The 72089-nt window shown below is 32.6% G+C and overlaps 2 protein-coding genes and 4 long non-coding RNA genes across 7 annotated transcripts; 2 read left to right on the top strand and 4 right to left on the bottom strand.

The window, feature by feature from the left end:
- Window positions 1-34642: 34642 nt before the first annotated feature.
- Window positions 34643-42646, bottom strand: LOC125059239 (lipopolysaccharide-induced tumor necrosis factor-alpha factor homolog). Its single transcript, XM_047663566.1, has 3 exons — window positions 42521-42646; window positions 37938-38079; window positions 34643-36199 (listed from the first exon to the last, which is right to left on the bottom strand). Exons 2-3 carry the CDS (start codon window positions 38072-38074, stop codon window positions 36097-36099), a joined length of 240 nt encoding a protein of 79 aa, XP_047519522.1. The 5' UTR covers window positions 38075-38079; window positions 42521-42646; the 3' UTR covers window positions 34643-36096.
- A 3097-nt stretch (window positions 42647-45743) lies between these two features.
- On the bottom strand, window positions 45744-47826 carry LOC125059238 (lipopolysaccharide-induced tumor necrosis factor-alpha factor homolog). The gene is made up of 3 exons (XM_047663564.1): window positions 47745-47826; window positions 46730-47025; window positions 45744-46115 (listed from the first exon to the last, which is right to left on the bottom strand). The coding sequence occupies exons 1-3, from the start codon at window positions 47760-47762 to the stop codon at window positions 46016-46018; spliced, it is 414 nt and encodes a 137-aa protein (XP_047519520.1). The 5' UTR covers window positions 47763-47826; the 3' UTR covers window positions 45744-46015.
- A 6854-nt stretch (window positions 47827-54680) lies between these two features.
- LOC125059335 lies at window positions 54681-55821 on the bottom strand. The gene is made up of 2 exons (XR_007118643.1): window positions 55676-55821; window positions 54681-55493 (listed from the first exon to the last, which is right to left on the bottom strand). It is a non-coding gene; the product is annotated as an uncharacterized LOC125059335 (long non-coding RNA).
- Window positions 55822-63543: 7722 nt separating this feature from the next.
- LOC125059228 lies at window positions 63544-64175 on the top strand. Its single transcript, XR_007118619.1, has 3 exons — window positions 63544-63584; window positions 63688-63940; window positions 64131-64175. It is a non-coding gene; the product is annotated as an uncharacterized LOC125059228 (long non-coding RNA).
- A 791-nt stretch (window positions 64176-64966) lies between these two features.
- On the bottom strand, window positions 64967-66327 carry LOC125059235. Its single transcript, XR_007118624.1, has 2 exons — window positions 66107-66327; window positions 64967-64996 (listed from the first exon to the last, which is right to left on the bottom strand). It is a non-coding gene; the product is annotated as an uncharacterized LOC125059235 (long non-coding RNA).
- Window positions 66328-66789: 462 nt separating this feature from the next.
- On the top strand, window positions 66790-68248 carry LOC125059394. Of its 2 annotated transcripts, none has more exons than XR_007118655.1 (2): window positions 66790-67108; window positions 68219-68248. It is a non-coding gene; the product is annotated as an uncharacterized LOC125059394 (long non-coding RNA). The 2 variants fall into 2 exon arrangements; XR_007118654.1 differs by having other exon boundaries at window positions 66790-67117.
- Window positions 68249-72089: the final 3841 nt, after the last annotated feature.

Below are 72089 nucleotides of genomic sequence, written 5' to 3'. Positions count from 1 at the left end.
AGAAATTGAAGCTAAATTTGAACTTGACAATAATATCATATAATAATTGCACTTCTTGCCTACCTAATCTAATTTAATACATTTTTTTCTCTCACCGTGGTTGCCTGGAAGAGATCGCTCAATAGTGATAGCCGCCAGTTGCCCTCCTTTTCATTTAATTATGTTCAATTTTTATATTGTAATGCATCGAAGTGTTAATAAATAAAATAAATATTATTTGCAGACATAAATACAAATAGCAAATCAGCAACAGGCGTGTCTCCGTATCATATGAAAAAGTATAAATTGGAAAACCTGCGCTACTAAAACGCTACATTACGTGTACATTTAAAGGCTGGCAACGCACTCGCGAGCTGTCTGGCGTTGACAGTTACTTCACTTAGCACCAGAAGAGCCTTCTGTCCGCTTGCCCCCTGAAAAATTATAATGGAAAATGTTTTTTTTTAAAGTATTTTCTATAAATTAAAGCTAAACTCGGACATCCATGTTAAAACAACACTGTCATTTTAATCGTATACCCTAAACGAAAACCAACCTCATATTCAATTCTTTTTAAAAACATCCTATAAAAACAAATGATTATTTATATTATTACAGCCCAAAGTATCAGTTTAATTAATTTTTCAATCAATTTATGCTCTGTGAAAATACGAGCGTGTTTTCAAACTCGCTGTTTGGCCAGCTAACAATAATATTTGCTATGGTTTCGGGAGTTATTCTAACGTACACACGATGTGGAGATGGAAGTTTATTCTTGGTTCTATATTGCACGACTATATTGTATGTAGTAGTTTTACGATTCTATTTTGTTAGGCATTAAGTAGCCGTTTTGGTATGGTTAACAAAACGGCTGGTTAGAAAAAGCTACGCCGTAGCCCCATCATTGTAGCCTCTACGTGAGTATGAAAATAATCAAGATCATTTCAAACGGAATTTTCATTGTAATTATCCATACCTATTTTTGGTATAAAACACTTTGAAAATGAATTTTGTTATTTCACTTGTCACTTTGTTAGGCAAAAGTAGTTGTGAAAATGTTATTTAATTTATGTAAACAGTGTCCCTAAACATTGTACATAATTATTGAGAAATATTACAATAAGCACAGATGTAAAGCTGAACATAAATAACCATTACTTGGAAACTAATCGTTTTATAGATTTCATTCATCATTAAAAGTTGCACATAGAAACAATACAATAAATAATACATCACTTACAAATGATGATAGAGATAACACAATGCCAGCATTTTATTAAGTGTATATTGTATATTTCTTTCTTTCCTATGTCTTCTGTCTTCTTCCTTCTTCCTTCTTCCTTCTTCCTTCTTCCTTCTTTCTTCTTTCTTCTTCCTTCTTTCTTCTTATTCTTTCTTATGTCTTATTTCTTATTTCATTCCTCTATTTGTTAGGCAAAAGAAGTTGTGAAAATGTTATTTAATTTATGTAAACAGTGTCCCTAAACATTGTACATAATTATTGAGAAATATTACAATAAGCACAGACGTAAAGCTGAACATAAATAACCATTACTTGGAAACTAATCGTTTTATAGATTTCATTCATCATTAAAAGTTGCACATAGAAACAATACAATAAATAATACATCACTTACAAATGATGATAGAGATAACACAATGCCAGCATTTTATTAAGTGTATATTGTATATTTCTTTCTTTCCTATGTCTTCTGTCTTCTTCCTTCTTCCTTCTTCCTTCTTCCTTCTTCCTTCTTTCTTCTTTCTTCTTCCTTCTTTCTTCTTGTTCTTTCTTATGTCTTATTTCTTATTTCATTCCTCTATTTGTTAGGCAAAAGAAGTTGTGAAAATATTATTTAATTTATGTAAACAGTGTCCCTAAACAGTGTACATAATTATTGAGAAATATTACAATAAGCACAGACGTAAACCATTACTTGGAAACTTATCGTTTTATAGATTTCATTCATCATTAAAAGTTGCACATAGAAACAATACAATAAATAATACATCACTTACAAATGATGATAGAGATAACACAATGCTAGCATTTTATTTAGTGTATATTGTATATTTCTTTCTTCTTTCTTCTTTCTTATTTTTTCTTTTGTCTTATTTCTTATTTCATTCCTCTATTTGTTAGGCAAAGTAGCTGTTGTGAAAATGTTATTTAATTTATGTAAACAGTGTCCCTAAACAGTGTACATAATTATTGAGAAATATTACAATAAGCACAGACGTAAACCATTACTTGGAAACTTATCGTTTTATAGATTTCATTCATCATTAAAAGTTGCACATAGAAACAATACAATAAATAATACATCACTTACAAATGATGATAGAGATAACACAATGCTAGCATTTTATTTAGTGTATATTGTATATTTCTTTCTTTCTTCTTTTTTCTTTTCTTCTTTCTTCTTTCTTCTGCCTTCTTTCTTCTTCCTTATTTCTTCTTATTCTTTCTTCTTATTCTTTAAACATAAATAACCATTACTTGGAAACTAATCGTTTTATAGATTTCATTCATCATTAAAAGTTGCACATAGAAACAATACAATAAATAATACATCACTTACAAATGATTATAGAGATAACACAATGCTAGCATTTTATTAAGTGTATATTGTATATTTCTTTCTATCTTCTGTCTTCTTTCTTCTTCCTTCTTCCTTCTTTCTTCTTCCTTCTTCCTTCTTCCTTCTTTCTCCGTTCTTCTTTCTTCTGCCTTCTTTCTTCTTTCTTCTTCCTTCTTATTCTTTCTTATGTCTTATTTCTTATTTCATTCCTCTATTTGTTAGGCAAAAGTAGTTGTGAAAATGTTATTTAATTTATGTAAACAGTGTCCCTAAGCAGTGTACATAATTATTGAGAAATATTACAATAAGCACAGACGTAAACTATTACTTGGAAACTTATCGTTTTATAGATTTCATTCATCATTAAAAGTTGCACATAGAAACAATACAATAAATAATACATCACTTACAAATGATGATAGAGATAACATAATGCTAGCATTTTATTAAGCGTATATTGTATATTTCTTTCTTTATTTCTTCTTTCTCCATTCTTCTTTCTTCGTTCTTCTTTCTTCTTTCTTCTTTCTTCTTTCGTATTTCTTATGTCTTCTTTCTTCTGCCTATTTTTTATTTCATTCCTCTATTTGTTAGGCAAAGTAGTTGTGAAGATGTTGTGAAGAGACTAATCGTTTTATAGATTTCATTCATCATTAAAAGTTGCACATAGTTAGTGTATATTGTATATTTCTTTCTTTCTTTCTTCTTTCTTTCTTTCTTCTTTCTTATTTCTTCATTCTTATTTCTTCTTTCTTCTTTCTTCTTTCTTCTTTCTTCTTTCTTCTTTCTTCTTTCGTATTTCTTATGTCTTCTTTCTACTGCCTATTTTTTATTTCATTATAGGCAAAAGTAGTTGTGAAAATGTTATTTAATTTATGTAAACAGTGTCCCTAAACAGTGTGCATAATTATTGAAGTGAAACTTCTTTATCGGGGTTGGAAATAAATTTAGTGTAACATTTTTTCGTTACGCGTCACATTTTTCCTTTACGCGCCATCTTTTGAAGTGAAACTTCTTTATCGGCGTTGGAAAAAAATTTACACACATTTGTCACATTTTTCGGTTACGCGCCATGTTTTTTTGTCCCTACCACGGTTGATCCGAAGAGATTCGAAGGCATTAGTAACAAAAATATACACTTCTGGACACATCTATTGGCCCACCTTGCATTTTCAGTTTCTTTTGGTCCTACCTAAAAATTTATATTAGGTCGAGTAAAAAGTTTTTATGCAGTTTTGAACCTGATACATTTTACCATCTTTTTCGATCGTATTATTTTAAATTTGAATTAAGAATACCACACCACATGGAGATACGCCTGACAAGTCGGGTATGCGCCTTGATGAAGTTAGTTGATTTTTGAATAAAAAACGTGTTTTATGAAATAAAGGTTTAATTTTATAACGCGTGTTTCCTCCATGGGCATCTACGACAGCTCTCATACGATTAGGCATAGAGTTTATCAACCCCTCTATGAAATTTTGAGGGATCATCTCCCATTCCTCTTCTATGACAGTTTTCAATTCCTGCATCGTCTGGGCAACTGGCTGACGAGCCCTAACACGTCTTTTTAGCTCGTCCCACATGTGCTCAATGGGGTTCATATCTGGGCTTCTGGCTGGTCAGTCCATAACTGCGATGTTCACATCCCGAAGATATTCTCTGACGATGCCGGCCGTATGGGCTCGTGCATTATCATGCATAAAAAGGAAATTTTGGCCCACATAGTCCGCGTATGGCATCACGTGAGGTTCTAAGCACTCAAGAATGTACCTTTCAGCATTTAATGTTGGCAGCCGTGGTTCCGTAACAACCTCAAGTTGAGTTTTGCCGCTCGCGGATATACCGCCCCAGACAGTCCATGAGCCACCGCCATAAGCAACCCTCTCTTCAGAGCAGCATCGTGCAAAACGCTCTCCCTTACGTCGGTAGACCTTCTTCCTTCCATCATTGCCATGTAACGCAATTTTAGACTCATCAGAAAAGAGTACACCGTTCCAATGCTGCTGAGTCCAATTTAAGTGTGAGCGCGCGAAATGGAGGCGCGCTATTCGGTGGGCTCGCGTTAGCTTTGGGCCATTAGCTGGCTTGTGTGGTACCATATCGCGTTCTTTTAATCTTCTCCAAACAGTTCGAGCGCTCACATTTACTCCATGGAAGTCGCGAAGTTGGTTTTGTATCTCAATGGAGGTAAGGTGACAATTTCTCAAGCTGGTCATCACGATGAATCGATCCTGCCTTTCAGTTGTCGACCCGAAATCGTGGCCTTCCTTGGCGACGAACAAAGCCGCCAGTCTCTAGGTATCTCCGATAAACGTTTCGGACCGCAGATCGACCTTAATTAAGTTGATCACTCACATTTCTTTGGCTGTGTCCGGCCCGGATAAGTGCCACAGCTTGGGCGGCGACTTCAGGCGAAGTATCCATAGATTATTGATAGAACCTCATCTTAATGTTAAGAATAAGTAATGTTTGTTGCAAAACCAAAGAGAAAAATCACAGTTTCAAGAATTAAATCCAACTAAACCAATAAAATTAAGTTTTCTTAGTCCCTATTCGATTATTTCATATCAATGAGCAGGCTCCAAATTGTCTTCAAGTTTCTTTAAATTCTGTGTTCGAAATTGAAAAAAAAATTATTGAGTGCAATCATGAATGTGCCAGGTTCAATACTGCATAAAAACTTTTTACTCGACCTAATATAAATTTTTAGGTAGGACCAAAAGAAACTGAAAATGCAAGGTGGGCCAATAGATGTGTCCAGAAGTGTATAATAACGATAACCACGATAGTAATACTAATAATTCTATTACAATTAATGAAATTCTGTAATAATCTTAATACTACATAGTAGGTAGTACAGTAATAAGTTAAAATGAAATTTTATAGATTTCATTCATCATTAAAAGTTGCACATAGAAACAATACAATAAATAATACATCACTTACAAATGATAGAGATAACACAATGCTAGCATTTTATTTAGTGTTTAATATTGTATATTTCTTTCTTCTTCCTTCTTCCTTCTTTCTTCTTTTCTTCTTTCTTCATTCTTCTTCCTTATTCCTTCTTTCTTCTTTCTTATTTCTTCTTTCTTCTTCCTTCTTATTCTTTCTTCTTATTCTTTCTTATGTCTTATTTCTTATTTCATTCCTCTATTCGTTAGGCAAAAGTAGTTGTGAAAATGTTTCGTTTTATAGATTTCATTCATCATTAAATGTTGCACATAGAAACAATACAATAAATAATACATCACTTACAAATGATGATAGAGATAACACAATGCTAGCATTTTATTTAGTGTATATTGTATATTTCTTTCTTCTTTCTTCTTTCTTCTTTCTTCTTTCTTCTTTCCTCTGCCTTCTTTCTTATGCCTATTTTTTATTTCATTCCTCTATTTGTTAGGCAAAGTAGTTGTGAAGATGTCGTTGTGAGAAACTAATCGTTTTATAGATTTCAATCATCATTAAAAGTTGCACAAAGTTAGTGTATATTGTATATTTCTTTCTTTCTTCTTTTTTCTTTTCTTCTTTCTTCTTTCTTCTGCCTTCTTTCTTCTTCCTTATTTCTTCTTATTCTTTCTTCTTATTCTTTAAACATATATAACCATTACTTGGAAACTAATCGTTTTATAGATTTCATTCATCATTAAAAGTTGCACATAGAAACAATACAATAAATAATACATCACTTACAAATGATGATAGAGATAACATAATGCTAGCATTTTATTAAGTGTATATTGTATATTTCTTTCTTTCTTCTGTCTTCTTTCTTCTTCCTTCTTTCTTCTTCCTTCTTCCTTCTTTCTCCGTTCTTATTTCTTCTGTCTTATTTCTTATTTCATTCCTCTATTTGTTAGGCAAAGTAGCTGTTGTGAAAATGTTATTTAATTTATGTAAACAGTGTCCCTAAACAGTGTACATAATTATTGAGAAATATTACAATAAGCACAGACGTAAACCATTACTTGGAAACTTATCGTTTTATAGATTTCATTCATCATTAAAAGTTGCACATAGAAACAATACAATAAATAATACATCACTTACAAATGATGATAGAGATAACGCAATGCTAGCATTTTATTAAGTGTATATTGTATATTTCTTTCTTTTTTCTGTCTTCTTTCTTCTTCCTTCTTCCTTCTTCCTTCTTTCTTATTCCTTCTTCCTTCTTTCTTCTTTCTCTGTTCTTCTTTCTTCTGCCTTCTTTCTTCTTTCTTCTTCCTTCTTTCTTCTTATTCTTTCTTATGTCTTATTTCTTATTTTATTCCTCTATTTGTTAGGCAAAAGTAGTTGTGAAAATGTTATTTAATTTATGTAAACAGTGTCCCTAAGCAGTGTACATAATTATTGATAAATATTACAATAAGCACAGACGTAAACTATTACTTGGAAACTTATCGTTTTATAGATTTCATTCATCATTAAAAGTTGCACATACAAACAATACAATAAATAATACATTACTTACAAATGATGATAGAGATAACACAATGCTAGCATTTTATTTAGTGTATATTGTATATTTCTTTCTTTCTTCTTTTTTCTTTTCTTCTTTCTTCTTTCTTCTGCCTTCTTTCTTCTTCCTTATTTCTTCTTATTCTTTCTTCTTATTCTTTAAACATAAATAACCATTACTTGGAAACTAATCGTTTTATAGATTTCATTCATCATTAAAAGTTGCACATAGAAACAATACAATAAATAATACATCACTTACAAATGATGATAGAGATAACATAATGCTAGCATTTTATTTAGTGTATATTGTATATTTCTTTCTTTATTTCTTCTTTCTTCTTTCTTCTTTCTTCTTCCTTCTTCCTTCTTTCTTATTCCTTCTTCCTTCTTTCTTCTTTCTCCGTTCTTCTTTCTTCTGCCTTCTTTCTTCTTTCTTCTTCCTTCTTTCTTCTTATTCTTTCTTATGTCTTATTTCTTATTTTATTCCTCTATTTGTTAGGCAAAAGTAGTTGTGAAAATGTTATTTAATTTATGTAAACAGTGTCCCTAAGCAGTGTACATAATTATTGATAAATATTACAATAAGCACAGACGTAAACTATTACTTGGAAACTTATCGTTTTATAGATTTCATTCATCATTAAAAGTTGCACATACAAACAATACAATAAATAATACATTACTTACAAATGATGATAGAGATAACACAATGCTAGCATTTTATTTAGTGTATATTGAATATTTCTTTCTTTCTTCTTTTTTCTTTTCTTCTTTCTTCTTTCTTCTGCCTTCTTTCTTCTTCCTTATTTCTTCTTATTCTTTCTTCTTATTCTTTAAACATAAATAACCATTACTTGGAAACTAATCGTTTTATAGATTTCATTCATCATTAAAAGTTGCACATAGAAACAATACAATAAATAATACATCACTTACAAATGATAGAGATAACACAATGCTAGCATTTTATTTAGTGTATAATATTGTATATTTCTTTCTTCTTTCTTCTTTCTTCTTTCTTCTTTCTTCTTTCTTCTTTCTTCTGTCTTATTTTTCTTTTTCTTTTTCTTTTTCTTTTTCTTTTTCTTTTTCTTTTTCTTTTTCTTTTTCTTTTTCTTTTTCTTTTTCTTTTTCTTTTTCTTTTTCTTTTTCTTTTTCTTTTTCTTTCATCTTTCTTCTTTCTTCTTTTCTTCTTTCTTATTTCCTCTGCCTTCTTTCTTCTGCCTATTTTTTATTTCATTCCTATATTTGTTAGGCAAAGTAGTTGTGAAGATGTCGTTGTGAAGAAACTAATCGTTTTATAGATTTCATTCATCATTAAAAGTTGCACATAGTGTATATTGTATATTTCTTTCTTCTTCCTTCTTTCTTCTTTCTTCTTTCTTCTTTCTTCTTTTCTTCTTTCTTCTGCCTATTTTTTATTTCATTCCTCTATTTGTTAGGCAAAGTAGTTGTGAAGATGTCGTTGTGAAGAAACTAATCGTTTTATAGATTTCATTCATCATTAAAAGTTGCACATAGTGTATATTGTATATTTCTTTCTTTCTTCTTTCTTCTTTCTTCTTTCTTCTTTCTTCTTTCTTCTTTCGTATTTCTTATGTCTTCTTTCTACTGCCTATTTTTTATTTCATTCCTCTATTTGTTAGGCAAAGTAGTTGTGAAGATGTCGTTGTGAAGAGACTAATCGTTTTATAGATTTCATTATAGGCAAAAGTAGTTGTGAAAATGTTATTTAATTTATGTAAACAGTGTTGTACGCGTCACATTTTTCCGTTACGCGCCATCTTTTGAAGTGAAACTTCTTTATCGGCGTTGGAAAAAAATTTACACACATTTGTCACATTTTTCGGTTACGCGCCATCTTTTTTTGTCCCTACCACGGTTGATCCGAAGAGATTCGAAGGCATTAGTTACAAAAATATACACTTCTGGACACATCTATTGGCCCACCTTGCATTTTCAGTTTCTTTTACCTAAAAATTTATATTAGGTCGAGTAAAAAGTTTTTATGCAGTTTTGAACCTGATACATTTTACCATCTTTTTCGATCGTATTATTTTAAATTTGAATTAAGAATACCACACCACATGGAGATACGCCTGACAAGTCGGGTATGCGCCTTGATGAAGTCAGTTGATTTTTGAATAAAAAACGTGTTTTATGAAATAAAGGTTTAATTTTATAACGCGTGTTTCCTCCATGGGCATCTACGACAGCTCTCATACGATTAGGCATAGAGTTTATCAACCCCTCTATGAAATTTTGAGGGATCATCTCCCATTCCTCTTCTATGACAGTTTTCAATTCCTGCATCGTCTGGGCAACTGGCTGACGAGCCCTAACACGTCTTTTTAGCTCGTCCCACATGTGCTCAATGGGGTTCATATCTGGGCTTCTGGCTGGTCAGTCCATATCTGCGATGTTCACATCCCGAAGATATTCTCTGACGATGCCGGCCGTATGGGCTCGTGCATTATCATGCATAAAAAGGAAATTTTGGCCCACATAGTCCGCGTATGGCATCACGTGAGGTTCTAAGTACTCAAGAATGTACCTTTCAGCATTTAATGTTGGCAGCCGTGGTCCCGTAACAACCTCAAGTTGAGTTTTGCCGCTCGCGGATATACCGCCCCAGACAGTCCATGAGCCACCGCCATAAGCAACCCTCTCTTCAGAGCAGCATCGTGCAAAACGCTCTCCCTTACGTCGGTAGACCTTCTTCCTTCCATCATTGCCATGTAACGCAATTTTAGACTCATCAAAATAAGTACACCGTTCCAATGCTGCTGAGTCCAATTTAAGTGTGAGCGCGCGAAATGGAGGCGCGCTATTCGGTGGGCTCGCGTTAGCTTTGGGCCATTAGCTGGCTTGTGTGGTACCATATCGCGTTCTTTTAATCTTCTCCAAACAGTTCGAGCGCTCACATTTACTCCATGGAAGTCGCGAAGTTGGTTTTGTATCTCAATGGAGGTAAGGTGACGATTTCTCAAGCTGGTCATCACGATGAATCGATCCTGCCTTTCAGTTGTCGACCCGAAATCGTGGCCTTCCTTGGCGACGAACAAAGCCGCCAGTCTCTAGGTATCTCCGATAAACGTTTCGGACCGCAGATCGACTTAAATTAAGTTGATCACTCACATTTCTTTGGCTGTGTCCGGCCCGGATAAGTGCCACAGCTTGGGCGGCGACTTCAGGCGAAGTATCCATAGATTATTGATAGAACCTCATCTTAATGTTAAGAATAAGTAATGTTTGTTGCAAAACCAAAGAGAAAAATCACAGTTTCAAGAATTAAATCCAACTAAACCAATAAAATTAAGTTTTCTTAGTCCCTATTCGATTATTTCATATCAATGAGCAGGCTCCAAATTGTCTTCAAGTTTCTTTAAATTCTGTGTTCGAAATTGAAAAAAATTTTATTGAGTGCAATCATGAATGTGCCAGGTTCAATACTGCATAAAAACTTTTTACTCGACCTAATATAAATTTTTAGGTAGGACCAAAAGAAACTGAAAATGCAAGGTGGGCCAATAGATGTGTCCAGAAGTGTATAATAACGATAACAATGATAGTAATACTAATAATTCTATTACAATTAATGAAATTCTGTAATAATCTTAATACTACATAGTAGGTAGTACAGTAATAAGTTAAAATGAAATTTTATAGATTTCATTCATCATTAAAAGTTGCACATAGAAACAATACAATAAATAATACATCACTTACAAATGATAGAGATAACACAATGCTAGCATTTTATTTAGTGTTTAATATTGTATATTTCTTTCTTCTTCCTTCTTTCTTCTTTTCTTCTTTCTTCTTTCTTCTTTCATCTTTCTTCTTTCCTCTGCCTTCTTTCTTCTGCCTATTTTTTATTTCATTTCTCTATTTTTTAGGTAGGACCAAAAGAAACTGAAAATGCAAGGTGGGCCAATAGATGTGTCCAGAAGTGTATAATAACGATAACAATGATAGTAATACTAATAATTCTATTACAATTAATGAAATTCTGTAATAATCTTAATACTACATAGTAGGTAGTACAGTAATAAGTTAAAATGAAATATTATAGATTTCATTCATCATTAAAAGTTGCACATAGAAACAATACAATAAATAATACATCACTTACAAATGATAGAGATAACACAATGCTAGCATTTTATTTAGTGTATATTGTATATTTCTTTCTTCTTTCTTCTTTCTCCTTTCTTCTTTCTTCTTTCTTCTTTCTTCTTTCTTCTTTCTTCTTTCTTCTTTCTTCTTTCTTCTTTCTTCTTTCTTCTTTCTTCTTTCTTCTTTCTTCTTTCCTCTGCCTTCTTTCTTCTGCCTATTTTTTATTTCATTCCTCTATTTTTTAGGCAAAGTAGTTGTGAAGATGTCGTTGTGAAGAAACTAATCGTTTTATAGATTTCATTCATCATTAAAAATTGCACATAGAAACAATACAATAAATAATACATGACTTACAAATGATGATAGAGATAACACAATGCTAGCATTTTATTAAGTGTATATTGTATATTTCTTTCTTCTTTCTTCTTTCTTCTTTCCTCTGCCTTCTTTCTTCTGCCTATTTTTTATTTCATTCCTCTATTTGTTAGGCAAAGTAGTTGTGAAGATGTCGTTGTGAAGAAACTAATCGTTTTATAGATTTCATTCATCATTAAAAGTTGCACATAGTTAGTGTATATTGTATATTTCTTTCTTCTTTCTTCTTTTTTCTTTCTTCTTTCTTCTTTCTTATTTCTTCTTTCTTATTTCTTCTTTCGTATTTCTTATGTCTTCTTTCTACTGCCTATTTTTTATTTCATTCCTCTGTTAGGCAAAGTAGTTGTGAAGATGTCGTTGTGAAGAGACTAATCGTTTTATAGATTTCATTATAGGCAAAAGTAGTTGTGAAAATGTTATTTAATTTATGTAAACAGTGTCCCTAAACAGTGTGCATAATTATTGAAGTGAAACTTCTTTATCGGGGTTGGAAATAAATTTAGTGTAACATTTTTTCGTTACGCGTCACATTTTTCCGTTACGCGCCATCTTTTGAAGTGAAACTTCTTTATCGGCGTTGGAAACAAATTTACACACATTTGTCACATTTTTCGGTTACGCGCCATCTTTTTCTAGTCCCTACCACGGTTGATCCGAAGAGATTCGAAGCCATTAGTAACAAAAATATATAATAACGATAACAATGATAGTAATACTAATAATTTTATTACAATTAATGAACTTCTGTAATAATCTTAATACTACATAGTAGGTAGTACAGTAATAAGTTAAAATGAAATATTATAGATTTCATTCATCATTAAAAGTTGCACATAGAAACAATACAATAAATAATACATCACTTACAAATGATAGAGATAACACAATGCTAGCATTTTATTTAGTGTATATTGTATATTTCTTTCTTTCTTTTTCTTTCTTCTTTCTTCTTTCTTCTTTCTTCTTTCTTCTTTCTTCTTTCTTCTTTCTTCTTTCTTCTTTATTATTTCTTCTTTATTATTTCTTCTTTCTTATTTGTTCTTTCGTATTTCTTATGTCTTCTTTCTTTTCTTTCTTTCTTTTCTTTCTTTCTTCTTTTTTGTTTTACACTTAAAATATTTGGCATGTTTGGGGCCCCGCGCCCCGCGTACACAAATGCATAGGCATATACATTGGTGTAATCCGTTCGCGTTTGAAAATTACAACATTATGCGTCTGACAGATCCTTTAAACGTGTTTTTGTTGTTTTTTTACTTTCAATGGATATAATGATCCCTATTAGGATATTTTTCAGCAAAAAAGCAAAATAGCATTTTTGTGGCATACAACAACTTACGTGGGAGGTATCGATATATAGATCTATTTCTGTATTGTGTTGTGAATCTTCTGAATAAATAAATATAAAATGTAAATTAATTAGACTTCAAATACTGAACTTCAGACGATAGGTCATTAGTAATCAATAATGATTCGTACGTGCTTAATGCGCACCGGGGCTAACCTAATTGGATTTGCGAACCAATTAATACCCGACATACGAATCATTATATGACACAATATATTGTAAAGTCAATACGTCCTGATGTGGTCATTGTTAATTGATTAGTCCACAGATTGAATGCATCTTAGATGACCACGATAGATGCAGATTATTCGATATTGTGATCTGTTTGAATCGCAGCATATTGTCTAGCGTTGATATTTCATCCCATTTAACAATTGGATTGAAGCTGACCAAATAAATGTTTCAGTAAATTTGCTTTGTGGGTTTCTTGTATTTACGCTAAACATAAATGATGCGTCTTGTTCTTAACCACCTGGGATTTTATATTTGATATAAAACTTCTTGAAAACTCTATTTAATTGTAATGTGTAATACTTATGGTGTTACGTAGTGTAAAAAAAACATGGTGATTAAAAAGAGTGGCGGAGAGTTTATTGTTTCTTTCGCCTTATTCTACGTTTGTAGTTTCCCTAACGCGCCAAAAGAAGTATGTCTTCAAAAAAAACGTTGACTATAACTAGCTTCAGGGTGTCGGTTTTAAGTGACGGTATGCGTGCGCATCGAAAAAAATTACTCTCATCAGGTTTCCCTAACGCGCCAAAAGAAGTATAACTAAGTTTAATAAGCTAAGTATAGAAATTACACGTTAACTCATAATCAAAATTGATTTATTCATATTAGCATCTCTAATAACAAGTCGATTTTTAAGAGCAGCTCTAAATTTAAGAGCGTGAGAGAAAAACTAGCATAAAACTCTGCCACTCTTTTCAATTGCTATAGCCCTGTTGAAATCGTCGATCGTTAAACAATAGGTAAAATACAGATAAAATATTAAAAAGGCCAATGAAAAAATTCGCATGTTCGCAATAATGTTTGTTTACCTCACTACGATCGAACATCCAAACTATTCAAACATTGTCGTCAAGCTGATTGTAGTGGCGTCGAACAAGTTTCGATTCGCAGGGAAAATAGAGATGTTTACACGAAATGGTTGCTAAGAATTAATTGTACCGTAACGTTGGCAAAGCGAATACGAAATTTTATAAACTTTGCATTGCATCAACATTATTGTTCATACAATTATACAAATAAACTCCTAAGTATTTATGAATAAGAGCAGTGTTAGCCAAGTATCTTGACCGTGCACCTCTCACCCACCGTGCACGGCTGTGCAGCGATGATTTTCACATTTTCAGGAAAACATCGTGAGCCCTAGACCTAAAAATCAAAAACTACTACTACTTGTCTATTAAGAAAATAAATGATACACATAAATTGGAGAATGTATTAATATACATATTTTCTTAATAAATCACATTCAGATATATATTTAAACAAAGCATACGAAAGTATAATATGGTTCAATATAAAAATTAATCTTTTTGAAATGTAATCCCAAAATAGTAAATTCTCTTTTAACATACTGTGTAGACGTTAAGTTGAGTATTATAGGTCCTTACCATGGTCATGTATGAACGCATTAAACATTCTTAATTCAATTTACACTATCAACTCATTATTTAAACATGAAAATACATATAGTAGGTATTGACCCTTCAATCTCAGTATTTGCCGAGTCAGCTACGTGACCAGCAAATCGGCTTACACTTAAAAGCCTCCACTATCCATACAATATGCAATTACTGGATATTGATGCAATAATATGGTTGCTTTGTTCTCTCTGACACAGCGTCAAATGCCATGCGATTAACGGGGCACTGCCGGTAATCTCTCGTCGGACGACTATAACGTATTTCACGAAATTTTCGTATGTAATTTTATTGAGTACTAACATTATTTTTTTGTTTTGTTTTGAGTGTGAACAAATTATAAAATTGCATTAATATATTTCAGCTTATGTAATACTAGCTACGACCTTCGGTATCCGCATTTCATTTGTGTGAATAAATGGAGAATTATTAAATCTAGGAAATAATATTTCATCACAAAACCCGTAGTTTTTAAATCCCTAAGCGCGCTAACCATACATACAATATCATTAAAACTCTAACTTTGCAATATTAGTTTAAATACTATTTTAAAGACACATTAATAACTCATAAAATCATTGCTGAATATCGCTTTGTTAGGTAAGTTATTTGATATAAACAGTGGAAGGATTTTTCGAGAGTTCGTTAAGTGGTCGTTAATTACGATAAAATATGATGTACGTTATTTTAATCGATTAGAAATACAAATAATGTTGTCTTTTATTGACATAACTTTTACACATTTAGAAAACACTTTTTTACCGGATTGAAGTTATGTATTATATATAAATTTAGAATTATTTTACATAATTTTTAATTTTTCCGACGTTTCGTGTGCTTTACAGCGTGCGTGGTCACGGTGACTGAAGAGAAAAGGTGTTGAATGTCAAAAAGTATCACAGTTTATAATAATATATAACTTCAATTCGGTAAAAAAAGTGTTTCCTTTAAACGTGTAAAAGTTATGTCAATAAAAGACAACCTTATTTGTATTTCTAATCGATTAAAATAACGTACATCATACTTTATCGTAATTAACGACCACTTCTCTTCAACTCTCGAAAAATCCATCCACTGTTTATATCAAACAACTTACCTAACAAAGCGATATTCAGCAATGATTTTATGAGTGGGATTCTTTAAAATAGTATTTAAACTAATATTGCAAAGTTTGAATTTTTATGATATTGTATGTATGGTTAGCGCGCTTAGTGTTTTCTACAAATAAGGTTCTTAATAAATCTGCTTCTAAGGCGAAGGTTTATGGTTTTAAATAGCAACATTATTATGTAAATGTAACTTGAACTGATATATGAATCAGTGCACAGTATTTGCAATAACATACTCGCAAACTATTGATTGCATTGGCTTAATAATCTCGGACGCAAGTTCGCCGACCAGCGCTGTGCATTCAATTTACTGAATAGTTTCAAAAATACCGCTCTCCCGACTTTATAGCCAATATATACGAGAATGTTATCATTAATTACGTGCAATGTTGAAATTTTTAAAAGCTTTAGATACTGGGTTTTACATCGCAATCATTCGATTAATATGCCTTGTAAGGCTAGTTGAAAATTTCTCGATGTTTAAATATTGATTCAACGTCGTATTGTATTTATATATATAATGCATGTATTTTAAAAGAGTACCGAGAGTTTTTTACCCCGGCTTTTTCTCTCGGCCTATACCCTCTGTCTTCTTTGCCGATGAGTAGGGATGCCTACAAATTCAAATTTAATGACGTGGAATAAGTGATACATGTATCTTATGTTCCATAATAAACATATTTTATTTTCTTATTTTTATTAGTAATGAAACTACTACTATAAGTTTACGATGAGATAATTTTTATACCACCTCCTATCTAATCTAGTATGCAACATTTAATCTATAATCGCTTGAAGACAATTTCGCTTTAAATATGAAATTGAACTACTCTAATAAGTTTTTGAAGAATTATTTTATCCAGTAAAAATAAATAAGTATGGATCTATAAAAATATTCTGCTTGCCCCTATTACACGCTTATACCTAACGGGTTGTACTGCGATACGTAATGACTATTAGGATCTGCTACGTTTGATGAATCTGATGTTATCGGTGTATGAGTAAACAATAAACATATCTATGAATACATAGGAAAACACAAATTAATATTTCGAGGCTTTCAAATAAATATTTATTTCTATGATTACCACTGGAAGCTCATAATGATATACCTGATACCGGCAAGATACGGCAACCAACCACGGAGTTATTTATCAATTTTTAAAGTTATTAACTTGTTACTATTCGTAGTGTAAAGTCGTACCTACGAGTATAATATTTAAATCAGGTATGTTATAAATGGCGTATATTAAATTTGTTTTAATGTGTTGTTAGAATAAGTAATAGTAAACAGCATTTGAATAATATAAATTGTAGGATTGTGTCACGAATAGAAACGGCCACATTGCAAACGAAGGTTTTGGTGTGAGGTGTGTACTTTATATTTTATTTACTACTAGCAGACTCGGCCAAGCGTTGCTGTGGCTAAGGTTTTTGTTATATTACATAGTAGTAAACTATTTTAAGGAAACGGCAGGAAAACAACAGTCATGGGGATCACCATGTTTTTTTGGTGGCTATGCCATTAAATTGTAGCTTATGTGAAACGTTGGTACTTTCAACACAGCGCCTGTTAGAATTGTGTCAAATAATAAACAAATAAATTGCAATAAAATTACATTGCGGGTATAAATTGAGATGTAAGCTAGTTAGCTAAGTTCGGTAGTTTAGGAGTCCATAACGGACAAACAACGTGAGACGTAATTTATATATATTAAGATGAAGGTAGATTAAAAAAAGAGGAATCTAATGCGATGAAATTGAATTGTTTGTATTCGTTTTATAATTAACGTCTACTTGCATCGAGTAAACTTAAACAAGTTTACATTTACATTATGAAGTATTATTTCTTTTAATAATCACTTTTTATAATGAAGTTATTTTTTTTGGGCATGTCATTAATTTAATTATTTTTATTGTAGTTCTAACAGTACTAAAAATAATAACCTGGAATCTTTTTATCATGATTTAATGGTGAATTTCAAGGACATGACATTTAATATGGATGGATGACCTTACTCACAAAATAATAATAATTTTCCTACTCTTGCCGGTATAATATATTATCAACCACTGGTGAAATAACCTGTGACAGAGTTTATTTCACCAGTGCAATCAGCCAACCCACTTCCTAGTAGGTGCCATGACGTGTTGGGCACCCATCCCATCAGGGTATGAGAGTTAAGGGATAGATGCGCCTGTATCAGTCTAATAGCACTTTTTTACCTAACTCTTTTTTCTTTTTCTTTCAAATCGTGTTTACGCTATGATGGAAAAAGACAAGTGAGTACTATATTTAAAACGGTGCAATTAGACAAAAAAAATTGTCATAAGGGCAATTCATTTGTTTTGTAAATTAACAACAAAAATATTTTTGCCCCTTAGGGGAAAAATATAATTCCCCTTATTGTAAGTTAATAATATGACCTAAAATCTTAATTGACCAGAACATTTTCATAGATTTAATATATGACATAATATGTAAATTTGATAATTTACCATACAATTCAGTAAAACTTTTAAGTTAACACAAACAACAATTTAATAAGTATCAATCCCATATTTCATGTTATAAAAATTGTACCAAGAAGTTTGTAGACGGAAAAGTATTTATGCCAAATAGTTAATAATAATTTTGTTATTACGCAAAGTGAAGGCCAGCGGTGAATCCCAAAATTTATTTCAATGAAACTATTGTCCGATATGAGGTGCACGATAAATTATTATCTATATTATAGACTTATTACTAAGTGCGGACCGGCCCGATATGAGGTATCCGATCAAAAAGCTATCAATGTCTGTTTCCTTTTATAATAATGTTGCGTCGCTAGGTATTGCTTATGGCAAAGGGAGTGCAATGGATATGTGACACGCATAAAAATATTGTAAACAACGTTTGTTCCGGTTCCATCGAACAAACCATGATTTTAATTGAAAATTAGGCCTCTGTAGATCAGTTTGGCCATGCATGGGCTGTTAATAAATAAATAAATAGAATCAGGCCCATCAACAGAATAACACAATAATAAAAAATACATAAGTACACGCACCCTTTTACTTACAAGAAGTTATACTTCTTTGGCTTTCTTTTTTTTTTAATTTTAAATATATAATAATAAATATTTAACGTTAATAATTTAATAATATTTAATATTTAGTATATTATTAAATGATTAATTAATATTAATAATAATAATTATTATTATTTATTATTTTATTATATTATTCATTCAATTTAATAACTAGGTATGTTTCATAACCTTTTAACTAAGTAACAATAGGTCGTTGTGAAAAAGCATTGCTAAATTTCTTTGAAAAAATAATTAAAACTCCTTTATTTACTACAAAGGTCATTATGGTCATTCAAAATTCTTGGCATAGCTGCTAACTTCACGCATATTCTATTTCTTTTTACTTGTAGATTGTCTTATTCCCATTTCGCTCGCGCACGCTCGACGCCCGGCTGGTTTAAAAATTTCATACTGATAATTTTGTATCACGGTGCGCGCGCATCGTAAAATTTCACTCTCACCAATTTTTCATAACGCGCCTAAAGAAGTATAACTTCAAAAATACTACTTTTTTCTTAATATACATCGACAAACAGCCTACATACACTAATATCTAGCATAAACAAAAGTTATAAGCTAACGTAAGGATGTTAACAAAAATATTAGGTATGTACCTATGAAATTGGATATGACGGTATTTTTTTTTATTTCAGCTAATAAAATAATAATAAATTACCTAGAGGCCCAAACTCTCTATACAATTTTGTCATTTTGACGGCGATTGTAAGAGTAAGAGGCGATGAAGTCAGCAAAAGCGTTTCGTATTGCTTCTCGGGTGTTAAATATCATGTTTAAAGAACAGTACTCTATTAGTAGAATGCAAATTTCTGTTTTTGAAGTTATACTTCTTTAGGCGCGTTATGAAAAATTGATGAGAGTGAAATTTTACGATGCGCACGCACCGTGACACAAAATTAACAGAATGAAGTTGCCCACGGAAGATGCTACGGCATTGGACATAATTTAAAAACAACATTTAATTTTTTTAATGTAAACTGAACTTTATTGACTATAATGATTCCTTTTCCAGTCTTTGATTATTTAATTGTAATTAATTATTTGCATGCAATCAAAAACACTTATTAATAATGCCAAAGAAGTATAACTTCTTACGCACGTACATAAGTACACGCACCCTTTTTTTTATAAGTCAAGACCGTAATCAGTCTTCAGGTCTACCAATCTGAAACAGTTATTGTGTCGCTGAGAATCGGCCCGATAACCGAGTAACGTATCAACACGTATGCATTTTTAAATAGGAATTAAAAGTTTTATAGCGTATTATCTGCGGCAACAATCAGTTTGATAACATACCCTAAATCGCGTTATTAAAGTGTTTTCGATAATTGCATATTACAGCATATCGACGTCAATCACTGGAACCTTCGGGCCGCCCATTTTGACTGGTCGATCTTCTACAGTGTACATTTTATGCCCCGTGTAAAGTAATTTTGAATTTCATATAACTTTTGTTTTCAGATACAATGAGCGGAATTGTAGCCGTTGGACCTGAGCCTAGCAGAATAGAATGCCCTTCATGTCGGGCCACAATCGTCACTAAAATAGACCGGAAGGCTACTACCAAGACACATCTTATGGCGTGCTTACTCTGTCTATGCTTGTAAGTGATTTATGTTCAATGTGATTTGACGAAAGTCACAACCGACAAACGAAGGCAGCACCTAAATAATGGTGCAGGAAGATATGCGTACGCGTGGAGAAGGGATGGTATAAAGTCAGAGGTAGGATCTGACTATGAACGATAGGAATATTATCATTTAGCGACAGAAAGGATGGAGGAAGCAAAGACAGGGACCGATTGTTGAAAATGCAACAAACGATAACCTAACAATATAGATGATTATTAGGTATAGGTTTTTATATGTTAAAAATTAATTTGGACTTTTTTCCTATTTAATGGATTTGATTTTCATACAAAAATAGTTCGTTTTCAGCTTTATATCTCACATCATAGATCTGTAATAAAATCATATGCATATTTATGTTTTTCTTTCGTAACTTTGAATACGCGTAGTACCGCATATCGCGGGGGTTATGTGATGTTCCATGTGATTTGTATTTTAATCATATTATATAGAAATGATTTACGAAACAAACTCTGAAATATGTCTGGTTCATTAATAAGTCTGATAGGAGGTCACGTTCACTTTACGTATATAAACAATTAAAATAAAAGTTCTTGTTAATAATAGACATTTACGATCGAATATTCACATGTTTTGGTTACGGATAAATAGATAATAATATCACTCATAATTCCATGTATTCGATAAATAGATAATAATGCCACTTAAAATATCCATTTAATATTGTATCTTATCAAGCCATAAAATATTTCAAGAAGTATGATAGCTATTATACAGTCTGTTTCTCAGGACAATAAATGGTTATATCAGATAATAATGTCGGGAAATAAATAAATATGGTTGTCTGTCTTTCCATAGAAGCAATATCCATGCATTTTTTCATTGAATTAATATATGTCTTTTTCTAGATTCCATTATACCTTACGAACACTTAAAGGTCCGATAACAGGTACTGCAAATCTTGATTATCAAACGAGTTAAAAAAATTTGCTAATGTGGTTATTGACTCAGTCATGTAACTTGAATAGCGATCGCAAACCCGAAATATTTGTACGTAACTTTGAAATCGCACTGTACCAAAATTCAATATTAAAGTCTTGATTAAATAATGATCCTATATATTTAATAACACATAAAATATGACTTTATAGTCGTGATAAGTGTATTTAATTGCATTATTATTACCCTATCTCTCCAAAAATACTACGTAATATATACTTGCATAATAAAACCTCTTGATTTTCTTCGAATCTAAGCCAATCTATCTATCTGAACAATTCTATTATTCTGATTGATGCATCAAGCTCGCACATTTCGCTTGACATTTGAAAACATGTTATCAGGTAACTTAAACTAACGTAGTTAACGTATTATCTTGGAAAGACTATTTTTTCTTTTTTCTTCTGTTCACTGGAAGCGGATTCCACAACTCCCTAGTTTTTACAGAATCAGGGTCTCTGTTAATGATTCATCATTTTAGGTTAAGATAAGATAAAAAAGTTGCCTTCGTCCTTGTAAATATTCTTTATGTACTAGTATTTTAAAAAGGGCATACTCATCAAAGGTTGGCAACACATCTTTGAATAAAATGGGTGTCCATGAGCTGCGGTAGCTGCCTTTACGTCTGTCCAGTAGGCTCATTTACCTATATCTTATAAAAATAATAACTTATTTCTGTATGTTCCAGATGCTTGCCCTGTATTTGCATTCCATACTGTATGGATTCTTGTCAAAACGCCGATCACTATTGCCCGAATTGCAACGCTTACCTCGGAACATATAGTCGTTGATCCTGTACATAGATCTTACAAATTCTAATAATTTTAAGTGGTATCGCATATATATAAACTAAAATTGTTATAAATAAAACGTTTTAAAAACTATGATCGTTTATAATATTTATATTATAAGGCACTTAACAATTACATTGTTTGTACTAAGTACATCATGCTTTAAAAAGTATTTGATAGTAATTTTAACATTATCCGATATTCACGACCCGGTGCTCGCTCAAATGATAAATGAAAGAAAAATCTAAACGTACCAAAATTCAGTACAGTTTCACGTATTTCTCTTTGTGTGGCTTTAAATTTACCAGCTACAATAAAATATAAGTCCAGAGTGAAGGAATAGAGGAAATGAAGCGGTTATTTAAAACGCAGTGCCGGCCACCCACTGTTAGTGTTGCTATGAAAATTTGACATTATTTGTGGTCTAATGTTAAAAACGGGGTAAAACATAAGGAACGCCACCTTGAGGCCAAGTAAGATAGCTAAATTTTAATCAAACCTTCTGTTTATAATATTTAGGAACTTATTAAAAAACAACATTAAGCTATTAATAAGGTAGTTCACCTGGGAATCGGCATCGAACTATGAATGAAAATTAGAATCTTATTTTATATATATATTAAGTTTTTAAAATTACTCCTTTGATCTTTGTACTTTCCCTCCAAAAATACCGTACTATTGCTTAATTTTTATAGTTATACATCCTTTGTACGAGAAAAAAACATTAGAAGACTATTTTGTTTCTTGTAGTAAAACTATTTTGATTTTTTTTTAACATCAGATAAAATATATTAATCTTTGGACATTGTTTTATAAATGGAATGAATAATTTTAGAAACGTTTTAACTGTCGATGATTAACTTAATCAGATTAAGTGCCGTCAATCTATCCAAAATTTTTGAGACGTATCATAAAATAAAACACTTGTTATTATTATTTTTCTAATAAAACATATTAATACATGAGTCTGCTTATGCCTGTTAAGAATAAAAGCACAGACAACATTCCTCCTTTCAATTAACTGAAATTAACGTTCACTCGGGATAGTGGATATTATTATTATTAAACTATAATATTTTATGTTTCAAATTATAATATAGAAATACAACATCTATGGATTAATAATAAACGGCGTAAGACGGAGAAAACCTTTTTGTGAATTGTAGACGTATTGGTTTTATTAGCCACACAATGAATTGGAGAGAACTCACCATTTGTCAGTGAAAGCACAGAAAACTAATTAATAGCCAACTAAATAAAGGAAACGATAATAGTATCCTAGTTGTTTCCTACCTTAGTGTATCAATAGCCGATGCAACAATTAAATAAATACCGCCTGATTAAGGCCTAACCTTAGTTTCGTAGCCACACGAAGCAAAAAACAGCCGAGCATTGTAGAGCGGTGTTCCGCATATAAAAACACCAGTCACGCGGGCTCGACGATGTCTCTCTCGCCGGAAAACTGTGGTTTATGTAAAAGGGACGATAATAGTCACATTTTCCACACTCGGTATAAAAATCAACATACTCAAAGAGTGTAGCTTATTGAAAAATACAGAGTTCTATATAAAAGGTGATTATCCACAAAATGTACTTGAAAGAAGAAAAGAGTTACAAGAGCAGGCACGAATTCTATACACAATACAATTTGAATTCCTCCATAAAAAAAACACAGTCACTTCCAACTTTTGTCTAATTTAGATTTTCTTCAATAATGGTGAGTACTGTTAGCCAAAAATTTAAAAAATTACAGCACATTAGTTAGGCGATTTTATTGATTATTTTTCCGACCCAAATATCGGCCAATAGAATTGCACCATTCGACGTCACGTGGTACAACCTACATGGTATTATACTGATAATTTTTTGTGAAAATTTTCTCTGGTCGTTGCTTCAAGTAAAGTATTAAGTAGTTGTTTTATTCATTATGAAATTCTTATTTGTTAACTGTACATTTCGTCTCAAGGTGCAATTCTATTGGCCGACATTTAGGTCGGAAAAATAATCCCCCGAATACCACACGAGCTTCAAAATTATCGGGCATTTCCCTCAAGGTTCCCTGCAAACAAATATAGTCGTATTATAAGTGAATATTGTGTATTTTGAGACTTATTTAAATTAAAAACCTTTGGCGTTTACTTAATTTATCTTCCACGAAACACTGTATTATCCGTCTCATCTCACGCGAACTCCGAGCATACGTTTGTTTCACTAGTCAGCCCTGCGATTCTGTAACTCACTTTTCGAACTCACACAGCATTCTGAAAAGGTGGGTGCTTGTAGTTTATTGTTTATTAGAATGCCAAATCATAAAATGACTGCTTCACGACTGATTTGAGAGCGACCGCCGATGCGAAAACCGCTGTGTGAGTTCGAAAAGTAAGTTACAGAATCGCAGGGCTGTAGTCGGTTGCCCTCGCTCTATCGAGACGATAACACTGCGCTTCCTTGCGCATGCGCTCGATATAATATTATAGTTACTTAGGTGTTAAAGAAAAGATAAACCTAATACTCCCAATAGTTGAAATAATAGACGAAAAAAACTCGTGACTTGTAATTTTTTCCTAACTTAAAATATAACATAATACACAGACAATGTTTCATTATCGTAATACTTTTTAGAATTTGTTTAGTTGTAGAGATTACTCTTAAAAACTAAAAAAAAATTAGTTTCAAGTTTTTATAATATTTATTAGTATAGATAATATTCAGCTGTGACAGATATATACACTTAAGTAGTTTTAAGCAGGTAAGCAGATTCTGTTTAAATTTCTGTAAATGGTTAAACAATAAAAATACAATTTTACACACATAGTGCATTATTGATTGGTATTTATCGTGTACGTGTTACGTTTGTACAATTCTGTGAATCGTTGTTTATCTATATATCTATCTTTAGATAGCAAGTCCTCAGTTCTTTTATCCTCAGAATATATTAAAACCAGAAATAAAAATAGTCCCATAGAGCTTCTCGGAGAGAATAAGACGTATTTTTTATTATATTTCGTTATCTCTGTTAAAACTGAAGGTGAGTTTTTTTTGTTTTGTTTCCAATGAACCATTTAATCTAATATATAAAATTCTCGTGTCGCGGTGTTTGTGGTTAAACTCCTCCGAAACAGCTTGACCGATTCCCATGAAATTTTGTATGCATATTGGGTATGTCTGAGAATCGGACAACATCTATTTTTCATCCTCCTAAATGTTAAGGGTAGTCCACCCCTAAATATTTGTAGATATTTTTTTCTGTTTTTATTTATTTATGATACAACAAAAAATACATACAACCCCTAACTTTCACCCCTCTACGATGAACCCCTAGTTTTTTATTATAAATGACAAACATGGCAAAACGTTTGCCCGGTCAGCTAGTTTACTCATAAAATTGCAATAATAGCGATGCGTAGAATTTTTTAACCACCTTCTATAGATTCAATCCTGCATACTATATTTAGTATGTGTGAAAGTGAAAAGGCCCACCGGGGGAAAGGGAGAAAGGTTGTCGTCTTGCCTTGTGGATGAGCGTTCGGGCCGGCCTGTTCGACTAGTCGAGGATCTTCTACACTCTACGGTGTTAAATATATGCTGCACAATCAATTTTGTATCCCCATGAAAAATGAATTCATATAGACTTATGTTTTCAGATACAATGAGCGGAATTGTACCCGTTGGACCTGAGCCTAGCAGAATAGTTTGCCCGTCATGTCAGGCAACAATCGTCACTAAAATAGACCGGAAGGCTACTACTAAAACACATCTTATTGCATGCTGTCTCTTTCTATTCTTGTGAGTGATTTGTGTTCAATGTGATTTGACGAAATTGACAACCCATGTCGCAAATGTGTATGTATGTGATTGTTATATGTTATAATTTAATTTAAAAAAGAGTTTTATATTTTAACAATTAATATGTTCCTATTTAATGGTTTTGATTTTCATACAAAAATAGTTATGCAAATTTATGTTTTTCTTTTGTAACTTTGTTGACAACGCGTAGTACCACATATCGCGGAGGTTATGTATTTTATCCAAGTGACATTTGATTCCTGACGTTGAGGCCTAATCATATATGTATATAGATAATTGAATGATTTATAAATCAATTTCTGCAATATGTATGGTTCATTAATTAGTCTGACAGGGGTAACGTTCACTTCAATATATACAAACAATTAAAATAAAAGTTAGTATTGTCTTTGATTTACATAACTTTTACACATTTAAAGAAAAACGCTTTTTACCGGATTAAAGTTATGTATTATTATTATAAATTTACAACTATTTGACATAATTTTAAATTTATCCGACGTTTCGCGTGCTTTACAGCGTGCGTGGTCACGGTGACTGAAGACAAAAGATGTTGAATGTCAAAAGGTATCACAGCTGCAGAGAAAGTTGCCTTATCTGTATTTGTTTCCCCGGAGTTGGTATCGATGCCAAAACCCTCCATCTTTTAGTCGATACCAACTCCGGGGAAACAAATACAGATAAGGCAACTTTCTCTGCAGCTGTGATACCTTTTGACATTCAACATCTTTTGTCTTCAGTCACCGTGACCACGCACGCTGTAAAGCACGCGAAACGTCGGATAAATTTAAAATTATGTCAAATAGTTGTAAATTTATAATAATAATACATAACTTTAATCCGGTAAAAAGCGTTTTTCTTTAAAAAATAAAAGTTGTTATTGACACACATGTACGGTCGAATTGTCACAATATGTTTTGGTTACAGATACTATTTCCACGTATTCTATAAATACATAATAATATCCAATTATATGATATGTATCTTATCAAGACATAAAATATTTCAAGAAGTATGATAGCTACATTATACTCAGAACAATAAAAGATTATCTCAGATAATTAAGTGGGGATAAAATAAATATGTTTGTCTTCCAATAGAAGCTATATCCATACATTTTTAATCAAATTGACCGTCAAAGGGGGTATAATATGAATTTGATTCCATAATACACCAACACATAAAGGTCTACAAATCTTGATTATCAAGCAATTAAAACAATATTGCTAATTGTTGTTATTGATTCAGCACTGGTGTTACTTGAAAGAAATTTTTGCACATAACTTTGAAATCGCACGGTACAAACTTCATTATTGTAGTCAAATTGCATTCGTTATTGTTATTAAGAGTGTACCGTACCTGAACCGTTTTCAACTTTAGACCATGAAAAATCTTGATTAATTAAAGATCCTACATATTTATTAACATACTAGCTGGCCTGGCGAACATCGTACCGTCTGACAGTCGATTCCTTTTTTTTTAAAATACTTATTCTGCTATTCGGGACACCGGTGTAGCTAAGATAAAAAAAAAAGTTGATAAGACAACAAAAACATTATGTCAAAAAATAAAAATTTACCTTCCCGGAACCCCTCCACTAACACTTGAACTTTATGATATGGTATTAAAGCCCAAATGACTTTTAAGTATTATTACGAATATTATGTATGGGAATATAGAAAAGTGTTGTTTTTAGACTTTTTCACTCCGTAAGAACCATCCTCGTACTTCAAAGAATATTATAAAAAAAGAATTGGCCAAATCGGTCAAGCCGTTTTCATGTTATGTCGTGACAACGGAAAACGGGTTTCATTTTTATATTTATAGATAGATTTAAAATGACTTTACATTCGTAATAATCGAATTGATTTGCATTATTATAACGCTATCTCTATAAATATACTACATATGTAACCTTACGTAATAAAACCTGTTGATTTCCTTCGAATCTTGGTTAATGAATTCGTATTTGAGCAATTCTATTATTTTGCAGCAAGCTTTTTCGCTTGACACTTGAAATTATGACATCAAGTAATACATAAAGAACATTTTCAAGGATGAAGGCAACGTTTCAAGCTCAATATCTATTATAAGAAAATGACTAGAGAGGAGTGGAATCCACTTCCAGTGAACTTAAAAAAATTGTCTTTCCAACGAGTTACGATCTACTAGTATTTAAAAAAGAGCATACTGATAAAAGATTGGCACCGCATTTCTAAACAAAATGTGTGTCCATGAGCTATGATAGCTGCCTTTTCGTCCGTCCCGTAGGCTCATTTGCCTATATCTTATAAAAATAATAACATTTTTCTATATATTCCAGATGCTGGCCCTGTATTTGCGTTCCTTACTGTATGGATTCTTGTCAAAACGCCGATCACTACTGCCCGAATTGTAACGCTTACCTCGGAACATATAGTAATTGATCCTGTACAAAGATCTTACAAATTCTAAAATTTTAAGGTGTATCGTATATATATAAACTACTATTAATATAAATAAAACGTATTGAAAACTATGATTATTTTTATAATATTTATAATATAAGGCACTTAACAATTCCATTGTTTGTACTAAGTACATAAAAGTATTTGATATCAATTTTAACATTATCCGATAATCACGACCCAGTGCTCGCTCAAATGATTTAAACTATTCTAATGTAATGGTGGCTGTACACACTCGTCGAGACACCCCGAGACAGGCCGAGTGCGAGAGTGTACAGTAGAGCTCTCGTCTCGCCTCGCTTCCTCGCAGTTGGTCTCGCCTCTCTCGGTCGCCTGTCGGTTTTTTGCGCATGAGTCAAAGGGTCTCGCGAGTAAAACGAGAGGGACCTGTACACACTCGTTCAATCATTAAATTTTGGATAATATTAAAACTTTATGATCCTAATTACCAATTTCTGTTGCGGTGTATAGTGATCATCTTCTTCTTCACCATGGCTTCGTATTTTTTTTAATGGTTAACGTGAAGAAAATTATAATAACTCATTGCACAAAGACAAACAGCAGCAGCGGTTGCCACGTCCATTATCAACGGTGTTTTAAATACAATTAACGTAACGAGTGTGTACAGGCTGCGCTCTTCTCTCGGTCCTCTCGGTCGAGACTCCCGGCGAGAAGCTCTCGCCGAGTGTGTACAGCCACCATAAGATTGCGTCAGTCCGAGCAATCTAAACGTACCAAAATTCAGTACAGTTTCACGTATTTCTCTTTGTGTGGCTTGAAATTTACCAGCTACAATAAAATATAAGTCTAGAATAGAGGAAATGAAGCGGTTATTTAAAACGCAGTGCCAGCGACCCATTGTTAATAGTGTTGCTATGAAAATTTGACATTATTTGTGGTCTAATGTTAAAAACGGGGTAAAACATAAGGAACGCCACCTTGAGGCCAAGTAAGATAGCTAAATTTTAATTAAACAGAAGTTTATAATATTTAAGAACTTATTAAAAAAAACAACATTAATCTCTTTATAAGCTAGTTCACCCGGGAATTGGCATCGAACTATGAATGAAAATTATAATCTTATTTTATACATGTATGTATTAAGTTTTTAGAATTACTATTTTCATCTTTGTACTTTCCCTCCAAAAACACTTAATTTTTATAGTTATACAATATACATCCTTTGTACGAAAAAAACATCAGAAGACTATTTTGTTTCTTGTAGTAAAACTATTTTGATTTTTCTTTAACATAAGATAAAAATATATTAATCTTTGGACATTGTTTTATAAATGGAATGAAATAGTTTTAGAAACCTTTTAACTGTCGATGATTAACTTAATCAGATTAAGTGCCGTCAATCTATTCAAAATTTTTGAGACGTATCATAAAATAAAACACTTGTTATTATTATTTTTCTAATAAAACATATTAATACATGAGTCTGCTTATGCCTTTTAAGAATAAAAGCACAGATAACATTTCTCCTTTCAATTAACTGAAATTAACGTTCACTCGGGATAATGGATATTATTATTATTAAACTATAATATTTTATGTTTGAAATTATAATATAGAAATACAACATTAATAATAAACGGCGTAAGACGGAGAAAACCTTTTTGTGAATTGTAGACGTATTGGTTTTATTAGCCACACAATGAATTGGAGAGAACTCACCATTTGACAGTGAAAGCACAGATACCTAATTAATAGCCAATTATATAAAGGAAACGATAACAGTATTCTAGTTGTTTTCTACCTTAGTTTATCTATAACCGATGCACCAGTAAAACTAAATACCGCCTGATTAAGGCCTAACCTTAGTTTCGTAGCCACACGAAGCAAAAAAACAGCCGAGCATTGTAGAGCGGTGTTCCGCATATAAAAACACCAGTCACGCGGACGCGACGATGTCTCTTGCGCCGGAAAACTGTGGTTTATGTAAACGTATTCATTTATAACCTGTAATAAACACGAATCGTTTGTGACATTTTCATAAACAGTGTAATACGTTATACTAAGTTTGGCATAGGGTAGAGTGTTGGTCGAACCTTGTGTGCGAATCTCAATACTGACTTAACGGATGAAGATATTTGCATAAATTGTATTAATGTTTATCGAACAGGAGGGAGCTTGTAGTTTATTGTTTATCAGAATGCCAGATTGTAAAATGACTGCTTCACTAGTGATTTGAGCGCGACCTCCCCGCTGCGAAAACCGCTGTGCGAGTTCGAAAAGTGAGTCACAGAATCGCAAGGCAGGAGCGAGCAAACAAACATAGAATAAAGTTCTAACCGCCGCCCATGGACACCTGCAACGCCGGGACTTACATGTGTTGCCGGTTTTTGAAAGATTGGTACGCTCTTAGATCGTATTGGTTTGAAAATGCCTTTGTCAGCTGGTTCCACTATGAGATGACACGCAGCAGAAAGTGCTTTATAAGCGCTCTGTTTTGGGACGCCGTCGAGGGAAAATGGGAAATAGGTACTACGTATCCTTGCAATTTTACTTCATATTAAATTGGTTCTGATTTTTTTTATTTATAAAAAAGGAAACGTCGGGGTATACTATGTTGTTAGGTACTGAATGTTGATTATTTTCTTCCAGACTTTTTTTTCTTTTACGGCATTCAAAATTTTGCTTTTATTAGTATTACAAAAGCGAAACAGACCTACATTCTACAAGGTCAATAAGTATAATATCTAAATGTGATTTCAGGAGCTTTCTATATATAGCTTTGTTTTTGTCTGTGAGAATGTGCAAATTAGACTATTGGCTTCACATTCATGTATTCATGCTCCACTAGACATTAATTACTGATTTAAATACCTTTAATATTAGAATTAATATTAAAGTATTCCCCCTTATTAAAAATAAATGATTCTAATTGCATTGTTTTAACTTAAGTGGGCATCTGTCTCTTTTGTTCACTATTTAACATACAGAGATAAAAAGAATGTGAGCCGTCACGGGACGCCTGGCAGATGTGAAACATCGACATTATTTTGTAAAAGTAATATGAAAAGCAGCAAAGAACAGATTGTGATAGGAACTAAATATGCCAAAATGATAAAATAAAAAATATTACAATTTTTTCCAAGTAACGATGACTATTTATTGAATAAACATTTATTTTAATTTTAAGAATTTATTTCAAATCGTGACTACTTAATTCGTTTAATCAGTGACTTCGAAATACACACACCGTACACACTACTGCATATAGACTGTTTATATATACCATCATATAGCGATGGCGAGGCGTCGCCACGGCATGCGTCGCCACGCCAGAAATCGGTTTTACGTGCGGCTATAGATGTTTCACATCAAAAGAATACTTAGGTTTAAAAATAGCTACTGGACACATTAGGTTCGGTCTAGTACGGTTGTATTTCGTATTTTCTATTACATAATCTAATTAAAAAATTGTACTCTATATGTGTATATATAACTAATACGACTAGACTTAATTTGCAATTGAAAAACAACCTGTCTTAAACTAAGTAGTTTTAAATATAATTGTTAAAACAGTTTCTTCCTGCTGATATACAAGCGATAACGTATGTTAAGGAATGCTCAACTTAAATGCTTACAAACTTCCAAAAATTCACTTAAGTGCATAGTTTGCAGTGGTAGAACTACTATTCACATGCAATATTTCGTTTACAAGATTATGGCTTAATAAACTTTGAAGACGAACAAACTTGGATCAAGCCGGGATGCGAGACGTTCCAATTAAATTATAGCTGGTTCAAAGGCAGAATGCATAACGGACCGACTGAGTAATAGCTATGGAAATCATTCCTCTAAGTACGTTTGTGTAATCTATGTTGAATCGTTAAGAGCGCGCATTAGGATAGCATTATATTATTATAAAATAATATAAATATAAAATCAGTGGCACTACAACCTCAGATTTCTGTGTCTGTTTCATGATCATTTCAACTAATAGGCAAGTAGGCGATCATCCGTCAAATTTTCGGGTCTAAGGCAAGCCAAGGTTTCCTCACGATGTTTTCCTTCACCGTTTGAGCGAATGTTAAATGCGCACATAGAAAGAAAGTCCAATGGCGCACAGCCGGGGATAGAATCTACTACCTCAGGGATGGGTGTCGCACGCTGAAGCCACTTGACCAACACTGCTCATTATATTATACTATTATAAAAAACTAAACCTATATTTTTAGTTTGTTTGTAAGAGTAATCTCTATAACTAATAAAACGGTTCTAAAAATTATTTCGATAATGACACACTTCCTGTACATATTCTAGCTAAAATTATAAGTTACGAGTTCTTTCGTCTTATATTTTTATATATATTATTAACACCTAACAGAGGCAAATAAAATTATATAGGCATCATTAAAAATAAATCATAAAATAGCATCTGTTTCGTTTACATATACTACGCGGTTTGAATATACTTTAATGGAATCCTTTTTTTACTAATACTTACTATGGAAATGCATTTTATCTTCCGCGTGGTTATTATAATATTATATCGAGCGCAGGCGTTAGAAACCTAGTATATATTGTCTCAATGGAGCGAGGGCAAAAGAAGTTAGCGTGACATGAGTCGGACTATAGAGTTTCGCGGAACAAAAATTACCGTAACGCCACCCCTTTGGCGTTTATTTTTATGTGTATATGTTTATTTATTTAAATAACTCTCAAAATATACAATATTTCATCAAATCGCTAGTAACAGCTCTTGACTAAACTAATGTACTGTGATACAAAGAATTTTTGGCTCCATAATACTCTCCATGATTGAATAAAAACTAAATAAGGCAAAACTTAGATGCGACTGTGTTTATTTGTATCGAAGAGTTTATATTGTATTGTATTTTTAATTAGAGTCAACCATTAAAGTTAGAGCGAAGAATCAATACATATTTATTGTTTTTAATTAAAATATCACATACTAATAAAATCAAATCCACGATTTGTTTATAGTCCGCTCTTAAACCTGCTTTCACTGTCAAATTGTGAACATTGTCTCCAGTTCATCTTATGTTGCGTAGATAATTATTGTTAAATAATAATCATAGTGCACGTAAATTTCCATTAAAAGGAGGAATATGGAAGTCGGCGTCTTTTATTCTTAACAGGCAGGCATAAGCAGACTCATGTGTTAATATGTTTAATCAGAAATAAAATAGAACAAGACCCTGTATTTGGTTAAGCGTGCAGTTCTGAACCTATGGATTTTTTAATTTTAAGTGCAACTAACATTTGCTGAAGGAATTTGGTGAAGGAAACCGGCAAATCTTAGACACGACAATGGACAACGTGGCAGACAGAAGACTGAGAAAAGTATATATATAACGACTTTGTAACTAAATCGCTTATTAATTGAATATATATTATAAATACACCATGTTTCTTCACTTATCGTATCCAATTGTAACTCCTTATTACTTTTACTTAGCCAATCTCATCGAAAGTGCATTGCAAAGTATGGTAAAAAGATAGTCATCTAAAACAGGAGAAATTTAAAAATTTTAAAAATTAAATATGAAACTTAATTTTAATGGTTATTCCCTGTGCAATGTCTTTTAATATATCTTTATATATATAATTCTTCTGTGAGTGTGTATGTCACTGAACTTCTCTCAAACGACTGGACCGATTTTGATGAAATTTTTTGTGTGTGTTCAAGCGGATCTAGGAATGGTTTAGATTCACAAATCAGCCCGGCAGGTGGCGCTGCAGTCGGTACTTTCATACTTTAATATCCTAATAGCTTGAAATATCATGCAGGACGTCTGTGGGGTCCACTAGTTTTCTATAAATTGAACGACAATTTTACTATGTATCATAGTTTACTATATATACTTCTTGAATAACTGTGTCTATTGATGAAGATCACATTTAAATTTGTTGCGTGTATGCTATAGGTATGATTATTTTATCTTAATTGCATACAGTTGAAGGTGAATTGATAATAATTACGGATCTATATAATTTTAATATTACTTATAAAAAGTAAAATTTTTTACAAACAATAAATGTTATTCATTTATCTGAGTGTAGTAGCGGCAAGTGCAACAACCACTAATTTTTTAAATATATTAAAACGATAGACCCAAATCATATATACATTGATTGGGACCTACCTTGTTTCTCTCATACCGAAATGGTTTAACGTAAACAAAATCACATGTAGGTATGTTGTATGAAACTCAATATAATTTAAAAAAAAATGGTAAATATTAGCTTTAATATTCAAATTTTTGCATATGACACATAGACACATAAAACTAATAATAAAATAATATACATATAATAATTTAAAAAATCTTTATTGTTATTCATCTCACTATACAATTAGTTTTCCATTGACAGGTAAGTTATAGATCGATTTTTCCGAGATTGATATTTGATATAAATGATATATGTTCAACACCATAATTAACTTTACCCTTTACAAATAATAATATTGTAAACATTGCACTATACAAACCGTTTTAAATTAGGGCTATAATAAAATCAATTAGCAAATCTTATCATTAAATTTAAATACACAACATGTATCTAAATAAGATAAATAATTTACATAATAAAATAAAACCAATGGAGATATTTTGTACATTAACTTTTTATAAACTTAAATAACATATTGCAGTTAGGGTCACCAAATAACTATAAACATATTAAAATGTATAATAAATAGAACTACCTAATAACATATAAATATATTGTTTGGTTCTTCGCATAATATATATACATACTTACATATTAACGCTACCGCCACTAGATTAAGTTCGTCTAAACTTTGAGAATTGGTTAATTGGTTATGTTAGTTTAAGTGTTTTATTTTAACATATGTCGCAAAAAAAATTGGTAGTTTGGGGACACTTAAAATCCGACAATCTGTATCTGCGGTTGCGTTAAGAAGTATGTATTAAGTACTTACTTAAAATATAATTCCATTTCAACAGTAATTTTCTATGTCTTATGTTAAAGAAAAATCCAAATGGTTTTAGTACAAAAAACAAACTAATTATTTTAACTTTTATTCGATGTAGGATATACTACACAAAGTAAGCAATAATAAGGTAACATTTACCACATATTACAAAAAGTACAAACATCAAAAAAGTAATTTCATTTAATTTCAATTTCAAAGTTTAAATATATAAAAATGAGATTACATTTTTATTCATAGTTAGAAGCCCGGGTAGCTTATTAACAAAATATGTTATATATCATAAATAGAACGTTTGAGTTTTATTCTTCGTCTTGGTATCTAGGTGTTGCAAATTTTTATCCCACTTTTTAACATTAGACAACAAATAATTTCAAATTGCCCTGGCAACCCTAACAGCGGCCAGCACCGCGACTTTAGATAACCGCTCCATTTCCTCTATTCTATTCCACTCTGGACTTATATTTTACGTCTGGTAAATTTAAGCCACACACAAAGAGAAATACGTGAAACTGTACTGAATTTTGGTACGTTTAGTAAGCTCGGGCTGACGCAATCTTACATTAGAATAGTTTAAATCATTTGAGCACTGGGCCGTGATTTTCGGGTAATGATAAAATTACTCAAACACAGCATGATGTACTTAGTACACAAACAATGGAACATTTAAGTGCCTTATAATCTACATATTGCAATAAACGATCATAGTTTTAAATACGTTTTATTTATTGTGTATTAGAAAATATTATGATTAATAGCAATATATATAAACATACACCTTAAAATCGTAGAATTCATATCTTTGTAGAGAATCAACCTTGATATGTTCCGAGGTAAGCGTTGCAATTTGGGCAGTAGTGATCGGCGTTTTGGCAAGAATTCATACAGTAAGGGACGCAAATACAGGGCCAGCATCTGGAATATACAGAAAGGAAGTTTATTATTTGTAAAAGATACTAGATGTTCCCTGCCACGCTTCGCTGTGACACATTGTGATTGAATGGTTGAGAAATGAGAAAGATAACATAAAAAAAAACATTTCATATAAGTTTAATCAACAAACAATCCTTGATGCGGATTATATATCATTCTAAAATTTCAGCTCGATCAGAGTAGATAGAACTTTTTGAGTTTTTGAAGCGTACACAAACGATCAACATTTTTATATATATAGATAGGCAACAAAACTACGGGACAGACGTACGAGCTGATTGACACCCATTTTGTTAATAGATGCGTTGCCTACTTTTGATGAATATGCTCTCTTTTAAATATTTGGAGATCGTAACTTCTTTGAAAGACGTTCAAATTCCACAGCTCCCTAGTCATTTTCAAAATCAGGGGCTCACGTGTGTGAGCCCCATCTTTTTGATCTAAGACTATCTTACAATAGTATTTGATGTCGGCATCGTTGCCTTCATTCATTTAAATGCTCCTTATGTATAACTTAATTCCATGATTTCAAATGTCAAGGTGGGTTAATGCATCAGTCAGAATAAAAAAATAAACACAGGTACGTGATGATGTTGTGGATATTGGAATAATTTAGAAGTCATTGGCTTAGATTCGAAGGAAACAGGTTTTAATTACGTAAATGTACATATGTACTATGTTTGTAGGTATAGCCTAATTATATTGCAAATACCCTTATCATGAATATAAAGTCCTAAATAGTCAAGATTTGTGTATCAGATCTTTAAGTGTTCGTATTGTGTGTTTGTGAAACATATTGCTTTTATATGGTATCATATAAATGAATATGTTATATTATTATGTATTTATCGAATATATGGAACATAGAATAATCCGTCAACTAGATTTTTCTGTTTTCGACCGTAAATGTAGGTTATTGTATAATATTAAGCAATTTATTTCAATAAATAAATATTAAACTGAATGGGACAATCACTCTTATTAATGAGCCAAAACATTTTGTATTTATGCCTAGACCTCAACTTTGGGCATAAGCTTTCCGTACTACTTACCTAAAATATAAATTTACTTGGATCAAACAACCTCCGTGATATGTTCAAACGGTTACGAAGAAAATCCATTAATATGAATAACATAAACTTGAAAACAAACAATTTTGTGATGAAAATCAAATTAAATAGGATCATATAAGTCAAGTAAGCAAGTACACTTATGAACGGCAACAAGAAATGTGTTAAATTGATTCTTAATTTACATTTACTACCAGTTCGCAAGTGAAGCGTGTAGAGCGGGCAAGAAGAATTATTGAATAAGTTAAAAAAGTAATTAAATAAAATCAGTGGCGCTACAACTTCTTTAGGTCTTGGTCTCAGATGTCAAAATCTGTTTCATGATAAATTTTAAATCTATTAGGCAAGTAGGTGATCAGCCTCTAGTGCCTGACACACGCCGTCGACATTTTGGGTCTAAGACATGTTGGTTTCCTCACGATGTTTTCCTTCACCGTTCGAGCAAATGTTAAATGCGCACATAGAAAGAAACTCCATTGGTGCACAGCCGGGGATCGAACCTATGACCTCATGGATCAGAGTCGCACGCTAAATCCACTAGGCCAACACTGCCCAAAAACTAATGAAACCCTTATAAAAATTCAATATAATACGACGAACGATATGGGTTGGTCAATTTCGTCAAATCACACTGGATACAAATCACTTACAAGAATATAAAGAGAAAGCACGCCATAAGATGTGTCTTAGTAGTTGCCTTCCGGTCTATTCTAGTGACGATTGTGGCCCGACATGACGGACAAACTATCCTGCTAGGCTCAGGTCCAACTGCTACAATTCCGCTCATTGTATCTGAAAACAAAAATTCTATATGAAATCATCAGCATAAATGTAACACTGTAGAAGATCCTCGACCAGTCGAACTGGCCGGCCTGAAGGCTCCAATGGTTGTGATCGATATGTTGTATATGTACTCAGCGGTATGACGTCATCAAACTGTCATAAAAACAATTAACCATACAGAAATACGCATTCTTATTAGTACGGTTGCGATTTTATACTTTTACTCTTAAAATACTTCGAAACCTTGTATATTGTCTCTTCTTCGGTTGTTTTGAAAGTAGGAAGGTAAAAATGTGCAAAGTTGATTTGTAGGTAGGCTTGTTGCTAGGCCATTTGAGAAATTCATTAAAATGGTAAATATATTGCTTTCTCCGTTAAGTACTGGTTCAAAGTTCGTTGCCCTACACAATGTTGTCACATGATGGCCGTCGATATTTTATTATTGGTCTGTTTTATGAACTAGTATTACTCAGCACTTCCGGTCATTAATAATTGCAACAGAAATACATTACACAGTTAATAAATAATAATAATTGTAAAGATCGTGTATTTACCGACTATACTTCTTTCGAATATCATAACATCAATAAGTAAATCAAAATTATTTTGTTACTATCAGAATAGCTTGGTAAAATATTATTAAAAAAAATAGTTTTTTTTAAATCTTATATATATATAAAAAGAAAATGGTGTTCGTTTGAGGCTCTTTCACGCTTAAACCACTGATCGTATCGACATGAAACTACCACCATTCGATGCGAATTTTTTCCTAGATGGTAATTCCAACGTTCCTTCATTTATTTCTGTTTTACTTTTATGAAAATTTATCCATACGGACTTCACCGCGGAAACATTCGGGGAGGCTTCCTAGAACCTCTAAACGTCAACATCTGTTAAAAACTCGATTTTCGAAATATTTCAATTTTCTTAGCGGGAAGTTAAAAAGAAGAATAATAAAAATATGAAAAAAAATAAAATAATGAAACATAAAATTAATTTTAATTCGTCCAGCAAAGCGGGCGCGAAACGGCTAGTATTATATATAAAAACGAGGGGCAAACGAGCTTGCGGGTCGTCCAAAAAGGGCAGTGATCGCAGCCCATAGACACCCATTTTTAGTGGGTGCGTTGCCGGCCTTTGAGGGAGGAGTTAATGTGTTTTTTGACCATTTGGAGGTCGTATCACTGAGGGAAGACCCCCACCGGGAGTCGATTCCACAATTCACTAGTTCGCAAAAGAAAATGCCTTGTGAAACGGACTGCGGAAGACCTCCAACCATCAAGATGATGTTGGTGAAATTTAGAGCTCGTTCGGCTTGTACGGTGTTGAAAAGAGGCAGGAGGGATCAACCCAAACAATTCTTCAGAACACCGTAGTATACTTTATAGTTCGTATAGTTAAAGAAATTCTTAGTTATATAATTGGATTTAACCTCTACATAAACTACTACTACTAGTAAAAACGTACACAAAAAATTAACACATGAAACCTAAATTAAACATATTTAGGTTGTTATGTTTAACGTAAATTTTTTGACAAGTTTATTTAGAACGAATTTTAATTTATAGATGATATAATATATTCAACGTAACATAAGACGTATCAATTGCCGTATTTATACTTGGCCTACATGAATGTTCTCTCACTAATCTTAGGCCAAGAACACGTTTATTCAATGCGATAAACTCGGTGATTCAAGACAATTAAACACTTTAGATTAGAAGTCAAAGAAGGCCTTGTATATAATAAAATTAATAAGTTTCCACCATATTATGTTAATATTATAAAACACTGTATTCCAAAATGTATCCTGAACTACCACCGCTTATGCGCTGTCAAATATGTCAAACTTAACAATGAAATATATTTTGACAGGTCTTGCGACTAGATTTAAGTTGAAGCGACATTCTAGATTCCGTATTCTAGTAGGCCCGTGCCTAAGAATGAATATTATTTTACTAATAACAGGCCTTTATCTGTGTTATTGGATGGTCTGTAACCAGCATTTATACATTTAATTATCTATAGACTGGCGCGCAATTTGAAATTCGAACTTTTGGCAGTTTTTGGCGCCACACAAAAACTGATGTTTTTCGTACATTTAAGTCGTATTTGGAAATACTGCTGCGCCAAATTAAAGACAAGTCTAATACTACTTGCATAAACAAGGCCCATTATTGTTTAATCGTTTTAAATCTGGATTTTTTTAGTTGATGAACGAGCGTCGCCGTTGGCCGGCCACCATTCTCGACGACGAATTGAAGGCGATAGTGGAAGCAGATCCAACTTAACCTACCGATGAGCTTGCTGTTAGAAGTTAGTGTCAAAACAATATTATGACATTTGCGTCAAATCTGAATGATACAAAGGCCAGATAAGTGCGTGCCACACGAACTACGCGACGAACAGCGACTAACGCCTTGAAACATGCATAGCACTACTTTTAAACGGTATAGAAACGAGGGAATTCTAAATCTTTGTCTAAATCGTTATCTGCGATAAAAAGTTTATGATTCCTTTAAACAATGTTTTAAACTTTTTGGGAGAGTAGGTACTTTTTAGCTGAAATAAAAAAAAACAATATTTTCATTGAAATCTCTGATTTCATAGGTAAAAACCATATTATTACATAAAATTGGTTTGCATAAGAATTTTGTTAATATATTTACGCTAACTATAACTCTTCTATATGCTAGATTTAGGTGTATGTAAACGTTAAAGTTTGCTTATAGTTAGTTCGAAGTTTGTAGTATTTTTTAATATTGTGTTCTTCTGTTGATAGCACTACAAAGGCCTGTTTTTAACCGACATTTTTTTTAGAAAACATTCAATTATAATCAAGGTTTGTTCGATTGTTCGTGCGCATCGGAACAAAAGTTGTTTACAATTTGTTATGACGTAATAACAAAAATTTGGCATGAATTCTCTTCCGTCTACAGACTTCTCAGTACAATTTTTCTAGATTGTAATAATGGATTAATTATTAATTGTTCTTTGTTTTTGTTTATATTAAAATTGTAACATGTTTTCTAGATTATCAAATTAACATATGTCATATATCGATTTGATCCATAAAATTGTACTAGGCAGTTAGAATTTGAAGTCATATAATTAAATATGACTTGAAAAAAAAAATTCTAATTGCACCGTTTTCATTATAGTACTGACTTGTCTCTTTCCATCACAGTGTAAACACAATTTGATAGAAAGAGAGATAGGAGTTTTTTAGTTTAAAAAGTGCAATTAAGCAGATACGCATCTATCCCATACCTATATCTCATAGCCCAACAACACTGGAATATCGTATAACATTGCATTTACCTCATAGTCAAACATCTTAACTACTAGAGTCTAGACCAAGAAAGCAGGTATACATATATAATACCGGCTTGAGTGATATTATTTTAATTTTATTAGCAAGGGTTCATCCACCCGTATTAATTGATTAATTAACTTCAATTAACAGTATAAGGTTATCAACTTTGTTATATTCGACTTATTAATAGGAATCGAACATGTACTTGAAATAATACTTGACACGGATAAAATTGTGACAATATAAGCTTATTCAAGACTAATAATAAATTAAATTATTAAAGACTGATTATTAAAAGAAGCAATTATTTTTAATTCGAAGCAAGGGTTCATGCACCCGTATTAATTGATTATCTTCAATTAATTAAACAGTATAAGGTTATCAACTTTATTACAATTCGACTTATTAATAGGAATCGTACACGTACTTGAAATAACACTTGATATGGATAAAATTGTGTCTATATAAGCTTATTCAAGACTAATAAAAAATTTAATTATTCAAGACTGATTATTAAAAGAAGCAATTATTTTTAATTCGAAGCAAGGGTTCATGCACCCGTATTAATTGATTATCTTCAATTAATTAAACAGTATAAGGTTATCAACTTTATTACAATTCGACTTATTAATAGGAATCGTACACGTACTTGAAATAACACTTGACACGGATAAAATTATGACTATATAAGCTTATATAAGACTAATAATAAAATTAAAGCCGAGAGTTCAAGGTGCAAAACCCACTTCATTATAAAGACTGATTATTGAAAGAAGCAATTCTTCATAATGTAATGTATTATAACATGTAACAAACATAAAAACTTAGATTTCGTTGCATTAGATTCCTCTTTTTATTAATCTACCTACACAGTACAATACTGTAGTGTATAAAATATAATAGTATAGTATCACCAATTATAAATATTATAAATCTGAAACACGTACCATGCGCACTATTCTCCTAATGTGATGAAACAATTTTATAACTTTCACCTTACAAGTACACACCTCACACCAAAACCTCCGTTCACAATATGGCCGTTGCTATTAGTGACACAATTTTACAATTTACATTATTCAAATGCTGTTATTACTTTTTCTAACAACACATTAAATATTATTCATAACATACCTGATTTAAATATTGGTACGACTTTACACTACGAATGGTAACAAGTGACTAACTTTAAAAATTATAATTAACTCTCTGATTGGTTGCCGTGTCTTGTCGACTATGAGTCATTATTTACTAGCTGCCTTCGTGTTTTAGTAGCACAAGTATGTTGCTTTCCATGTGTATTTTACCTAAGATAATTTAATATTATAGCATTTTTTTATTTAAATAAAATAATCTTAAATCATTAAAAATTAGATTTGACATTATCTTTTATCCATTTTTGGTACTTAAATATTTAATTTTTTTTATTTGATCTTATCAAAATAAAGTAATAATAATATTGTGCAGTATTAGAGCAGTAGATTGTTTTAATGTGAGACTTCTGAGTCATGAATAATGAATTACTATAGATGGGAAACACTTAATTACAAGGTCAAACACAAATTTAGCCACGTTGTTTCTTCTTTTCGTTGTTTCTTGGTGTAAATACTTGACTTTGACTTTATAGATAAACTTGTAGGATTTCACAGTGTTAGTTAGTTTGTTACTTTGATCCCCGGCTGTACACCAATGGACTTTGTATCTATGTAAGCATTTACGCTAGTACGGTGACGGAAAAGATCGTGACAAAACTGGCATGCCTTAGATCCAAAAAGTCGACGGCATGTGTGAGGCACAGAAGGCTGATCTTTTAGAAAAAACGAAAAGCGAGTGTTAAATTCTCACTTCGAAAGATAAATCCATTATTGCACAGCCGTGATTCGGACGCATGACCTCAGGGTTGAGAAACGCACGTTCCAGCCACTAAGCCAAACCTACTCTTCCTGTCTGTCTTTATTTATATACAATACAAAACTAATATTTTTATGGCCATTAAAAAAAGAAGAAAAACCTTCTCTAAACGGCTCCATTTCTCTTCACTTTGACCACCGACTTTTCTAGGCTCAAACACCATGCAAGAGGACGACCAGTGGCGTAACAATAGGGTTGCACGGTTGGCAAAATGCCACGGGCCCCCGACCCAAGAGGGCCCCTGCCCAAGAGATACTATGTTCTAAGGATGAATGTGGAGTCTCCAATACGCATTGGGCTAGCGTGGGGACTACATACCATTCCCTCTCGTCTAAGAGAGGAGTCCTATGGCCATTAGTGGGACATATACAACGTGTAATTGAGTACGCTGAAAATCTCGAAGTTTATTAAAATTAAACTGACTACAACGTGACGATTTTTACTGATAGGGCCCCATCAAATGAATTTTCCACGGGCCCCAGATGGTATAGTTACGCCACTGAGGACGACCTTCCTCCCTTCCCCCTAGAGGGCCTTTTCTCCTTGTTACCAATCGTTATTAATCATATTGTACATAAAATTCAATGTTTAATATCTATAGAAAGGCACAGCCTAGATTATAATTTATTGAGCAGTCCACTTCTAATCATAGAACTAAATTAATTTGAAAGCCTCGAAAGTTTCATTTGTGCATTCCAATGTATTTAGGTATATAAATTACATATACCGATAATATCATATACCGTATAATAGGGGCAAACAAAATAGTTTTATCTGCATAAATAAAATCATACTAATTTATACTTACTGGATAAAATAATTCTTAAAGGTTATTAGGTAAAATTCAATAGTTTCAAATCAATTTCATACTTAAAGCGAAATTAACTTCAAGCGATTGTTGCATGCATTCTGCATACTAGATTTAGTATGCAGAATTTAATGTAAAGAACGCTATTATTGTAATGCTTGTATGATTTTATCGTTTATTCAACCACGAAGCCTAAAACGCTAGTTCTATACATGAACTTACTAGTAAATTAAACAAAATGATTCATTTGAAACAAAACATATTAGAAATCTTACCTCTATTTTTAACAGATGTAACGAAATATTAGCGCAACAAACACTAAAAATACGTCTTATTCTCTCCGAGAAGCGCTAGGCGACTATTTTTATTATTAAACTCTGGCTTTAAAATATCCTAAGAAACAAGTAAATAGTGACGGCACTCGCTATTAAAAGATTATAGATAACATTCACAGAATAACAGATACGTAACACTTAACGATAAATACGAATTATACATTCACTATGTATGTAAAAATGTGTTTTTGTTGTTCAACGATTTTCATCTCTCTAAAGCAATGTCAAAGTTAGTTTGAGTTATTTATATACAATAATGGACATTAAAAACAACACAATGGACGGAACCATCCGGGAAAAGAAGAGTGAGCAGGCCAAAAAGAAGATGATGAAGGATGATAGAAATAGGAGGAAAAGAGTGGCAAAGATAGAGACATCTTTGAACTCCTTATCGGGTTCATATCGACAGGCGACTAACATTTAGCTATAAGTAAATACTAACAAGATTTGAAATAGAAATAGATATGGAAATTAAAAAGGCTCTATTATCTAATATATAAAATTCTCGTGTCGCGGTGTTTGTAGTTAAACTCCTCCGAAACGGCTTGACCGAAATTTTCCTCACCTCACCTCATGAAATTTTGTGTGCATATTGGGTATGTCTGAGAATCGGACAACATCTATTTTTCATCCCCCTCAATGTTAAGGTAGTCCAGTCCACCCCTAAATTATATTTTTTTTAATTTTCAGATAATTTATTTTAATTTTTATGAACCAGCATTAAAAAATACAAACAACCCCTAATTTTCACCCCTCTACGATCAACCCGTATTTTTTTATTATAAATGATATACATGGCAAAAGGACGTTTGCCGGATCAGCTAGTTATTATATACAATCGCATATGATTCAGACTCGAGATTTAGCTTGACGTTGACGTACGGAAGCCATAGTTACCTTCAAGCATTGTTTCTGAACACCACTGTGAGAGCAATCAGAGACTTACCGATAAGTCTGACGTCGCAAATATTATATTGGATGTTGACATACGTGAGCCATAGTTCGCGTGAAGTCCGTTACTGAATCTCTTCTTGAGTTCTGCCTTGCCATTCTGTAACTCACTTCTTGAACTCACACAGCTGTTATCATGCGGCGGTCGCGCTCAAATCAGTCGTAAAGCAGTCATTTTACGATTTGGCATTCTGATAAACAATAAACGAAAAGTGAGTTACAGAATCGCACGACTGCCTATTAAAACATCTTCGGCTACGAACAACCATGAATCTCAGTCAGATTTTCCGACCACGTTTTCAATAAAATCAATGGTATATTAATGAATATTTAAAATAAAACTTCCATAACGTATTTTAAGGTAAATTTATTACTTACGTAACTCAATTTAGATAAATCGCTAAATGTGTTAATCGTGTACATTAAAGACAATGTGATATAACAATTTGGTAATTAACTTTTGTACGAATTGTTTAAATTTATGAAAAAAAGTTAGCTTTATTTTAAATCATAATATTAATAAAAAAATATGTCATAAGTGTATTGGACTTCTATGACATTTTCTCACCATAAAGTATATGAAAAAAACATAAATATATTTTTTTACTAATCACTTCACATAATTCATGTGCTCGATCCAAGGTAGGCGTTACATTGTGGGCAGTAATGAAATGACTTTTTGAGACTATCCACACAGTATGGTATACAAACACAGCACCAACATCTGAAAATAATGTATAAAATTATATAGTATTTATAATACAAATTATAGGATAAGAAAGCAAAGTGCATTTCCATTTCAGACTTTGATGCAAAGCAATATTAAAAAATTTATTATTAAGGATGAAAATAGGCTCCATACTGGGAAATATATAAAAAATTAAATATATATAAATAATGTGTAGTTACTGTTCAGTGAGATATGTTGTTTGGAATAAAATAAATAATAATTATTATGTTTGGCAATCTCTTTCGGCAAACTAAGTAAAACCGTGGAAAACTAAAATAAAAAAAATATAAAAACAATAATAATTCATTAATTTTTATATTTAATAAAAATAAATACATTAGGTATAGTTTACTGGAAAACAATTACAGTCTAAATACGAAAGGACTATTAGAATTATTACGCCTTACAAAAAAGTAATGCAATGTGTCGAAACTTTTCAATTTCCTAAAAAATAAAAGTAAAGTACTTCAAGTCATCTGTCTCTCTTTATCACAGCGTAAACACAATTGAAAGAAAGGGACGAAAAGTACTTAAGTTAAAAGCAATAAGACTGATTTAGTTATTTGAATAAGTGGATCACCTATAGTATGTAAATAATTCTTACTTACCCAAAAAGACACAGAATTCCTGCAAACAAATGAGTCCTGAGAGTTGTTTCTTTTTTCACAGCAGTGACAACTTGCTTATTACACACAGTACAAAAGCATGACGTTGGATTTGGTCCCAAATTGTTGATCATCACAATGGTTGGTGATGTTGTGATAACAGTGGTTTGCACTGGTGGACCTACTATTAGGTGTTCTGTGTATGGTGGAGGATTGCCGTAAGGAGGTTGTTGGGGTTGAAACCCTGAATCTCCTGGGTACGGTGGACTCGCTGGATATCTTGTATCCGTCATTTCAAACTGGAATTTTAGAGAATTTTAATTAATAAGCGTTATAAAGCGTTAAGTATGTGTGTTGTAACATTGCGTGATAGGATAAGTAATTGTTACATACGTGAGAAGTGTGGGATCAGATTGGGTAGGCCTTGTCGTACATACCTGGAGCAAATCCAGGAGGTACCAGAAAAGGAACAAGTTAAGTACCCTACGAGCAGTGGCGTAACTACGGCATATGAGGCCCGTGAAAAATTCTTCGGATGGGGCCCTATCAGTAAAATCGTCACGTTGTGCTCAGTTTTATTTTAATAAATTTTCACGATTTTCAGAGTACTCAATTACACGTCCTACTAATGGCCATAGGACTCTCTTAGACGAGAGGTAATGGTCTATAGTCTACACGCTAGCCCAATGCGTATTGGAGACTTCACATGAATCCATAGAACATAATATCTCTTGGGCAGGGGCCCTCTTGCATATGCATGAGCATGCATATGCGTGAATGTCATGAAAGTGGATAAAGCGAGAGAGGTATGTCAGGGTCGTAGCAAATGGAGATCCGTGGTCTCTGCCTACCTCTTCGGGAAAAGGCGTAATATTATATTTTCATTGATAATAAATTCGGCTCTCAGGCTAGCAATTTACAAAACTCAGTAATATCTTTCAGATGCCTTGTCTATGGGAACGTTTAAAGTGTATAGAATACATCTTACTCTAATTCACACACATAATCAATAGCTTACCTTATTCTGTTTATCCATAGCTGGTGAATGTTCAGTATCGACTGAATTTTTCTCTCTATACCATGTTTTTATCTGCGATAAGAGTTATTTTGTTGCTTATCATTACCGAGAATGATAGCACCTTAATAAAAAATCGACGTAATCATCCTAAATTTATAAATATGTGATCACTTTTATGTTTTCAAAATAATTTATTTATAGGTAACACAACAAATTAGTCATTGTGAACAAACAATTATCCATTAAAACCTGTCAGCCGGGTGCACTTTTCTAAACAAAGGCAATGTTCTAATTTTTCGAAACACCCCGTGCCGCGGATAATCATCTAAAGCTGGTAGTCCTGCGCCTGTTCTTGAGATAGTCCGATCATTTTGGACATTCATCCCACAATAGTAAGAAATTATTTATTCACAAAAAGACATTCAGTATCCGTACTAAGCTAATGTGGAAAAAAAGGGTGCGTGTACTTATGTTCGCGCGTAAGAAGTTATACTTCTTTGGCATTATTAAAAATAGTTTTTGTTTGCATGCAAATAATTAATTACCATTAAATAATCAAAGACTGGAAAAGGAGTCATTATAGTCAATAAAGTTCAGTTTACATTTGAAAAATTAAATAAATAAATATTTATTATTATTCTCTTACGTTAAGTGTAACATAAATTCTATTATTATTCGAATGTTGTTTTTAAATTATGTCCAATGCTGTAGCATCTTCCGTGGGCAACTTCATTCTGTTAATTTTGTGTCACGGTGCGCGCGCATCGTAAAATTTCACTCTCATCAATTTTTCATAACGCGCCTAAAGAAGTATAACTTCAAAAATTTTTACATATTAAAATATACACAATTCGCTACTCTCTGCGAACATACAAAGATGTCGATATTGTCGGAGACAGCATTCAGTAAGCGGAACTTCTTTGTCAACGGGGATCTGTGCAACATTTGGTTTTGGCCCTTATTGCAAACAACCTTGACCTTGGTACAAACCGAATTGTTGGAGAGCACTTGGGCTGCTCTCCACTCCCTGCTAGACTTGAAGTAGATAGTAGGCCAACTGTAAGTCCTGACTTGTTTTTAATTTATTGTACGCAACTATCCCTAAGACAAATAATGTTGGGTACTTAGATAAAGAAAACCTTTAAACTTCTGTATGCGTTACAATATAAGGCAGTATACTTGTACAAGCTTGAGATGGCCTGTTAGTAAACGTTGCCCTTCGAAGCATAAATCCCATCATGTATGCTTTCATGCTTATTTTCACTATCTGATCCCGAAAACTCAAATGGGTATCTACTCATACTCCGTAGGTCTCTTATTGACATCTCTTGTTTGAGTATCAGCCCTGACTTGAGTTATGCTGATGAAGTAATTTCGAATAGAGATAGATTCTAATATGTTTTCGTAATTGGGCGGTTTCAATAGAGACTGCCCTGGAAGAGAAACTGAATAGGGCAAATTTAGAGTGTGTAAAACAAACTACCCTCTCCTGAAAATATCGAGCTCACATTCATGCCGATACTAGGAAACTAATACCTTACAATATAATCCTTAGCTAGGTAGGCTGTCAAGAGTGCGGATTTCGATTTTATGGTTGATATATTGTTTTGTGTTGGTGAGGTATCTTCCACACGTTACACACGCTCAGACAGGTATTGAAATTAGCGTATGTGTGACAGCAGGAAACTTTGAGATAGAATAGCATTTATATTTATGAATAATATAATTAATAATGAAATAAAATTATTAAAATTAATAATGAAACATAAATAAAGAAATACAGGTATTACAAATAATTTTAATGTTGAATAATTTACACTGGAGCTTTGATTGTTCGCGAAGAAAATTATAGTACAATTAATTAATGCTACTTTATAAATTTTAACAATATACATTATCCAAATAAATATACCTTATCTTATAGATACACTTAGTTATTAGTCTGATAAGTAATATAACGAAATTACACTATTATTAAACTTCACAAATTAACAATAATATACTTAATATTTGCTAAAAACGCAGTTTTGTTTCATCCACACTATAAATTGATCTATGGATATCTCGTGTAACGATCGAATTTTGAAAAATATACTTTGCATTATACGGAAATTTCTAGATTCCTTAGCATTTTTTTCGAACTAACAACATAATTTAATTTGAACCTTTTCTCTATTTATTTTCTTTATAGTAGTAAATTATAAATAATAATAATTAGTAGTTTAATAACTGACAAAAATTAAGCACTCAATATGCCAATTAGCCCGCCAGTAGGTTTCGTCACTTCAATACGTTCTGTGGTTTCTTAAGAGTGTCTGAGTCACATTACTTTGAAATACTTCAATACAAGTATTCTATAACATGTTATGGAACGTAGAGCGAGGTGTTTCGGGTTTGTCTTTGATTTCCATTATGTTTATACTCCATTGTATGAGCCAATATATGCGTTGCAGTTAGAGCAGTAGTGATCAGCGTTGTTGCATGTGTCTACGCAGTAAGGTAGACAGGAACACGGCCAGCAACTGGAATTAAAACGTCAATATTAAACGTGAACTTTAATACGCAACGAGGCATACAGCGCACCAACCCAGGTCCCAGAATTGTGTTGCTGGGACTTGAATTGGCTTAGTGTCATCAGGAACCTATCCACCATCTTAGTTGCCATGTGAATTTGAGCAGTGTAACATTTCTTAATTCTTCTTGAGTGCAACAGCTATTATGTATTTTTTAAAAGTTATACTTCTTTAGGCGCGTTATGAAAATTGATGAGAGTGAAATTTTACGATGCGAGCGCACCGTTTTTTTTTTTTTTTTTTTTTTTTTTTTTTTTACTTGGGGAAATGCATTGCGCATACCCCACCGCGGTGCGACTGCTTAGTGCGGGAGGGTTATGTGGGACTCGCGAATGTGCATACCCACTAAAACCCCAAGGCGCCACCAACAATCGCCTTAGGAGGGATGCGGTAACAGCAGAGCCTTATCCGCTTCCCGACATGCGATGCGGCGGTTGTGTCCACCTCTCCCCGCCCATTGTTGATTTGTGAAGATACTTGACACAGCAAGTATCCTTCACAGATCGGGCCATACGCTTTTAGGAATAGCTAGGGGAGATCGGGTCCAGTGCTTGCAGGGATGGATCACCATCCCTTCTTTTGAACGCATGGACCCCTGCTTCCCCGCTTGGGCACTCTTTAGGTGGCGAGGATTTGACGGGCCTGCGGTTTCTTTCGCCGCCGCGGACGGGTTCCGGGACAAAGCTCCCTGGTTCTTCCCGCTTCTTCTTTGACTTTCATGACCGACTCGCAGAAATTGTAGAAGATTTTCCACGAGCCGTCATTTCCTGCGCTCAATATGGCTTTCACTACGTTTGGCAGAATTGCGTCCTCGCCCTGGAGGGCATCTAACAAAGGTCTCCTTTCCGCTTCCCATGCTGGGCAGTCCCTAAGTGTATGCAGGGCGTCGTCCCGGCTGTCTCCGACACAGTGGTGACAGGTTGGTGACTCCTCACACCCTACTACTTTGTGCAGATAGCTACCAAAACATCCGTGTCCGGACAGCATCTGCACAAGTCGATAGCTGAGGTGACCCCAGCGCCTCTTTACCCAAAGTTGAAGCAAAGGTCTGAGGGCTTCGGTAGTATATTTACCGGCACTCGCATCCGCCAGCTCTCTTTCCCACTCTACTAACAATTCCTGGTCTTCTAAGGCTCGCCACGCGTTTAATTGTTCCAGTGTGGGGTTATCCCCTTTTTCCCGAGCTTCGGCCCTCCTCCAATATACTTCGCTAAAAGCAGCCGCATCGAGATGCCATGGCGCGGTACCGGCTATAACACACACTGCGTCATAAGACACAGTGCGGTACGCCCTCGCAACCCTGGCAGCGACCACTCGCTGCGACTGCCTGAGTATTGTGCGATTGTACCCGGTCAGTTTGTCGGCCCATATGGGACACCCGTACAGTGCTTTTGCCCGGATCGCATTTGCGTATAAGAGGCGACAGCCCCCACTCGGCCCGCCGAGGTTTGGCATTATGCGCGAGAGCATGTTTGCGGTGGCGGTGAGCTTAGGGGCAAGTGCCACGAAGTGTGGTCTGAAAGTCCACCGTGGGTCAAGAATCAGCCCAAGGTATTTGAGCGTAGTACCGACCCGGATAGCTACTCCGCCGACGATGATGTCTACGTCTTGAGGTGGAGCTTTTCTGTGGCCGTAGAAGCATATAGCTTCTGATTTCTGAAGGGCGACAACAAGGCCGAGCTTCTTGATTTCAGAAACCACCCGAGCTACTCCAGCTGTCGCTCGGAGGCGTGCTTCCTTAAAATCTTCTCCAATAGCGACCACGAGGGTGTCGTCTGCATAGCATATAGTTGACACTCCAGGGACTAGTTTCGCTCGCAGCACCCTGTCGTAACCTATGTTCCAAAGAAGGGGGCCAAGAACCGAGCCTTGTGGGACGCCGCACTTGATGAGGTGACTCCCTATGCCATTTTGTTTCGGGAAGATAACACGGCGGCCGTTGAGGTACGATGCTACACATTTTCTTATATAGGCCGGTAAGCCGTGGTGGCGAAGGCCGTCCGCGATACAGTCCCATGGCAAGGAATTGAAAGCGTTCGCGATGTCTAACGATACCGCGAAAACCACTCTGCCCCGTGACACCTGCTCCTCGCAGACACTTCGCAGGCGCGCAATTGCGTCGATCGTTGACCTATGTTTCCGGAAGCCAAATTGAGCCTCATGTATGTTTGGTCCTATAGTTTCCAAATGATTGTAAATCCGACCGGCAATAATACGCTCGAAGAGCTTGCCGGCTTCATCTAGGAGAACTATAGGTCGATACGCTGATGGTGACTCTGTAGGTTTTCCACCTTTTTTTAGAAGAACTAGCAACCCAGTCTTCCATGTCGACGGAAAGAGGCCATTTCTAAGACATTTCGTGAGTAGGCCTCGAAAGCGCATGTCAAGACCAGCGTCGAGGGCCAGAGCTAACACTCGTCCGTGCATGCCATCGGGACCAGGTGCAGTTTTTTTAGTGGTCATGCGTGTTATTGCTGTCTTCAGCTCCGAAGGAGATACTTCAGACACTGTGACACTGTGTTCCGTGGTCGTCTCATGTGGGGAGCTCAGGGCGTCGCGTTCAGGAAAAAGTTCCGCAACCACTGTGCTGAGCAGTTCCGGCTCCATGTTTTTCGTGAGTGGCGGGGCCCACGAGCGCAGCTTGTTTGTGACAATCTGATACGGGCGTCCCCAGGGATCCCGCTCCAGGGTGTCAAGCAGTTCTTGCCATGCTTTCTTTTTTGCTTCGGCGATACCTATTCGCAGCGCCAGTTTTGCATCTCGGTATACGCTATATGCTTGTTTTTCCTCTTCTATGCGAATTGGTCGCCTTCTGCGAGTCCTGGTGTAGCCTCGACGAGCTGCTACACAAGCAATCCGCAACTGGGCGAGTTCTGCCGACCACCAGAATACACTGGTCCGGTGAGCTCCAGGGCGTCTTCTTTACCGTGACACAAAATTATCAGCATGAAGTTGCCCGACGAACGTAACGAATTCTTTTTAGACCAGCCGGGCGCCGAGCGCGCGCGAGCGAGATGGGAATAAGACAATCTACAAGTAAAAAGAAATAGAATATACGTTAAGTTAGCGGCTATGCCAAGAATTTTGGTTGACCATAATGACCTTTGTAGTACCTTTTAAACAAATAAAGGAGTTTTAATTATTTTTTCAAAGGAATTTAGCAATGCTTTTTCACACAGACCTATTGTTACTTAGTTAACACGTTCACTGCGCCATCATTTTTAAAGAACTTTCAGCTGGTGCGTTGGAGACCTAAAAGATCTCGTAACAAGCCTATCCTCTGGTGCGTTTGAGACCTAATCAGTCTCCTAAAAATACACTTTTGAAAATAATTTATATCTTCCAAAAAAACAATGACATATATTTTGAATTTTTTGTGGGTGAAAGATAGCTAATTGCTTTATATTTTGCTAGGTTCGCACGCAGTTACGACATTTGAATAAACTACAAATACCAAAAAAAAATTAGATATCGATTGTATCTCGTACCGCACCCGAAGATAGTTCAATATGTGTAGTAAGTAGTGATGGGAATAAAATAATATCTCAGTTATCGATTCTAAAAGTTTTATTAATTATGCAAAGTGTTTTTCATTAAAACATGGTAAGCACATTGATTGCTTGCACATTACGCGCAAATGGTAACAATTCGTTTAGTTTTTTTAGAAGCGTCAGTGCTGTTTAACTGCGTGTGCTCCAACGAAAAAGGTTTATCGTTAAATATTTCATAATCAGAATCACTGTCATTATTAGTCAATGGGGGGCAAATTTGAACATTTTCCAAAACAAATATTTTACTGGACGATGCAGCAGTATATCATCTTTTAAAACTCTTCTGCATAAACATTTCTTAACCTTATCCTATCCTGATCAATCGTGACTTGTATAAATCTTATGTTTCCTTTTTCATCACTATTTGCTGTCCATGTATTTGTAAGATTAGCTTTTAAGTTTTTAGTCTGTTGTTAATATTTTTGAAGTTATACTTCTTTAGGCGCGTTATGAAAATTTGATGAGAGTGAAATTTTACGATGCGCGCGCACCTATGACACAAAATTCGGAGTGTGATTATAGCGTGCGCAATCTACAAAAGAAATAGAATATAAGCTAACTTCACGCATATTCTATTTCTTAGCTTAGCAGCTTAACAAGAATTTTGAATGACCATGACAATTGACATCTGACATTGACATTTACCTTTTAACCCTAGAAAGATAACGTTATTTTTTTGTACTGAAAAGATAAACATGCGCCTGAGAGGCGCACTATTTTAATAGCAGTTTTTTTTAATGAATGTCAATTATTTTTATTTCATTCACTACTGTAAATTGTTTAATTATAAATAGGTAAATAAAATACATAAGTATTATCATAAATTTTTATTCAAAATATGAAAATTTGTAGGTATTTATAAACCCTTAACAAAAATTAGAAGTCTTCTGTACTTAGGTAGAAATTTTTAAAAATAGGTAATTTTTATAGTGTTTTTTCTTATTAATTTATTAATTATTATATAATCAGTCTCAATTTTAAAAAAATACTGGAAAAATCAACGGCTAAAGACAATTGTTGCAACCATCTTTTTTATGTTCTCCGCACACTGTCTTTTTACATATTGTGCAACTCATCTTGGACATTCTCTTCTTTTTTTTGTATATAAGCTACAGTACCGTCAAATTTTAGCTGGAGGTTTCTCATCAGCTTCTTCAGACATCTCTCGGTTAGTTTGTGGGAGGATATTCTCAATACTTTCTCTTGCATAATCTCGTCAGTTGTAAATATCTCAAAGCATGTAAGTGGTTCAATAATATTTCGAGACATGCGACTAGGCCCTCTATTGCAATGAACTATATTGATCGCAGACGTTCTTCTGTTATTTTGTCCTTTAGCAGTAGCCCAAACATGCCTATTCTTGCCCCTGATCACATCATTAGGCGGCGTTGGACATGTCCAGTATTTTCAGTGACATTATGTGATGAAGGATCATTCGAATGTTCATAAATCATAGCTTCATCTACGTACTCATCATCAGTATCACTTTGCACTTTGTCTTCACTTACATGGTCCTCGATCTCACTGTCACTGCCAACATCTGCGCCTTCATCTTCTTCATTCAATAAAGAAACAATTTCTCTTTCATCCAACACTCTTCTGCTCGCCATGATGCTAAAACGCTCCTAAAAACAATTAATTACAATAAGTATTCACCAATAAAAAAAACCTACCTTTAAACTTACCGTACATTGGTAAAAAATTACAAAAACAAAATCACTATGAAAGTGGCGAAAGTTACACAAAAGATAAACATGCGCCTCCCGAGCGCAACGCATCGCTCTAACAGCAAAACTGTGGTACTTACCGAACAGAAGCAGTAGTCTCTCGGAAGTGATGACCAAGGACTGAATTGGCCCGGAAACACAAACTTGTATGCGCGTCGGGAACAAAATGGCAGCGAAATATATATTTCGCGGGCGCCTCTGAGGCGCACGTTATCTTTCTAGGGTTAAACAAATATAGGAGTTTGAATTATTGTTTAAAATAAAAGATTATCTATGTATCTAGTTATTTTCATTATACAAGTGCGAATTTTATATGTGCGTCTGAATTATAATCAGAAGTGATTTAAATTTAATATCTAAATCAAAACTAATTAATATGATAAAATATTTGTGAAAAAACTGTGCTAACCTTCCTGAGTGCTTCAATACAATTGAGGTTAACTATCCGTAGGTATTATCGAGTATTATTGTTGATTAAAACTGAAACATGAACCATTATTCATTGCTTATGTTTATTGCGTTTGTTACAGCAACGTTTTAGAAATATTCTATATATCAATAATTGAGAACAAAGATTTAAGCACGAATACTAATAAGGAGAAAATGAAGGCTTGGAGCGATATAACAGAGAAGTAAACATTTTAATAAGTACCTGCATCTCAAAAAAATGACCACATTATTTAATCAAAACATGTAATTTTTCAGATTTAATCTAGCAAATATAAGGACAAGAGACAAAAAACAATTGATGAATCAGTGGAAGTGCACTAAATTGAATACAAAAAAAGAGTTGTCATCTTATCGCCGTGAAACATCTAAAACTGGAGGTGGAACAAAGCCACCATCACCTTCTCGAGACACAATGGATATGGCAGAGATGATACCGCAACGGTTTGAAGTAGATTTCAATGAATTTGATTGTGATGGTGTCGAGGTAGGAATGTTAATTATAAATATGATGTATGGTGATGTTCAAGGTTCAACCTTTCAAGCATAGGCATATGCTCACAACAGTACTTTATTCCCCTACAGGTAGTTAGAGATATTGTAATACCTCAAAACATCCATGTTGCACTTGTAGTACCGAAACTCTGTCCAGCCAGAAGTGAGCCCATTCCCACTTATAATGGACAGTGGGTATAATACACCTTAATACCTGAGTGCGAACCACTCACCATGATACTTAAATTAATAGATGTTATTTATATATTTCAGGATATTACAAATAAAATCATTTTGGAAACAATTGATATCCCAAAAGCTAACAATGACAAGGTAATAAATCAGTTTTGACATAACTTGAATACTAAAAAAGCCAAACAAAGGTGTGCACAACAGTGACAACATAACTTAACAATTTCATTATTTTGTAGGATTAAAGAAAGGTTAAAGAAAATCATGTCGAACTGAACAACAAGAATCCCCAAACAACTCCAAAGAAACCTACAAGGAAGACACCGGTATTATATTTAAATTATCTCTATCTCTAAATAGAATAAAAGAAAGTTGCTATCCAGGTCTGTAGCATGTGCTACAAATTATATTATTAACACATTTATATAATTATATTAATATAAATGTGTTAAAAAATTTATAATATGAATTATAAAAAAATTTAAGTTTTGCATGGACAGAGCTTAAATTAATATTCTCTTATTTGTTGCAGAAAGCAAGTAGTAGTTTTAGTTTTGGAGAAGCCTCGTAGATGCACAACCAAGTAATGATTAATTTAAAATTACAAACCAAAATTCTGATGAAGACAGTCACTTAAAAATAAATAGTATAATGAAATAAAAATGTTTTAAAGATAAATAGTGTTTTATTTGTTTAATGTAAGAGAATAATAATAAATATTTATTTAATTAATTTTTCAAATGTAAACTGAACTTTATTGACTTTAATGACTCCTTTTCCAGTCTTTGATTATTTAATTGTAATTAATTATTTGCATGCAATCAAAAACTATTTTTAATAATGCCAAAGAAGTATAACTTCTTACGCGCGTACATAAGTACACGCACCCTTTTTTTTTTTTTTTGTATTACTTTAGATTAAGGTACTATGTATATATATATTTTTTTTAATATAACATTTGTTTCTGCACTTCTCGCACGTATCATGTTTCTTTTTTTAGTTTTTTCTTTAACTAGGGTTGCCTGGAAGAGATCGCTTATTAGCGATAAGGCCGCCCGTTGCATCCCTTATAATTTTTTTTGTATTGTGTTTGATTTATTGTTTTTTGCAACGAAGTGTTAATAAATAATAAATAAATAAATATAATCCGGCGTTGATTTTTTGTTAGAAACCTCACCAATAAAATAGATTTTTTACACTTTTTTATCATACAAAAATAATCAACACGCTGGTATATACGCGAGTGTTATTTCCAAAACGTGCCCGCGACTTCCCGAATGTCGATTCTCGGACAACACTAAAAATCCCATCCTCCATCTCTTGCGTCTACGAGGCGTACGATTTCACGAGTACCGACATATCTCCTAACGCAAGGAATTAAAACAATTACAGTACTGTGCGTTAGGGACCTAATCCATCTCTAATTTATTTTTTAAAGTCCTTGAATTCAGCTTTAAGTATGAAGCAAATATGTATATTTGTCCTGCTCATCCTTAAAGAACTTTACAAGTTACATCCTCCCGCAAGGAGTGAAAAAACACGATTATGTTCAACGCACAATACAAAAGTCCTGCAAGAGATCTGATAGATCTCGTAATGCAACGAACGTGTTAAAAGGTTATGAAACATACCTAGTTATTAAATTGAATGAATAATATAATAAAATAAATAATAATGATTATTATTATTAATATTAATTAATAATTGAATAATATACTAAATATTAAATATTATTAAATTATTAACGTTAAATATTTATTATTAATTATTTAATATTTAAAATAATAAAGAAAACCAAAGAAGTATAACTTCTTACGGGCGTACATAAGTACACGCACTCTTTTTTTTTCGCAATTCAATTTATTTTGTCCCAAACATTGATATATGTTTGTAGTGTAAGTGTAATATTTTAGTCCATTATTGGAATGAATTACTTAGCCTAGTTATAGTAATTAAATGACGAATAATCACGCTAAAAGGTCAATGTTTGCATGTTTCGTTTGAAACTTTAGTTTTATGCTTATGTTTTAAAATATCGTTTCATTGTACTATTTACTCCACGCTATACTGTAACCTTATAATAATAATATTAAAGTTAGGTTTATTCAAAGTTATAAAGAACTTTCTTCTATAACTGATTTATGTTTTCGAAATAAAAACAATTCCTTGAGACGAGCTTCACGGGTTGTATTCAAAACCATCAAAACCATATCTAGTAATAAATATTGCCGAAAACGATGACGATGAATTTGAAATAGTTTGACAGTGAGACATTAACGACATTAAAGTGATCAAGAAACGTATTTTATCTTAATTTAATAAACTCCGTAGTCTATATAACACTACCAATCAATATTTATCCAAGAGATTTCAGAAAATAGGGTTTTCCAAGGCAATATAATTTGAAAATTAACCCCGACGTTTGATATAAAACTTACCCAACTAAACAAAGTAAAATCGCAAATAAATGTGTCCTCATTGAAGGCATTCTTTCAACTCTTGTCGTTATTTGAACACCACACGATCTGCAAATCATAGAAGCAGCCTCAGAACCCATAACTTGGGTGACAATAATAGTTGGTCCCATTGCACCAGGTGCTCCCTGCAGGGGGATTCCTTGGGGCTGATTCATGATTGGGTCCTGGTATGGTGGACCCGGGTATGGTGGTGGGTTTTGTGGTGGGTACGCGTGTGTTTCTACTCCCATTTTACCTGAAATATTTTTAATGGTTTTTATAGTTATGTGCTGTAAACTTGCTGATTAAAACTTCGTTACATTATAAATACAAATATAACGGATAATATAAATTGTTAGAGATATAACGGGGGGCTTTATCGTTAACAAGCGATATTTTTCAGGAAACCCTAGTAAGGAAAATATATATATTAAAAGACTGGTATGGTTATAAAATCGGAAAGTACTATTTAATATCTGTGTCATAACGCAGTGCAATTATATCGCTGTATCTTTAAATGTTAACTACATATATGAGAAAACTCTTCATCGATTTAAGTAATATACATAGGCAAAATATCCAAAACCATAAAATACACGTGAACTTGGAGGTTAATAAATAACCGAACAAAGCGCTTTAGCTAAACAGCTGTTTCCGATGCTAATAATTCGATTTCTAAGTAAAGACACCAATTTCTTGTTCATTATTTATTTATTGCCAGATATCAGATATAAGTATTGATATTGTTGATAAAATTTCATTAATCATATTGATTTCCAAGAATCATATCTTGAATTGCGTGGGCGACGAAAATATTTATCATATAAATTGTTTAAAACTGGATTATTATATTTAATAATATTACTCTATTAGGTACCAACTTTCAGCTCAGTGGTTGAGTCTGTTCGTATTTTAGTTCTAAGTTTGAATCAAGCCTTTTTACAAGATTATTAATTAATTAAGCTCAATATTTATATAATGATACAGTTGATAAAAAACTCAAAATAATTTTTAAGTTTTATCATATTATTTTTAACATACATATTGTTACTCTAACGTTTTATAGAAATAAAACTATGAAAATATAGTCCTTTGTTACCACTACTGATTTATTATAATACATGAAGTATTTTAAGACTCGCGTTTATATTATAATAAATGAACAAAGACATACCTTAAAAAATATAATTTTCCACAACAATTTTCCTTGAAAAACACTGAAAATGGCACTCGTTATCACGCTACAGCGTTGACTGAAGGAAATATAAAACATATGTGATAAAAGTGTGACACATCGCAATATCTGATTAGGATTTTAAGAAAGGGATTTGATAGGATATCTAATAAATGGAATTATTAGAAAATGTGGTTGGTGAAAAAAAAAAGTTCGCGCTATTTACTCCATGTATATCATCATATACTTCATAAAATAAAATAAATAAAAATGTGTTTATTCATTTGACAACAATTTATTATAATGTGTAAAATTTGAGAACCCTTTTAAGTAAAAAAAATACCTGTGTCAGGATTCCCAGCTCTCAATAGTAAATTCCATAAAATATATATAATTTAATTACATCTTTTTTTTTGCTTTTTTTAAACTGTTTTCAACACATCTGAGTGTGTGTTAATACTAAACTATATGTTTTTTAATAAAGGGCTTTCGCTTCGATTTATATCGAAAATAATTGAACGCACAGCACACCTTCTCGCCTATTACCTACTCCAATAAGTAAAGAACATGGGTGCTCCACGCCTAATGAGAATTTTCTGCTCCAGCTGGTATAGCATACCTGTAAAGCTTATTTAATTAATTAAATTATATCACGCACATATATATTATTATTGGACCTTTGCGTAAATTTAATAATAAAGGCTGTATTCTAAGTATTTTATTCTTTTGAAGTGATAAATATATAAATCTGAACCTTTAAACTTCTAGTCCCAGTGGCGCTATACCCTTTTATGCCTGGACCGCAGATATCTGTTTCGTGATCAGTTGTGTTTTTCTAATAGGCAAGAAGGTGATCGGCTGTCTCTGCCTGACACACGCCGTCGACTTTTTGGTCGTCGAGTCTAACGCTGGCCATAGACGGACCGCTTGTTGCAGTCGAGACGGACTGCTCTAGAGCGGTCGCGTTGAAGTCGTACACGACTGCTTGGAGCAGTTGTGTTCGACCGCAAAATAAAACTGATGCGAGTTCATTAACAAGATGGATTTCGATGAAGAAACACTGTTTCTTGTACTACTATTACGCAACCGTAGGCGTAGCAGACACCTTAGCATGTGGATACGTCCAATACTACAATCAAGAGAACAGCGTGGAATATTTCATACTTTGTATCCCCAAATGAGAGAAGACACTAAAAAGTTTTTGAACTACTTTAGACTCTCCGTGGTTTCATTTGATGTGTAGTATCTTATTATATTTGAGGGAGTGGCGCGCGGTCGGCAGCAACCGCTTGTAGCGGTCCGTGTATGGTGTGTCCGGCAGTTCTAAGCAGTCGACCGCACGGCGGAACTCGACCGCAGAGCGACTGCTCTGACCGCTCAGAAACTGGTCGTGCAGTCCGTGTATGGCGGATATGAATTACATAAGTATGGAAACTGCAGTTCGCTGTGCGGCGACCGCTTAGAGCAGTCGGTATCTACTGCAACATGCGGTCCGTCTATGGCCAGCGTAAGGCATGCCTCTTTCCTCACGATTTTTTCTTTCACCGCACCAATCGAATCGCCATTGGTTAGGCGGGCATCGAACCTTTGACTTCAGAGTCGTATGCTGAGGGCAACAATTTTGCTATATCTGATCATTGATCATGTTTTTCATTATATCGAACTCTATATCTAAGTTGCATAGAACATTCTTTATGTATGGAACATTATCATTACAAGTCCGTAGTTTGATAATGCAGCCAACAGATAAGCTGACGACTTATCTTGATCGAAAACCTATTTCACTAATGGACAATTCACAACATATTGTGACCCTCATATAGCCCTGAATACCTGGATTTCATAACTGTTTATTAACGTCCCTTAAAGATGTGTCTAAAAATAGTTTTTGGAACGAAGTTCCTTATCGCGCGTTGTGAAAGGGGGCTAGACGGAAAAAATTCTTACGAAAAGTTGTCACGACACTTTTTTGCTATTTGCTATTGTAATACACCGGTTCTCGTCCGATCACCGAAGTTAAACAACGTCGGGCGAGGTCAGTACTTGGATGGGTGACCGCCTGGGAACACCTCGTGATGTTGGCTTTTTTTTTCGTCGTAAGATTGGTGTCGAGAAAATCTATCATACTGTTATGATACCAATTAACTTATAAATTAATCGAAAGGAATTTCGTTCCATCCGGGTGTCCCTTGACACCTCTAAATTTTTTTTTTATTCTAATTCCCTTAATATTATTATGATTAACATAGGTACTCTTTTATTTATTTGGTTATAATTTATTGCCAACTGGGGAAATAATGTATGGTGGTATTATTACTTTCATTCTCAAAGTGGTATGTATGTGGTAGGAGACCATACTATTGACTCTCTGCTAATTAAAGTTCTGGTAAAGAAAATATAATAACTATGTACCATAATAGGCTTAGTATTATTAGATATTTCCAATGAGCAGATTTTATTAATTTTTATGATCCACCACGAAAAAGCGAAATATTATTTTTTAACTAATTAAAAAAAATTCAGATATACTACTATGTTATACACAGGTAGTTTATCCGACCAACGTCAATAGACATACATTTGTAACGTAATATGACGTTATTTAAACGTACTCAGGTCAAGGTAAATAACCACATGAATCATATTCTGTTATCTATATTCCGGTTGTTATATCTACTTGATAATATTTCTAGATAATACACAAATTACGATCCTCACCAAATATTTATTTTCAATATTACTAAACACGATACCTGGACAACAGATAGCCATTAAAGACACAATGGAAGGGTACACCCATTAAAACAGGAGTGGGCTGGTTAAAAAAAAGATGGGCTGCCCTGCGATTCTGTAACTCACTTCACACACCCTCAGCGCTGATTTTTGCTGTCAAATCGTTCGTTTCGGTGTCATGTTACAATTTGGTATTCTGTTAAACAATAACCGCGACAAAAGCGCCGCTCAAATGAGATTGTTAACATTTGGAACTAAAATTTGGCACTGCTACACTTACGCTCCAAAATTGTTGGTATTTGGTATTCTGATACATACCATTTGACATCTCATCTCACTTAAATGTACATTTTGTACGACAATTGACAAATTAAAAGTTGCTCTTCCCTCGCTGAAATCGTCATTTACCAGTGAGTTAGCCATTTTTAGCGAAGTTAAAACTTGTTTTATGTGAAAATATTCTAACATAGGACAATCTATATGTATCTTGGGGTAAGTTTATAAAATAATATTTATCAATACAGCATTATTTTACGAAAAAAATTATATATATAAACATTAAGCTTCGTGAAATTGAACTTTGTTATTGTTACAGAAGGCCCGTTTCCACTTTTAAAGTTTAAACCTCTATTTCAAGAAATAAATGATGTAATCCATTAAAAAATACTTAATATAATATCTATAGATGGCGAAGAAAATGTAGGCACGAAACGACCAATTGGTTTCTCGGCGTTGGTTATTATCGCTTTCTTCCAATACTCAAGAAATTATATGGTATTGACGAAACCTAGAACATATGCTGCTGAGATGAACGAAGAGTCTAGTAAATACTAAATAGATGATCTAAGGTAAACATTTTGATTACTTTAGCATTAAAAATATAATTTTTATCCAAGAACCAATTTTTCGATGCAGTCTTGATCATGTCTTGTCTCCAGCAGAGATAAGTCGAACAAAAAACGATAAATAAGATAGGTAAATATTGTAATATATTTGTATTTTTCTACTATACTAAAATTATAAATCTAATAATTTCAGAGATCCCCAAATGTTCAAAATTCCTGATAGAAAAATACATTCTGCCTTTGAAGAAGAAGAATATTACATGTGTATCATACAACAAGGCCCCTGGATATAAAAAGACACAATAGTGCAGACATTTTCAAATTATTGAATTTCGACTATCCTTCAATTTATAATAAATGATAACACAGTACAATTTCGGTTCCTATATTTTTATAAAATATATTGATATAACATTAAGGTTTTGGATAAAAACATTATTCTGCTTTACACAAGTATGAAATACCATCATTACATACATGATGGTTTAAGTACTTATTAAGCTTTTTTAAATTTATCGTTCATAACTATTACTTTTTACAAACTAATTAGAAAATATATTAAAATAAATATATTTATCTACAAAATAAAGTAGATGTTATTGATTAGCTCTATGTGAGGCTGTGTTTTAATTAGTTTTTATTATACTTAAGTTTGTTTTACTGAAAGTTATTTTGTAGTGTGTTAAAAGTTTACTATAATCATTAAATTAAATGTTTAATAAAAAGTTTTTTTAAATGTTTTTTTAAAAGTAACATGGCTTATATATTTTTCATTTCGGCTTAGCTATGTATTTAACTCGGTTACTACGTTTTCTATAGGCAGTCATTAAATAAGTGGTAGATTTAATTAATCATTTTATTAATATAATATTATTAGATAAAAAAAAATTATTATGAAGTACACAATTATCTTAAACACGGTAATACAATTTTTCATATAAAAATCATAGTTGTCCAAACTGCATTCAAAATAGATTAGTGGTCTCGGTTTAATATCTCTTCTTAACATTTCAATAATTGGTCATTTTCTTCCTCATTCTTGACAACTACCACTGATGGCTGTAATACAATGATTATCTGTTAAAATTGTAAATAGGGAAATGTGGTAGGTCACAGTACTGACACAATAATATTGCATAGCAATTTAATTATTGTAAAGTTAAGGTAAATAATAAAAAAACTTGCATAAAACACACAAAAACTTATATATGGGATATCTTTGTATTTCTAAGTAAAGTATCTTAAAAACATGTTTGATAATATTATAACTAAGCCAAATATTATTAAAAGTTTTATGGTAACAAGGCTTAGTAATTTCGCACAGTATTTGATTCAGTACTATGAATAAAAAAAATCTTGAGCAAACCTATATTTAGACTCAAAAATCCAAATCCAAGTATGTACTTTAAAAACAATTATTTATTAATGAAACAAATCCAAGACCCATAAAGGGTATGTTTAGTTTTAAAGTGTAGTCAGCAGCAATAACTATCTTTTGATTGCTTCATTAAATAAGTTATGGCAATGTTGTTTCCAACATTTAAAATTAACGTTGATCACTTGAAATGGTATGAATTTGAGCAATTGAAAGCTTATATATTTGATCCAACATACCTAACATGATTATTTATACTTGTATTCTGAAATCTGAACAATTAAATTAAATTCAACTTGATCAGTTAAAATTAATACTTCTTATATTTCATGAATGGAATTTGAAGTTAGGAAACCTAAAAATATTTTTTTATTTGACATTTTTAACCAACAATTTCATTATTCTTTACAATGTCGCTTCGATTTAACCTATTACATTTGACTTCAAATTTGCCATCAAACAAACAAACTTTGTTAACTGTTTTACTAGTCACTACTTATTCCTATTTATTTACTATGATAGTTATTATATTTCTAAAATAGTTTTAATAGAATTCAGTTTTTATGAGTTTTAGTAAAAACATAGGTAATATTGTTGTTGTGTGTTTGACCTCTGAATCACTTAAAAAGGTTGCAATAGTAGTTTCATGGCATCTAAAAAGTACCAACACTTGCACTTACACAAATGAATAAATATATAAACACTAATTTTTCTTCTTTATAGATAGGTACCCTTTTATTTTATAATTACTCAACAAAATATTATATGAAAACATTGGTATTAACCTTAGTTACCTTTAGTAACATTTTGAAAATTTAAAACACCTATCCATCCTGTTTACTTTGAATCCGTAGCCCATTTGCTGAGAGAATCACTTTTAGCGTGACATCATCTTTTATCTTTTTGTTAAGATAATATTCTTAAATTTTTTACAATATATCCAGATGTTAGGTATCCCTTGTTTCGTGCTGAAACATAATTAATATTTTTAAGTTTCTGTCGGTTTATCTTTTTTTTTAATTCAAACGTCGACCATTTTGTTTTATTAAAAATATTTTGTTTATGTATGATGAAAATTTTGACAATTAACTCTTTTTATAAAATAATAGTTATTCCGTGAGTCCACTACGCAGTAACAGCGCTCCCTTCGTCACTGACGTAATTTTTGGAATCTCATGGTATTCTGTTAATAAATTTTACATTACGTCTTAATAAGTGGAGGGAGGTAACCTAGTGAGTTGTTGTCTATTAATATCGTGACAATTGACTCATTTTATTTTATAAAAAGAGTTAATTGTCAAAATTTTCATCATACATAAACAAAATATTTTTAATAAAACAAAAAGGTCGACGTTTGAATTAAAAAAAAAGATAAACCGTGAAAATATCTCAAAAATGATTTATCTGATGGAAAATAATAGAATAGCGAGGAAAATTATTAAAACCCATCTGGCAATGGGGCCGCTTAAAGGTAAGTAGTGAGTTTATTTATTAGTCAATCGTAAGTTACGTATTTTGTTTATAACTTCCAATTAAGAGTTTATATTTCGTATTTACCCGACAACTGACCAGCCGTGGTGTATATGAGCGACAGAAACTTAAAAATATTAATTATGTTTCAGCACGAAACAAGGGATACCTAACATCTGGATATATTGTAAAAAAATTAAGAATATTATCTTAACAAAAAGATAAAAGATGATGTCACGCTAAAAGTGATTCTCTCAGCAAATGGGCTACGGATTCAAAGTAAACAGGATGGATAGGTGTTTTAAATTTTCAAAATGTTACTAAAGGTAACCAAGGTTAATACCAATGTTTTCATATAATATTTTGTTGAGTAATTATAAAATAAAAGGGTACCTATCTATAAAGAAGAAAAATTAGTGTTTATATATTTATTCATTTGTGTAAGTGCAAGTGTTGGTACTTTTTAGATGCCATGAAACTACTATTGCAACCTTTTTAAGTGATTCAGAGGTCAAACACACAACAACAATATTACCTATGTTTTTACTAAAACTCATAAAAACTGAATTCTATTAAAACTATTTTAGAAATATAATAACTATCATAGTAAATAAATAGGAATAAGTAGTGACTAGTAAAACAGTTAACAAAGTTTGTTTGTTTGATGGCAAATTTGAAGTCAAATGTAATAGGTTAAATCGAAGCGACATTGTAAAGAATAATGAAATTGTTGGTTAAAAATGTCAAATAAAAAAATATTTTTAGGTTTCCTAACTTCAAATTCCATTCATGAAATATAAGAAGTATTAATTTTAACTGATCAAGTTGAATTTAATTTAATTGTTCAGATTTCAGAATACAAGTATAAATAATCATGTTAGGTATGTTGGATCAAATATATAAGCTTTCAATTGCTCAAATTCATACCATTTCAAGTGATCAACGTTAATTTTAAATGTTGGAAACAACATTGCCATAACTTATTTAATGAAGCAATCAAAAGATAGTTATTGCTGCTGACTACACTTTAAAACTAAACATACCCTTTATGGGTCTTGGATTTGTTTCATTAATAAATAATTGTTTTTAAAGTACATACTTGGATTTGGATTTTTGAGTCTAAATATAGGTTTGCTCAAGATTTTTTTTATTCATAGTACTGAATCAAATACTGTGCGAAATTACTTAGCCTTGTTACCATAAAACTTTTAATAATATTTGGCTTAGTTATAATATTATCAAACATGTTTTTAAGATACTTTACTTAGAAATACAAAGATATCCCATATATAAGTTTTTGTGTGTTTTATGCAAGTTTTTTTATTATTTACCTTAACTTTACAATAATTAAATTGCTATGCAATATTATTGTGTCAGTACAGTGACCTACCACATTTCCCTATTTACAATTTTAACAGATAATCATTGTATTACAGCCATCAGTGGTAGTTGTCAAGAATGAGGAAGAAAATGACCAATTATTGAAATGTTAAGAAGAGATATTAAACCGAGACCACTAATCTATTTTGAATGCAGTTTGGACAACTATGATTTTTATATGAAAAATTGTATTACCGTGTTTAAGATAATTGTGTACTTCATAATAATTTTTTTGTATCTAATAATATTATATTAATAAAATGATTAATTAAATCTACCACTTATTTAATGACTGCCTATAGAAAACGTAGTAACCGAGTTAAATACATAGCTAAGCCGAAATGAAAAATATATAAGCCATGTTACTTTATAGGTGAATAAAAGAACAATATAATAACTTTAAACATTTAATTTAATGATTATAGTAAACTTTTAACACACTACAAAATAACTTTCAGTAAAACAAACTTAAGTATAATAAAAACTAATTAAAACACAGCCTCACATAGAGCTAATCAATAACATCTACTTTATTTTGTAGATAAATATATTTATTTTAATATATTTTCTAATTAGTTTGTAAAAAGTAATAGTTATGAACGATAAATTTAAAAAAGCTTAATAAGTACTTAAACCATCATGTATGTAATGATGGTATTTCATACTTGTGTAAAGCAGAATAATGTTTTTATCCAAAACCTTAATGTTATATCAATATATTTTATAAAAATATAGGAACCGAAATTGTACTGTGTTATCATTTATTATAAATTGAAGGATAGTCGAAATTCAATAATTTGAAAATGTCTGCACTATTGTGTCTTTTTATATCCAGGGGCCTTGTTGTATGATACACATGTAATATTCTTCTTCTTCAAAGGCAGAATGTATTTTTCTATCAGGAATTTTGAACATTTGGGGATCTCTGAAATTATTAGATTTATAATTTTAGTATAGTAGAAAAATACAAATATATTTCAATATTTACCTATCTTATTTATCGTTTTTTGTTCGACTTATCTCTGCTGGAGACAAGACATGATCAAGACTGCATCGAAAAATTGGTTCTTGGATAAAAATTATATTTTTAATGCTAAAGTAATCAAAATGTTTACCTTAGATCATCTATTTAGTATTTACTAGACTCTTCGTTCATCTCAGCAGCATATGTTCTAGGTTTCGTCAATACCATATAATTTCTTGAGTATTGGAAAAAAGCGATAATAACCAACGCCGAGAAACCAATTGGTCGTTTCGTGCCTACATTTTCTTCGCCATCTATAGATATTATATTAAGTATTTTTTAATGGATTACATCATTTATTTCTTGAAATAGAGGTTTAAACTTTAAAAGTGGAAACGGGCCTTCTGTAACAATAACAAAGTTCAATTTCACGAAGCTTAATGTTTATATATATAATTTTTTTCGTAAAATAATGCTGTATTGATAAATATTATTTTATAAACTTACCCCAAGATACATATAGATTGTCCTATGTTAGAATATTTTCACATAAAAACAAGTTTTAACTTCGCTAAAAATGGCTAACTCACTGGTAAATGACGATTTCAGCGAGGGAAGAGCAACTTTTAATTTGACGTACAAAATGTACATTTAAATGAGATGAGATGTCAAATGGTATGTATCAGAATACCAAATACCAACAATTTTGGAGCGTAAGTGTAGCAGTGCCAAATTTTAGTTCCAAATGTGAACAATCTTATTTGAGCGGCGCTTTTGTCGCGGTTATTGTTTAACAGAATACCAAATTGTAACATGACACCGAAACGAACGATTTGACAGCAAAACTCAGCGCTGAGAGTGTGTGAAGCGAGTTACAGAATCGCAGGGCAGTTTATCTTTTTTTTAATATTATTAATTTTATTTCAAACGTCGACCATTTTGTTCTCTATTTTGTTTTATTAAAAATATTTTGTTTATGTATGATGAAAATTTTGACAATTTACTCTTTTTATAAAATAAAATGAGTCAATTGTCACGATATTAATAGACAACAACTTACTAGGTTACCTGCCTCCACTTATCAAGACGTAATGTAAAATTTCTTAACAGAATACCATGAGATTCCAAAAATTACGTCAGTGACGAAGGGAGCGCTGTTACTGCGTAGTGGACTCACGGATTAACAGTGAGTTACAGAATCGCAGGGCTGATGACTTAATAGCAATTGCAGGAATAGGCTGGTAGAATATTTTCCATCTGGAAGGGGTTGGAGGAGGCTTTCACCCAAGTGGGGTTCTTATCAACAAGTGACCAACATATAGCTTTAAGTTAATACTAACAACATTTAAAATTTAACTAAAGTATATAAAAATAAAGACTATATTATTATTATTACTTAATGTTATACATTTTTTTAAAAAAGAACAGGCGATTACAATGCCCATCGACCAGGGAGCGGTGGAAGTTTCTTATTTCTGAGACCAACACTTTTTGGGTCGCAGAGTCGACGGTATGACGGAGTGAGTGTTTTTTTATAGAACAGATGGAAAACCTGTAACAGGATCATGAATACTTACATTGCCAGAAGTGGCTAGCAAGTGCCTTTAGAAACCTACTTATACTCGGCCTTTTTAGTCTTAGTATATATAGTAATGATGGTATTTTAAATGCACAATTGAGTCGAGCAAGACTAAAAACATGGAACGTAGAACTTGTATGTAAATGATAAGACAAATGTAACGCGTTACACGTGGCGACCCTTGCAGAAGATTACAAAGAAAAGATTTATATATCTGAAGCCGTGGGTTCGAACCCTGGCAGTGCAAGAACGGATTATTCATGTATGCACAAAAAACTCGATCCTATGGAAAAGGAATGACGTAATTAAGGATAAATAACATTGCAATAGTTCTCATACATAAACACATATGAAATGTTTTTACACACCGATACTGAAAATTAAAACGACGCGGAAAACGAATCCCCTACGAAAACAAAAGTAGAACGTGGTCTGCATTGAAATTCAACAGATACAGTTAGGCCGGGTTATCTTGTTGCCCGTCCGTGTTTACTATTCCACTTTGGTTTTCATTTGAAAATACGTACATTCTTAGAAAAAGGGTATAACATTTTTAGAAAAACTTTGAAAAATATATAAATATTTCTCTTTACTGGTAAGCGCAATTTTATTGCAATTACAGTATGACAATAGTACAGGGTCTGTCATTTAATCGATGTAAATTTTTTTTCTTATTGATCACAGCATAGGAACACATGTGTATTCGATTTGTTTTTATCGTATTTATTTACTAGAACCTCTTTTTCAAGGTCATTTTAAACTGTGTAAACTTAAAAATATGACTATTCCAGTAAATGTACAGAAGAGGCGTGTCATTTTAATATAATTACAAAAATACAGTGACAGTACAGATTCTAGTACGTTTTACCACACTTGATATAATATAATATAATATAATATAATATAATATAATATAATATAATATAATATAATATAATATAATATAATATAATATAATATAATATAATATAATATAATATAATATAATATAATATAATATAATATAATATAATATAATATAATATAATATAATATAATATAATATAATATAATATAATATAATATAATATAATATAATATAATATAATATAATATAATATAATATAATATAATATAATATAATATAATATAATATAATATAATATAATATAATATAATATAATAAAAAAGAAAGAAAGTCTGTGTCTGAAAGAAGCTCCTGATATGCGGTGAGGTAAACTAATTAATTATCCACAGGAAAGACAGTCTTAAGATGTTCCAGTATGGAATATATACAAATAGACACCGTAGTTAAAGTACTATATGAAACTGCCACTAGACGTGTGAGTCATTCAACTATTATTCATGTTTGAATCATTACTGTATTTCATTCTATTGAAAAATA

This window comes from Pieris napi, chromosome 19 (genome assembly GCF_905475465.1).
Source record: "Pieris napi chromosome 19, ilPieNapi1.2, whole genome shotgun sequence".
Lineage (NCBI taxonomy): Eukaryota > Metazoa > Arthropoda > Insecta > Lepidoptera > Pieridae > Pieris > Pieris napi.
Note: the sequence above shows the minus strand (reverse complement) of the source record. Positions and strands in the feature narration are given on the sequence as shown.

Excerpts from the sequence above, each read along its gene's own strand:
- LOC125059239 (XM_047663566.1), bottom strand. The coding sequence starts at position 38,074 with ATGAGCGGAATTGTAGCAGTTGGACCTGAGCCTAGCAGGATAGTTTGT. Across the intron at positions 36,200-37,937 it reads TGCTTTCTCTTTATATTCTT|ATGCTGGCCCTGTATTTGCG; the intron begins GTAAGTGATTTG and ends TGTATATTCCAG.
- LOC125059238 (XM_047663564.1), bottom strand. Across the intron at positions 46,116-46,729 it reads GGAATTCTGTGTCTTTTTGG|ATGTTGGTGCTGTGTTTGTA; the intron begins GTAAGTAAGAAT and ends CATTATTTTCAG.